At 36.2% G+C, this 72,089-nt stretch overlaps 1 long non-coding RNA gene and 2 other non-coding genes across 3 annotated transcripts; 2 read left to right on the top strand and 1 right to left on the bottom strand.

Annotated features, from left to right (window-relative positions):
• The first annotated feature begins 31,387 nt into the window (after nucleotides 1-31,387).
• LOC121226407 (small nucleolar RNA R71) lies at nucleotides 31,388-31,494 on the top strand. Its single transcript, XR_005924228.1, has one exon. It is a non-coding gene; the product is annotated as a small nucleolar RNA R71 (small nucleolar RNA).
• Nucleotides 31,495-39,155: 7,661 nt separating this feature from the next.
• Nucleotides 39,156-39,262, bottom strand: LOC121226924 (small nucleolar RNA R71). The gene has a single exon (XR_005924619.1). It is a non-coding gene; the product is annotated as a small nucleolar RNA R71 (small nucleolar RNA).
• Nucleotides 39,263-54,163: 14,901 nt separating this feature from the next.
• On the top strand, nucleotides 54,164-55,639 carry LOC107888170 (uncharacterized). Its single transcript, XR_001681305.2, has 2 exons — nucleotides 54,164-54,565; nucleotides 54,686-55,639. It is a non-coding gene; the product is annotated as an uncharacterized lncRNA (long non-coding RNA).
• The last annotated feature ends 16,450 nt before the right edge of the window (nucleotides 55,640-72,089 follow it).

Genomic DNA, 72,089 nt, shown 5'->3' with positions numbered 1-72,089 from the left:
CTAATTTTTAGTGGTATCGGAAATAGAGATCTGAGATCACTAAATTCGACGAGTGAGTTGAAAATTTAATAAGTTAATACCTATGAGTCAAATGTGAATATAAAAATATTTTTGAATTAGTGAATTAGGTGATTTAAAAGAATTAATTAGGTAAATTGGGTCGAGAATGAGGTATCGAGACCTCGATTTCATAAATTGAGCCGTAAATATTTTTAGAAATATTTATGGAGCGTTGGTGAGGTAGTAATAAAATTTAGTCAGAAAATTTTGACGTTTGGGTGGTTAATTAAATAAAAAGGACTAAATTGAAAAAGGTGTAAAAGTTGCTAAAAAGATTAAATAGCTCAATTGTCAAGTGAGGAAGGACCTAAAGTGCAAATAAGCCCAAAGGAGATATTTTGGGCGGCAATAGCTGAGAAAAATCAGGAAATGGGTGAAATAAGGGCAAAATTGGAAAATTGCCAAAACGGGCTAAATAAAAATGAGACTAAATTGGAATATCTAGGATTCTCTTCATTTCTCTTTATATTAATCAGCTGAAAAATAGCCATGGAGGGGGGTTCAAGCTGGTTTTCATACTCTAGCTTCATGTAAGTTTAATTCTTGCTTTCTCCTTGAAATTTTTATGTTTTTGGACCTTTACAATTTGGTCCAACTTACTATTTCATTAGTTTTTGATTCCATGGCTAATTTTTGAAGTTGTTATGGATGAGTGCTGGAAGTATATGATGATTTGGCATGGAATTAGAGCTTTACATTGTTTATATTCTGATTTTATTGAAAGAATTGAATAGAAAGTGAATGTTTGGGACCTAATTGTAAAAAGAGTTTGAAGTTAGAGTTTTATGTGGAAATTTTGAATTTCAATAGTTATGAAATAACTTATAATGTCTAGAAAAAGTATTAATTGATAAAATTATCTTAATTGAGGGGTTAAGTGAGTAAGGACTAAATTGTATGAATTGTGAAATTTGGGGCAAAATGGAAATCAACATTTTGCAATAAAACTGTTTTGGGTAGCAGCAGTAGTTTAACTTTGAAAAATCACCAAAAATTATAAAAATCAAATTAGAGGATGAATAAAATATGAAATGCTTATTGAGTCTAGTTTCTTATAAAAGAAATTATGTAAGCAATGGAATTGTAAATCATGAGATAAAATAACTTTTGTGAGACAAGGTCAGAATGATTTTCGGTTCCCCTATTCTGAATTTGGAAAATCATAAAAAATTGGATAAAAATAATTAAGGGCTTAAATTTATATGTTTATAATCCTGAATGAGTCTATTTTCAAGAGAAACAAACAAGGACATCATTCGAATCCTTTACGAGAAGATAATTAATTTTTAGTGAAGAAGGGTTGGAACTGTCAGACAGCAGAACAGGGGAGACTTCAATGAATAAACTGCATTAATTGGCCCAACCAAAAATTATGAAATTTTTATAGTAAGAAGACATATGAGTCTAGTTTCTGAGAAAATTTATGGATCTTAATTTGGAGTTCTGTAGCTCAAGATAAAAATAATTTAGTGACGATGACACAGATGGACAGCTTGAATATTAACATAAGTAGATAGTGAAAATTATAGATAAACTTACTTACAAGTGTGTTGTTTATACTAAGGATATGGATGGAGAGGAGGAGGAGGAAAATATACATATATATTTGAATGACTTGTGTATAAATTGATCACATGCCCGATTATAATTGATAAATGTTGAATTAGAAATGATATAATGTTTTTTTTTGAATATTTATTATGAAATTATGATTATCATTATAATACAAAAATCGTACTTGTGAGTTTGTATAACTAAATTTTAGTGGCTATTTGTTAATTTTATGAATTTCATGATGTGTTATTTTATATGAATTGATGATAACTTCGTGAATATTGTGTGAACCACACGATCTGACCACACAGCCTGTGACCCCTTGCAGTGTTGAAAAATTTTAAATATTTTCGAAAAATTTTTTGAGTTCTCGGTTAAGTACCGATATCTATATTCTCGACCTCGATGGCTCACATAAGGGACACTATGATTAAATTTGATTGATTTCAGGTATGAATGTTATGTGAAGCGAAATTTTTGTTAAATGATCTGTAAATTTTGGTAATACTCCGAATCCCTATTCTGGCGACGGATACGGGTAAAGGGTGTTACACCGAGCACCTCCACGACCTCCGCCGCGGCCTCTTGTACCCCTTCCACGAGCACCTCTGGTGCTCATTATCATATTACACTTTTATCTGTATCAACAGTTTTGTGCATCAGTTTTATAGTTTCAGTGTTTATTAAAGGATGCTTTATGACAAAAATATTATCGATAATTCAGTGTTTTCTTGTTTTCGCAAATCACAGTTTTACTACAGTCTCAGTTTATCCTAAACAAAGTTTTTCAGTACAGTCTATTGCCTACAATAATCTCAGTATTTCAATTTAAACAAGTAATAGTTTTAGAGAACTTACAGGATCGGCGCTAGAGACTCGGTGTACTACACATTTGGTAAAAATCATTGGTAACAGTTTTTTTCGTAGTTTTAAGTTCTAAAGAAAAAACCCAAATCCACAGCAAAATTTTGTAACCTGGCTCTGATACCACTAAATGTAACACTCCAAACTTGGCCTAGACGTTATGGCCGAATCTACGATGTCACATAGAAGTGAGTTTTGCAAAGCAACATCCTGTTCTAATAAAAAGTTCATACAATATTAAAACCCATGTAGTGATCTTTTAAAAATAATTCCACGTATCATATTTGTTACAAATGTTAAGTATATTGAATTGTTATTAGTTCTTGAAAACATTCTTTCTTGTGGAAGCTAGAAAAACATGTTAGCGTATTCGTGATGTTTTGAAAATATATATCCTTTTGAAAACTCGCGTCTTAAAGCTACCAGACATAATCAAATAATTGAAAATCCCAATATTTAGAAATAAAACTTTAAGAGGCCTTATTACATAACCAAAAACCCAAATTAATTAACTTAAAGGATGAAACCGAGATAGTAATCAAAATTTGTAACATCCCGAAATAGGGCCTAAACGAAACAGTGGTTGCGAAACCACAAATCTGAGGTAGAAAATTTTATTTTATTATTATTTTGAGGTTCATGATATGATTGCATGATTGTGTGAAAATTTCGTGATGAAATTTTATGCATAAAGTGCTTAAGTTGAGATTAGGAACTAAATAGAATAATTTGCAAAACTTGCATTCTAGAAGTTTTTAGTATGAAATTGCTTTGGAATATTAATGAGGGGGTCTTAAATAGCAATTTGACCAATTTCTAAGTCTATGGACAAAAATTGGACATGGATGGAACTTTTGGAAAGTTTAGTAGTAAGGGCATTTTGGTCATTTAGTTATTAAAATGAATTAAAAACAAAATTAAAAGCCAATTTTTGTCCATCTTCTTCATTAGGCCGAAAATTCAAGGGTTCTCCATAGCTAGGGTTTGTTTCAAGCTTTCAAGCTCCGTAGTAAATGATTCCAAGCCCCGTTTTTAATGATATTTACGTTTTTGGAGTCCCGATAACTTGATTAAGCTTATTCTAGCAATAATTCAAGCTAGGGTTCATATTTGGAAAAATACCCATAGGTGAAATTTGTGTATTTTGGTGTTTTATGATAGAATATGAGGTTTTAAATTATGTTAGGCAACTTGCGCTACTCGGTCTTAAGAGAAAACGAGTAAAAGGGCTTAATCGGTAAAAATACCTAATACTCATAAGTACATGTTAGAGTGTGAATTTGATGTTGTCATAGAAGGGAAAAATGATCAGCATGTCATAAAACATAAGAAAATAGGATGAAGTTTAATTTACGAGCCTTGGGGAAAAGTACAAATATGTGAAAGTTTAGGGGCAAAAATGTAATTTTGCCAAAGTTTGGGTCAAGGACTGTTTTAATAAATGTGAGTATTAAATAAGCTAATTTTTTTATTATAGATCAAGAAGAACAAAATTCGGAGTTAGACCGGGGAAAGAAAAAGATAATGGACTAAATCGATATAGTTGATCGTATTTTGTTTCGAGGTAAGTTTGCGGAAAATAAATGCAATATTCTATTATTTTATGTTAATTTGGTTAATTTCCAGCATGTGTATATTTATTTTATGAAATTATTCAAAGAAGACTTAAGCATGAATTGATGGAGAAGAAATATCAGAAAGTCCCGGTTGAACCTTAGGAATGTGTAGGATACAAATGTCATGACATTAGGGTTTAAGGATGCCGTGTAAGACCATGCCAATGCATGGCAATTGGTAAGGTTTCTAAGGCAAGAAAATCATGTAAGACCATGTCAAGATATGGCATTGATAAGTTACTATAAGGCAAAGGTCCCATGTAAGACCATGCCAAGGCATGGCATTGGTGAGTTCATAAGGCAAGGCTACCATGTAAGACCATGTCAAGACATGGCAATGGTAAGTTTCAAAAGGATACCACGTAAGACCATGAAAAGTCATGGCAATGGTAAGGTACCTGTGTATCCTTAGTATTCCAAGTGGTTCAACGGGAAAATTTAAAGAGAATATCAAGGTAAGGTAAGGTAAGACGAGTTATACTAAAAAGGTAAGACAAGTTCATGCTAGAAGAGTAAAGGTAAGTACATAATGTTCATGTATGCTTGATAAGGAAAAAGGTAAGTAAAATGTATTAACAAATTTGATTAAGTAAGTATTTAAGTAAGTGAGTAAGTGAAGAAGTTTTAAATATGTCTATGAAAATTAATGAAGTTGCATTAAGTAGTATCATGCCAAGTAGTAAGATAATTCTTATGAATGTTGTTATTTATTTGCATGCAAACTAACTAAGCTTAATGCTTACCCCCTTTATTTTCCTTCTTTTTATAGTTTTTTCAAGCTAACTCGGAGATCGTAAAGCACGTCGGAGGTCCGGGCACACTATCACGAGGATTATTTTGGTATAGCTAGACGTTTCATTTTGAGTATGGCATGTATAGCATCGTAGCCATTTTGTGTGTATGATCTTATGATATGGCTAATGATTGGTATGTAAATGCTTGATAATGATTAGCTGTTGGAATGGCTAATCAAAGACATGTTTGGTGTTATGTATGCTTAAATGCATGTTATTCCATGGAAATCATGAAAAAGGTGAAATTAGCACAAAACAAAATCAGACACTGGCAGTGACATAAATTTGAAAAATCACTAAAATAGTAGAAATGGAATTAAATGATGAATAAGTTATGAAATCAAATATTATTATGTCTATTTTCAAATGGAAGAAACAAAATAGGTAAATGAGATATATTTTATGAGATATTTAAATTTTTGTGAAACAGGGCCAGAGCGATTTCTGGATCCCTTGTTCTGACTTTGGAAATTCACCAAAAATTGTACAAAGATAATTAAAAGTCATTATTTACATGTACAGATTCCTTATTGAGTCTAGTTTTATGAGAAATAAACTTCATAGTAATTGGAACTCTGTATAGGGATATATTTGATTCATAATACACAGAGGTCAGGGCAGTCAAACCCTGAAACAGGGGAGACTTTAACTAATAAACTGTAACAGTTGGCCTGACCAAAAATTTTAGAAAAAAATTAGTTGATAGATATATGATTCTAGTTTTAGGGAAAATTTATGTAATTGGATTTCGAGTTTCGTAACTTGAGATATGAATTTTTAAGCGATTGTGAGGCAGATTGCCAACTTCTCTGGAAGTTTTAAAAATAAATTGTTTGAGCTGTTTAAGTAATGAATTAAGTTCGTTAACACCTCGTATTAGACTCCAGCGACAACCTCGGGTACGGGGTGTTACATTTTATTGGTATCAGAGCAAAGGTTTAGTCGGTTCTCGGAATATTTAGTATGAGTAAGAGTCTAGCTATACATGCCATACTTCTGTGTTGATAGTGTGACGACTCCTGATGATTTTAAAATGTTTTCTTTTATAGTTATGGATCCCGAACAAGCTAGTGCAGATTATGTACAGAGTAACGTGCCCGCTCCCGCAGAAGGGACGGTGCCACCAAATAGTAGTGAAAGGCCCGTTACAGTTAGTCAAGGAGGAGGGGCTCGAGAAGCCTTCTTCTAAGCTATGAATGAATGGTTTGCCGAGTTCGTTCGAATGAATCCGGCTGTTAGACCTCCACCCCCTCATGATCATCAGACCACCCATGTAGCTCCCCTAGTCACAGGTACGGTTATAAGAGAAAAACCACCAGTTGATAAAATCAGAAAACAAGGAGTCAAAGAGTTTCGAGCTACAAAAGATGATGATGCAGAAAAGGCAGAATTTTGGCTCGAGAATACTATCAGAGTCTTTGATGAGTTATCCTGCACACCTGAGGAATGTAAGAAATGTGTTGTATCACTCCTTAGAGATTCGGCCTACCATTGGTGGAAGACACTTGTATCAGTTGTACCGAAAGAGAGAGTCACTTGGGACTTCTTTCAGGAGGAATTCCGTAAAAAGTACATCAGTCAGAGGTTTGTTGACCAGAAAAGAAAAGAGTTTCTAGAGTTGAAACAGGGAAATATGACAGTGACTGAATATGAGCGTGAGTTTGTTAGACTCAGCAATTATGCTCGAGAGTGTGTGTCTACAGAGGCTATTATGTGCAAAAGATTTGAGGATGGGCTTAATGATGATATCTGATTGTCTATTGGTGTCCTAGAAATAAAAGAGTTTGTTATCCTAGTTGAGAGAGCCTGTAAGGCAGAGGAGCTGTTAAATAGAAAGAGCAAAGTTGAAATTGAGATGCAAGACACGAAGAAAAGACTAATGAGCAAGTCATTTTAGTCTACATCCAAGAGGCCTAGAGAGTTCTCCACTAGATCTAATTTTTCTGCTGGATATTCTAGCCGAAACAGAGGCAGAAGATTTATGAGTCTGAAAGCTCAGACCACTTCGATTGCAAGTGTTGGCAGTGTTCAGCCTGATAGAGCAGAGTGTCCCCGATGTGGTCGACGTCACCCAGGTCAATGTCGAGCAACTGAGACAGGTTGTTTTCGATGTGGTGCACTAGACCATTTTATTTGGGAGTGTCCCGAGATGATTAAAAGGGAAGCAATACCGAATGTAAGATCAGGAAAAGCTCCTGTCAGAGGCAGACCACTGAGAAATCTAGGAGCTGGGGCAAATAATAGAGGTGCATCTAGAGATTTAGCAGTGAGGCCAGATGTTAGAGTACCTGCGAGGACTTATGCTATCCGTGCTCATGAAGAGGCATCCTCCCCCTATGTGATTACGGGTATATTTTCTCTCCATGATACTAGAGTTATTGCTTTGATTGATCTGGGTTCAACCCATTCATATATTTTCATGAAATTGATGTCTAGTATAAGTATGCCTATAGAATCTACAGAATTTGTGATTAAAGTATCGAATCCATTAGGCAAGCATGTATTAGTAGATAAAGTATGTAGAAATTGCCCTTTGATGATTAGAGGCTACTATTTTCCGGCCGATCTCATGCTATTGCCATTTGATGAGTTTGATGTGATTCTTGGTATGGATTGGTTGACTACACATGATGTGATAGTGAATTGTGGAAAGAAATTCATTGAGTTGAAGTGTGAAAATGGTGAAATTCTTTGGGTTAATTCAGAAGAGTTAGATAGTTCATTTCCTATAGTTTCTGTTATGTTTGCTCAGAAATGTTTGAGAAAAGGGTATGAAGCTTATCTTGCTTTTGTGTTGAACACTAAAGATCCAGAATTGAAAATTGAATCAGTGCCTGTGGTATGTGAGTTTCCCGATGTGTTTCCGAAAGAACTACCAGGTTTGCCTCCTGTTAGAGAAGTTGAGTTTGGTATTGAGTTGATTCTAGGTACCACGCCCATTTCTATTGCTCCTTATAGAATAGCTCTGTTGGGATTGAAAGAATTGAAAGCTCAGTTGCAGGAATTAACATATAAAGGCTTTGTCAGACCCAGTAGTTCACCATGGGGTGCACCAGTGCTATTTGTGAAAAAGAAAGACGGATCGATGAGATTGTGCATAGATTATCGGTAACTTAACAAGGTAACAGTAAAGAACAAGTATCCATTTCCTAGAATTGATGATCTGTTTGATCAATTGAAGGGAGCTACTACGTTCTCCAAGATAGATTTGAGATCCGGATACTATCAGTTGCGAGTTAAAGAGTTAGATGTCCTTAAGATTGCTTTCCGGACTAGGTATGGTTATTATGAGTTCCTTGTGATGCCATTTGGTTTGACTAATGCTCCTGCCATTTTCATGGACTTAATGAATCGAATTTTTAGACCGTACTTGGATAAGTTTGTAGTTGTGTTCATTGATGATATCTTGATTTATTCTCATGATGAGACTGAGCATGCAGAGCATTTGAGAACAGTTTTACAGATTCTGAGAGATAATCAGTTGTATGCCAAGTTCAGCAAAAGTGAGTTCTGGTTATGAAAAGTTGGTTTTCTTGGACATATTGTCTCAGGTGAAGGTATTAAGGTTGATCCGAGCAAGATTTCAGCCATTGTTGATTGGAAGTCTCCTAGAAATGTATCAGAAGTTAGAAGTTTTCTTGGTCTTGCTGGATATTATAGACAATTTGTAGAGGGATTTTCCATGATAGCTACCCCACTGACAAGATTGCTATGAAAGGATGTCAAGTTTGAATGGACTGAGAAATGTCAACAGAGTTTTGACAAGTTAAAAGCATTGTTGACTAAAGATCCTATTTTAGTACAACCAGAACCAGGTAAGGAGTTTGTGATTTACAGTGATGCGTCCATGAATGGACTTGGTTGTGTACTTATGCAGGAAGGGAAGGTAATTGCTTATGCCTCTAGACAACTAAAGCCACATGAGAAGAACTATCCGACACATGATTTAGAGCTAGCTGCCATTGTTTTTGCGCTGAAGATTTGGAGACATCATTTGTACGGTGAGACGTGCCACATATTCACTGATCACAAAAGTTTGAAATATTTGATGATTCAAAAAGATTTGAATTTGAGGCAAAGAAGATGGTTAGAGTTGATTAAAGATTATGAGCTAGTGATCGATTATCACCCAGGTAAGGTAAACGTTGTTGCTGATGCTTTGAGTAGGAAATCTTTATTTGCATTAAGAGCTTTGAACACTAGTCTAGCCTTATCAGATGATGGTTTTATCTTAGCTGAGTTGAGAGCTAAACCGATGTTTCTTGAAGAAATTTGTGAAGCTCAGCAAAATGACAGTGAGTTGGTAGCCAAAAGAGATCAGTGTGGGTCGGATATAGAGTCAGATTTTCAGATCAGTTCTGACGGTTGTTTGATGTTCCGAGACAGGGTATGCGTACCGAAGAATGATGAGCTTATTCGAAAGATCTTACAGGAAACACATAGTAGTTCTTTGTCTATTCATCCAGGTAGTAAAAAGATGTATAATGATTTGAAGAAAATGTACTGGTGGGTAGGAATGAAAAGGGACATTTCAGAGTTTGTTTCTTGATGCTTGATCTGTCAACAGGTAAAGGCCGAACATCAGGTACCTTCAGGTTTATTGTAGCCTGTGCTAGTCCCTGAGTGGAAATGGGGTCGAGTTACTATGGATTTTGTGACAGGATTGCCGTTGACACCGAGAAAGAAAGATGCAGTATGGGTTGTGATTGATAAGTTAACGAAGTCGGCTCATTTTATCCCAGTTCGTATGGATTATTCACTTGACAAGTTGGCCGAGTTGTATATTTCAAAAATAGTCAGACTACACGAGGTACCATTATCGATCATTTCAGACAGAGATCTAAGATTTACTTCACGGTTTTGGAAGAAATTACAGGAGGCTTTGGGAACTAAGTTGAGTTTTAGTACAGCTTTCCATCCTCAAACCGACAGTCAGTCAGAGAGAGTTATTCAGGTACTTGAAGATATGCTTAGATGTTGTGTACTGGAATTTCAAGACAGTTGGGAAAAATATTTACCATTAGTAGAGTTTACCTACAATAATAGTTATTAGTCGAGTTTGAAGATGGCACCTTATGAAGCTTTGTATGGATGTAAATGTCGCACACCTTTGTATTGGAAAGAGCTTAAGGAAAATCAGATTTATGGGGTTGATCTAGTTAAGGAAACAAAAGAGAAAGTAAAAATCATCAGAGATTGCTTGAAAGTAGCTTCAGACAGACAAAAGTCGTATGCAGATTTGAAGAGAAAAGAGATTGAGTATCAAGTTGGTGACAAAGTGTTTTCGAAAGTATCCCCGTGGAAGAAAGTTCTCAGATTTGGCAAGAAAGGCAAACTAAGTCCACGTTTTATTGAACCGTTTGAAGTGATTGAGAGAGTCAGACCATTAACATATCAGTTAGCTTTTCCGATTGAGTTAGAGAAGATTCATAATGTATTTCATGTGTCTATGCTACGTCGTTATCGTTCAGATCCATCACATGTGATTTCTCAGAAAGAGGTTGAGATTCAGCCAGACATGACTTACGGTGAAGAACCGGTAAAGATTCTAGCTTGAGAGGTAAAGCAATTAAGGAACAAAAGTATTGCACTTGTGAAAGTACTATGGAATAGACATGGGGTAGACGAGGCTACATGAGAGCCCGAAGAGGCTATGCAAAAACAGTACCCAAATCTCTTCACAGGTAATATTTTCGGGGACGAAAATCCCTAAAGGGGGAGAAATGTAACATCCCGAAATAGGGCCTAAACGGAACAGTGGTTGCGAAACCACAAATTCGAGGTAGAAAATTTTATTTTATTATTATTTTTAGGTTCATGATATGATTGCATGATTGTGTGAAAATTTCTTGATGAAATTCTATGCATAAAGTGCTTAAGTTGAGATTAGGAACTAAATCGAATAATTTGCAAAACTTGCATTCTAGAAGTTTTGAGTATGAAATTGCTTTGGAATATTAATTAGGAGATCTTAAATAGCAATTTGACCAATTTCTAAGTCTATGGACAAAAATTGGACATGGATGGAATTTTTGGAAAGTTTAGTAGTAAGGGCATTTTGGTAATTTAGTTATTAAAATGAATTAAAAACAAAATTAAAAGCCAATTTTTGTCCATCTTCTTCATTAGGTCGAAATTTCAAGGTTATCCATAGCTAGGGTTTGTTTCAAGCTTTCAAGCTCCATAGTAAATGATTCCAAGCCCCGTTTTTAATGATCTTTACGTTTTTGAAGTCCCGATAACTTGATTAAGCTTATTCTAGCAATAATTCAAGCTAGGGTTCATATTTGGAAAATACCCATAGGTGAAATTTGTGTATTTTGGTGTTTTATGATAGAATATGAGGTTTTAAATTATGTTAGACAACTTGTGCTACTCGGTTTTAAGTGAAAACGAGTAAAATGGCTTAATCGGTAAAAATACCTAATAGTCATAAGTACATGTTAGAGTGTGAATTTGATGTTGTCATAGAAGGGGAAAATGATCAACATGTCATAAAACATAAGAAAATAGGATGCATTTTAATTTACGAGCCTTGGGGCAAAAGTGCAAATATGTGAAAGTTTAGGGGCAAAAATGTAATTTTTTCAAAGTTTGGGTCAAGGACTGTTTTAATAAATGTGAGTATTAAATAAGCTAAATTTTTTTATTATAGATCAAGAAGAACAAAATTCGGAGTTAGACCGGGGAAAGAAAAGGATAATGGACTAAATCGATATAGTTGATCGTATTTTGTTTCGAGGTAAGTTTGCGGTAAATAAATGCAATATTCTATTGTTTTATGTTAATTTGGTTAATTTCCAGCATGTGTATATTTATTTTATGAAATTATTCAAAGAAGACTTAAGCATGAATTGACGGAGAAGAAATATCAGAAAGTCCCAGTTGAACCTTAGGAATGTGTAGGATACAAATGTCATGACATTAGGGTTTAAGGATACCGTGTAAGACCATGCCAAGGCATGGCAATTGGTAAGGTTTCTAAGGCAAGAAAATCATGTAAGACCATGTCAAGACATGGCATTGATAAGTTACTAAAAGGCAAAGGTCCCATGTAAGACCATGCCAAGGCATGGCATTGGTGAGTTCATAAGGCAAGGCTACCATGTAAGACCATGTCAAGACATGGCAATGGTAAGTTTCAAAAGGATACCATGTAAGACCATGACAAGTCATGGCAATGGTAAGGTACCTGTGTATCCTTAGTATTCCAAGTGGTTCAACGGGAAAATTTAAAGAGAATATCAAGGTAAGGTAAGGTAAGACGAGTTATACTAAAAAGGTAAGACAAGTTCATGCTAGAAGAGTAAAGGTAAGTACAAAATGTTCATGTATGCTTGATAAGGAAAAAGGTAAGTAAAATGTATTAATAAATTTGATTAAGTAAGTAAGTATTTAAGTAAGTGAGTAAGTGAAGAAGTTTTAAATATGTCTATGACAATTAATGAAGTTGCATTAAGTAGTATCATGCCAAGTAGTAAGATAATTCTTATGAATGTTGTTATTTATTTGCATGCAAACTTACTAAGCTTAATGCTTACCCCCTTTATTTTCCTTCTTTTTATAGTTTTGTCAAGCTAACTCGGAGATCGTAAAGTACATCGGAGGTCCGGGCACACTATCACGAGGAGTATTTTGGTATAGCTAGACGTTTCATTTTGAGTGTGGCATGTATAGCATCATAGCCATTTTGTGTGTATGATCTTATGATATGGCTAATGATTGGTATGTAAATGCTTGATAATGATTAGCTGTTGGAATGGCTAATCAAAGACATGTTCGGTGTTATGTATGCCTAAATGCATGTTATTCCATGGAAATCATGAAAAAGGTGAAATTAGCACAAAACAGAATCAGACAGTGGCAGTGACGTGAATTTGAAAAATCACTAAAAATAGTAGAAATGGAATTAAATGATGAATAAGTTATGAAATAAAATATTATTATGTCTATTTTCAAATGGAAGAAACAAAATAGGTAAATTAGATATATTTTATGAGATATTTAAATATTTGTGAAACAGGGCCAGAGCGATTTCTGGATCCCTTGTTCTGACTTTGAAAATTCACCAAAAATTGTACAAAGATAATTAGAAGTCATTATTTACATGTAAAGATTCCTTATCGAATCTAGTTTTATGAGAAATAAACTTAATAGTAATTGGAACTCTGTATAGGGAGGTCAGAGCAGTCAAACCTTGAAACAGGGGAGACTTTAACTAATAAACTGTACCAGTTGGCTAGAGCAAAAATTTTAGAAAAAAATTAGTTGATAGATATATGAGTCTAGTTTTAGGGAAAATTTACAGAATTGGATTTCGAGTTTTTTAACTTGGGATATGAATTTTTAAGCGATTGTGACGCAGATTGCCAGCTTCTCTGGAAGTTTTAAAAATAAATTGTTTGAGCTATTTAAGTAATGAATTAAGTCCGTTAACACCTCGTGTTCGACTCCAGCGACGGTCTCGGGTACGGGACGTTACAAAATCAATTATGTGGCCCCCATTGAGTCCCTCGCAGCACCGACCCATCTAGGGATTACCTGCACAGGAAAGCAGAGGAGTGAATTTATGAAACTTAGTGTTTAATTCCCTTTTCACTAATCAAACAATCCATAGGCAAAATGGTTTGGGCCTAAGCCTGTTTCAGTAACAGTCCAGTATCAGTGTTGGCCTTAGTCCATTATAGTAACAATAAAAGAATGTAACAAAAATCCTACCCATCCATCCTCTACACTCCACTCCGTCCAGCCCTACACTCCATATGGGGATAAAATCGACCCACCCATCCGTACACTCCAAATATAGCACCGGTTGCAGCACTATTCAGTAATTGCAACAAAGCTGCCAGTAGTTGCAGCAGAGCTACCCATACAGTACACTTCCTCCAATATATATATCAAACCCACCCCCATGCAGCGTGTCATGTCACAATATATACGTGTATGCACAATCCATTTTAAATTTTCCAGGCAAGCTGGCTAACTGCGTCACTTTCACCTTAAAAATCATATCTTGAGTTTCACAACTCGAAAATCAGCTTCATGATTTTTCCCTGAAACTAGACTCATATATGCATCTAAAAATTTTTTTCTAGAATTTTTGGTCAGGCCAATTAGTACAGTTTATTAGTCAAAGTCTCCCATGTTATAGGGATCGACTACACTGAATTTTACGCATTACGACTTGGATATCTCCCTGTACAGGGCTTTAATACTGATGCCGTTTGTTTCTATAGAAACTAGACTCAAATAGGAATCTATAAATATATGGTATGACTTCTAAATGTCTCTGGTTAATTTATAATGAATTTCCAAAGTCAGATCAGGAGATCCAGAAACCGTTCTGACCCTGTCTCACAAAAACTTTAGCATCTCATAATATACTGTTCATATGAACGTTTCGTTACTTTCCTATGAAAATAGATTCATCAAGGTTCGTTTACATAATTTATTCGCTATTTAATTTCATTCCTACTATTTTTAGTGATTTTCCAAATCTACATCACTGCTGCTGTTAGCATCTGCCTTTAAGGTAGACTTTACCTATTTCATAGTTTCCATGATTCAACTAGCCCTTTTAGCATAATTAGCACAAATTATGATAGTGATTAACCATTCCCATGGCCAATCCTTGTTAAGCATATCCATACCAAATGAGTATAACATTATGCTCAAACATATATAAGCCATTTTCGCATGGCTATCCAAAATTATACAAATCCAAAGGGTCCATGACCCACAACAAAAAGGGTAGTCCTATACATGCCATTTCAAAGTTCAACCAAAATTGTACCAAAAGGGGGCTTTGATAGTGTGGGAGACTTCGACTTCCAAAAATCCCGAGTCCGATAGCTGACGAGCCAAAATCTATAAAACAGAGAAACAAAGAAACGGAGTAAGCAATTTATGCTTAGTAAGTTTTGAGCAAGGGATTCCAGCACAACAAAAGTATAGCATTCATGTAGCTAAACAGATAATTTCATATGCACAAATTTTCAATATCATACTTACTTCACATTACCAACCCTTATATTCATACACAAAGATCAACTTAGCCAAAGGCCAGTAGCTCATTTATCAACTGAGCGAATACTTATTTGTAAGGGCTCAACTAATTCAAAGCACATACGAAACATACCTCAATGTTGGGATGTTACAAGCGTATTAACTGAAATTTTTACAGCAAGATTGTTCATTCCCGAATCACGTACCTTCGGAATTTAACCGGATATAGCTACTCGTTCAAATGCCTTCGGGTCATAGCCCGGTTATAGTAACTCGCACAAATGCCTTCGGGACTTAACCCGGATTTAGTAACTCGCACAAATGCCTTCGGGACTTCACCCGGATTTAGTAACTCGCACCAATGCCTTCGGGCTTAGCCCGGAATTAGTATCTCGCACAAATGCCTTCGGATCTTAGTCCGGATATGGTCACTTAGCACAAAGCCTTCGGGACTTAGCCCGGACATCATTCGAATAACCATGCACATTTAACAATAAATCATGACACATTCGTATTTCATTTTCATTAGCAAAACTCAAACACAAGACACTTATCACTCTTGCAATTTCGGCTCAATAGCCACACACAAGGAGCATGATTTGATTTGCTTAAAACATGATATAATCAAATCATAATTTAAGCTCTATTACTCAAGAACTTACCTCGGATGTGGTCGAGCGATTTCGACAGCTATTCGATCACTTTTTCCTTTCCCTTATCCAACTGTGGTCCTCTAAGCTCTTGAGCTAATTCAAACAAATTTAACTCATTAAAGTCTCATTTTGCTAGCTTATGGCCAAATATACACATAACTTATGTACTTATTCATGTGGCCGAACATACATGTCTATGTTGGGGCCGATTGCAACACTTAATACATTCTACAAGTATGGTCACTTGTATTGACTAAACACCATTTTGATTCAAGTTCAAAACTTGGCCCATACACATATATACACTAGTAAAGCATCCTCTCCCTTTCCATCAATTCAACACATGCATTACTCATTAATATACAAAAATTATATTCGGCCTTAGCACACAACTTGCTAGCCGATTCTTCTTCATCTAGCAACTAATGCACATATGTGCTCATTTGTTAGACTCTACTTCATCTAACAACCACCATATTTTCCCTTCTACTTCCTACCATGGCCGAATGCATCACAACACCATACCATTTCAATTTTTGGTCATGGTTAAACAAAGAACTTAATGTCTCACTCAAAAATGCTAAAAAGAAGATTCCAGAATCATCAATCCACCATCACATGCACCATTACAAAGCTTCACTTTTAGCATGCAAATGATATCAACACAAATCCACCTTAGCCGAGTATCATCTCCATGACATAGCAAAGATTTGAACCATGGGCTAATTAGAACTCAAGCTAGCAACTAAAAACATGCATGAATCTCATGGCACAACCTCAAACATACCTTAGCCTAGTTACATGCATGGCCGAACCTCTTCAACATTTCCTCCTTTCTTTCCTTTTGAATTTCGGTCAAAGATGTTCAAGGATGAACACACATTTTTTTTCTTTGTTTTCTTTCTTCCATTCACGGCAAAGGGGGGGGAACACTCACACACATTCCCTTTTTTTTTGTTTTCTTCCTTCCATTTCTTATTAGTTTATTGCCCATGCTTCTTATTTTATTTTTCCATTAACACAACATGTTTCATGACATGTTTTGCCCATGCTTCTTGTTTTATTTTTCCATTAACACAACATGTTTCATGACATGTTTTGCCCATCATCCCTTGTCATGGCCGGCCACTAGTACTTAAATGGGGGGAAATTGACATGCAAGTCCACCCCTTTGATTACATGCACTATTAGGCCACTTGCATTTGCCTAGCACATTTCTAAATTTTCTCACATAAGTCCTATCAACTAAATTCACATGCAATTAACTAAATCGAAGCTTAAAACTTTCACACATTTATATTCACATATTTTAGGCAATAATTATCACATTCAAATAATTTGGTGACTCGGTCTAGCGGTCCCGAGACCGCTTTCCGACTAGGGTCACTTTAGGGCTGTCACAGACCCATTCGACCTTAACAGTCAAATAGTGGAAATGGGCCCAAAGCCCATAATACAGCCCATGTGGGCCCACAAGCTCATGTAGCCCAATTAACCCAAATAATGGCCTTGGCCGTGTAGCTACACAGTCATCCCAATTATCTCCACACAACAGTGTGGTTTACCCGTGCGGAGCCCACGAGCTCGTTGGCCCACACGACCCATATCGGCCCAACGTGGCCCAAAACGACCTATGCCCATGAAATCGTTCGTGGTGGACTCTACAATCACATGCTCGCGCTTATGCGTTTGGATGACCACACAAGCGAGCATACGGCCATGTGGCATCGATGGTACCAGTTTTTCAGCTTTTTCCGTTTCACAATTGAAGTAGTGTGATTACACACCTTAAATGAAAATGCGCGGTTACTCTACAAGCCCAAAGCCCAAAGCCTACATTCAACCAAGATACACCATCAACCAATGATAAATGAAAAACATTCCACTCTTATACTTAACGCTAAAATTCCACTAATACTTGCCTTTGATGAACTACTGAAGATTCCTCCTTAAAACCAATACACAAAGCCGACTACAACCTCCTTTAGAGATTACCCCCATTTTAAAATGATCATATAACTAACATAGTACATGCCCATAAATTGAACTTAGTGTACAATCACTTATCGAAGTGTAAACTAACACAAGAGATTGAGAGCTATTGGTTCGAAATGCCCAAAAGATAGCCACTACAATGAGGCAGAACTAACGCTATCACTTCCCTAACAATCGTCGATAGGAAAGAAAGTGTTAACCAAGAACCATAAATACGGTAGAAGAGAAAAGGGATGAACAAAAACAAAATCCAATAAAACAACACTTACCCCCTAGGTCAACAGAGAAGAGCAAAAGAAAGAATCGGTTCACCAAGGGTCAATGCAGGAGCACTATTCGGCTAGCAAGGATTAGATTGTACTGAAGAGAAGGAGGAAAAAGAAAGAAAATGAATGAACTGGTCACAACAGGTCAAAACCAAATGAGATAGGGAGGTAGGTAGACAATGGATATTTGGCCAAAGAATCTTGATGCTAAAGAGAGAATAGGAACAATGAAAATTGGTGACCAAAATGTTAAGAGAAACAATCCAATGACCAAAAGCGAAACGACCAAAACGGAGAGGTTGAAATTCATTAAAGAGAAAAGAGCTGAAACAACACAATGACCAAGTGCTCAGCTTTTTCCCAAAAGCCAAAAATGCCAAAAGTGAGAGTCCACAATTGGCACACCCACTACTACTCGATTCAAATCCCTACTTTTACTCCAAATATTGCTCATCAAATCACTCAATCCTTATCCCACTCACCCAACTCCTTAGCAACCGAAAATCCCTCCAACCACTCCCTAAAATTCAGCCACAACACCTCTTACTCCTTCAACACTCCAATTTTAATCCCACTATAACACCTTCCCAACATTAGGAGCAAAACAAAGCCAAAATACTCTTTTGTGTTGATAGGTCTCGAACCTCGAACCTCAAACCTCAAGAAACACTCCACACAACACTTACCCCTAGACCAATAGGCTCTTTATGACATGCAACATTCTCATTAATTTCAAAGTCTAGTAGCATGACTCAAGGGTTTATTCAATAAGAAGCCAAAAATTTTGTTCAAGAGTGGGCTTGAACCCATGACTTCCCAAACTCTCCCAGAGCACTAAACCACTAAGGGAAGCATACAACCACATCACCATCATACAAAATAATTTTTAACAGAGTTTTTGGGAGTTTGGGGATTTGGGGCATTACAGAGATGGAGTTGTGAACTAGTGAAGTGTGAGTGGTACTTTAACTACAAGATATCCAAGAGAAATGTATGTAAGCTGAACTCTCATTAGCAAAGTGATAACTACTAGTTATCTGCGAGCAATGCGTGGTCTCTGCTGCTGAATTTTTGATGCGTGCTAACTTAATTTTCTCTATTGTCCTTTTACTTTCTTTTACCCAGTAGTTTTCATAGTGCTCCTTAAGTGTGAGCTAGCTTGTTCCTATTGGTTTGAGGCTTGAGACATTATTTTGCCATTATTATGATCATTGTACAATAACCACCTTTAAGGATAAAAGTGTGTATTTTAGTATGAAAATTTTCCAAAAATGTAATATTCAAGTAAAACTTTTAAATATCAAATAATTAATAGAAATATAACATAAATGGCTAATAAATAATTATCAATGCTTCTTAACTCTCTTGAAATATAAGCTTAAAATCACTTTAACAACTCTTTATGTTAGAGTTATCAACTAGTTGTCCTTGATAAAAAAGAAAACATTTTTACTGAATTCCACATGATAATAGCTACATTAGGGTTGACAAACTATCATATGCTATCACAAGAAAGTTATCTCTTTTAAGAAAATCTCCTTAGTGAAATCCACGTGACAGTACCTACCTTGGGGTCAAAAAATTATCATGTCATCACAAGAGACCATTAATGGAGGCCGTAGGTCTTGTTTAGGGACTTTTTTCCAAGCAATCTTTTAAAGCTTGTAAGGTTTTGATGTCCAATTTAAATCATTAATAATTAAAAATTTCATGACAAGTACATGTTTCATTCTTTTCTTAAACTATGTGGCATGCTTATCATACATGTGCATGAACATAGTCAATTTAAATATCATCATGCTATCACAGAAACGCTTAAAATTATATAAATCTAACCGACCAAATTTTCCATGATTCCATCCTAGAAAAAAAAATTACAATTATTACCTCAAAGCATAATTTGGGTATTCTGAGTAAAAGTCAATTATCCTAGTTTTGGGTTCCCCAAAACCGTATATGACTTGAAAAACACTGAAAGGATCCACTCTTGAATTGCTATTGCCACCATAGACTTCTGTTTCTACCACCATTAATGTTACCATTACCGCAATTTAGCCACTGCTAACCACCATGGGCCACCGCCGACCACCGTCGTTACTATCGCCAGCCATAGCTAGCCACCACTGTTAGAGCACTAGTAGCCATCATTTTCGGACCACCATCGATTGGTCCATCTTTGATCCTTTCCCAATTAGCTGGGTCAACTTTGCTTCATCTCGATCAGTCATGGATGCATATCGATTCTCTAAGATTTGCCAAAAAATCAGGTTACACAAAAATTATGTCTATTTCTGGTCCACATTAATTATTTAAAAAAATAGTACTTGTCACATCCTAAATTTGGTAGATCTGAGAAGAAGGCATATAGATGTGAAGGTTACCTATTTTAGCGCACTACGGTAGTTAGTCCGCCAATTTTCAAGCTTTTGGTGAACTAAAATTGGCATAAAGTATCTACGAAGAAGTCTCATAGGATTTATTCTCGTAATACTCTTTAATTGAAGACAGAGTACGATAAGCGAAAAGTACGCCTCAAAATTTTGGTTGAGCATGGCACGCATACTAAGTATATGTTAAAGCTATAAAGGGCTAAAGTGTCTTTAAGGCCACACCATATACGAGTTATCACTATAGGTATGGTATGCCAAGTGCGCTTAAAAGATGTGCAAGATGGATTCTGTAACGTGATTGGTTGAGAGTCAACTGAATGGATGACTAGTCAAATAACATCAAGATATGATTTTCTTTTATATTTCTCTGATTTTTTTAGGATATTTAAGGGAGAAATTTTGTATGCATTTGAAACTTATCAAGATCTACTATGAGGTATTAAGTATATATATGGTAAGAAGGGAACATTTCGATGGTTTGTCTTCATTCTGCTCTGCACTTTAGTTTTCTTAAGATTAAATATTATCTTCTTCCTTATTAAACTGGAAGCTAAGATTTCTAGGGTCATTGATAGATGTTTCAACCTCCTGGCAAGTTTGGTATCTCTGCATGTTAGGATTTTGAAAGAGTAAAGTTGTTATGAAGCATAAATGGTAAGATATGAATAATAGGCCATACATAGGGGTCGTTTGTAAATGAAATGAAAACAAATTATCTATAAATGGGTTTTTAATGGTGATTTCGTGATAGGTTTTAAATATTTATAATTAATCGTTCTTGAAACTAACTATTATCGCGATGTAGGCAAGTGTACCTATCGAACAGTAGTATAGTTTTAGCAAGACCAGATTGTCGAACCCAAGGGAACTAAAAGTACTAGTAATGACTGTATTTTTATTATCTAGCCTAAGAATAAAGAGGTTTTGGTTTTAACTAACTAATTATCTAAACTAAAAATTCACAGAGAATAGAATTGGGGAATTGCTTTTGGGAAAATCGATTGAATTAAGACAATACCTAAGGAAAAATCCACCTAGACTGTACTTGTTATTCTGGCTTCGAATCGGACGATTTATTCATTTAACTTGTTTCGTAGAGATCCCTAAGTTATATTATTATCCCTATTCATGACTAATAACGTTTAATCCCTAGATTGAATAATTGAGACTTTTCTCTAATTAACACCCTAGGGTTGCATTAACTCGATCTATGGATCCCCTTATTAGGTTTCACCCCAATCCGGTAAAATCTTGTCACCCTAGGCACACAATCAACTCTGTTTAATTATGACAAATGTACTCTTAGACAGGGTCTATTCCTCCTCTGAATAAGAGCTTATCTTGAATCAGTATCCTGGGATATCAAAACAAGAATTAAGAACACACAATTAAGAACAAGTTAAATATTTATCATACAATTTAGAAAATAATAACAAGATTCATCTTAGGTTTCATTCCCCTTAAGTATTTAGGGGATTTAGTTCATAACTAAAAAGGAAAACATCTTAGAAGAATAACGAATACAAAACATAAAGAAAACCCAAAACTCCTGAAGGGAAATTGAGGAGAGATCTTCAGTTTTGATGGTGAATCCGGCTTCTGAGATGGATCAATTAGCTTCCTTGGAGTAATTCCTTACTCCCTATTCTGTGCCCCCCTTTTCTTCCTCCTCTAGGGTGCATTTATAGGCTTTGAAATGCCTAAGAGCCCTCAAAATTAGCGTTTTCTGAATTGGACTCAACTTGGGCTCGGCAGGGACACGCCCGTGTAACACTCCCATGTGCGATTACTTTAGGCCATGCTCGAGCCTACCAAATTGATACGACCGTGTGGTCTGCCCGTGTGAGGAGGTCTAGGCCGTATTAATTTCGTACTTTGCCCCATTTTCTCTGGTTTTGGCTCGTTTCTCATTCCTTTCGCTCTTCTATGCTCTCCTAAGTATAAAACATGAAATTAAAGCATTAGGAGCATCGAATTCACCAATTCTAATAGGAAATCATCCATAAAATGCATTAAACATGGGGTAAAAATATGTATAAATTATGGTTTGTCAAATACCCCCACACTTAAGCATTTGCTTGTCCTCAAGCAAAATTCTCAACTCATAATCAAAATAAATTCTTCTCAACTTATAATTTCTATCGATAATTGTAACAGCCCAAAATTGACCCTAGTCGGGAAGTGGTTTCGGGACCGCTAAACCGAGTCACTGAAATGTTTGAATGTGATAATTATTGTCTAGAATATGTAATTATGAATGTGTGAAAAATTCAAGCTTCGATTTAGTCGATTGCATGTGAATTTAGTCAATAGGACTTATGCGAGAAAATTTTAAAATGTGATAGGTCAATGCGTAAGGACCTATTAGTGCATGTGGAAAAAGGGGAGGACTTGCATGTCAAATTCCCCCCTTTAGTAGTGGTCGGCCATGACAAATAAGATGGACAAGGTGTGATGGGCAAAACATGTCATAGACATGTTTTGTTGGTGCATCATGGGATGAATAACAAAATAAAAAGTTAGTAATAAAGAAATGGAAAAAAAAGAATGATGAAAGGAAAAAAAAAAGGGATCATCATTCATGTTCTTGCTAGCCGAATCTAAAGAAGAAAGAAAAATTGTTCATCTTTTATCATCCTTGGCCGAAAATGCTAAGAAGAAGGGGGAAGGGGAAGTAAAACATTCGGCCACTCCTTCTAGTCTTGAATAAGGTATGTAATGCATGGTAGCTTTTGGAAATTGTTGAATGTATTAAGCTAGTTACTAAGTCCCTTAGTTAGCCCATGTTCAAATCTTGAATCTTGTTGGTAACATGAGCAATCGGTCATCTTAAGTCACTATTAAGGTAAGGAAGTTTGTACTAGCTTTTGAAATTTTAGTTAATATTGAGTGAGTTATCAAGTGATTTTTGTAAACCATGTTGAAATTTCGATTTTGGGGGTAAGTATGGTTTTCGGCTATAAAAGATTAATAAGGGTGATGATTGTGTTTCATGCTAAACATAGATGAAATTGTGTGATTAGATAAATTAAAGGTAATAGTATAGTTGATGAATATATATAGATATACACATTCGGCCATCACTTAGGAGCTTATGTGATGTTGAGTTTAAGCTTTGCATATTCGGCTATATATATATATACATATATATGTAAGCCCATTCGTGATATTACCTTAGGACTATGTATATATAACCGACAAAAAATGGGAAAAACTAGCAAAGGTGAATGCCGAATGAGCTATAGGAGGTGTGGATGACTTTTATGCATGTGGGTGTGTGTGTATGCCATTTAGTTGGTGACATTCGGCATTTCTTAATTAACATTAGAGATGAGTGAATGAAATCGGCATGTGTATTTGTGAAAATGCCGAATGTGAACTTGGATAATATTGAGTAATGTATGTGCTTTAAAATGATGGAATGGAGTGGATGCTTTAAATGTGTTATGAACAATTATAAGTTAAATTAAGGTTTGCTAAATTACCATTGTCATTGCCGAATATACAAACATACATATGCATGTGTAATTGAAGTATGAATGTTTAGCAAGATGGTTAAACTAGTTAATTTATCGATTTAGCTCAAGAAGCTAAAGGTGGAGAGGCAAGCAAGGGCAAAGAAAAGATCATCGAGTAACCGAGTTGGAACCGTCTTACCCAACACAAAGTAAGTCATCAAGCATATATTTTGTATTGATCTAAATAGACATAATGTCTATGTAATCATGATGAATGGAATGATAAATTTATATACATGTATGTATGTGGTGATGAAAGTGTTGAATGAAGAGAAAAGAGGTGAGATGTATTGAGTTGTTGACCTCGGCACTAAGAGTGCAGGTATAAACATTTATGATCATGAGATTGGCGCTAAGTGTGCGGGTTTAAATTGTACAGCACTAAGTGTGCGAGTTTGATTATGTAGCACTAAGTGTGCGAGTTTGATTATGTAGCACTAAGTGTGCGAGTTTGATTATGTAGCACTAAGTGTGCGAGTTTGATTATGTAGCACTAAGTGTGCGAGTTTGATTATATAGCACTAAGTGTGCGAGTTGATTATATAGCACTGAGTGTGCAGACTTAATATATACTTTTGAATCATTATGGACACTAAGTGTGCGACATTATTGAGTCGATCACGGACAGCGGATCGGGTAAGTACCTTGAGTTCATGGCTAATAGGTGCTATGACTATATTTGGAGTTGAGCTTGGTAAGTTTGAACCTATGTGACAAATATACTTGAAGTCACGTACATAAGATTTATCGTGGAATAGGTGAAAGGCCGTTTAGTTGTATGATTGTAACGAAAATAAAATGATGTATGAAAATGCCTCAAATATCCTATTGATGAGTATATGGAATGTGAATGCATGATTTGGTATGAGATTGAACCGATGGGTCTGAGGAACTACGGCATGGTTCGGTATGGATGGAGTAACTAGCCTCGTTCCATTTTGTTTCCTATTGTGATAATGTTATTAATGGATGGTAGTGCATTGCTTATGACTTACTGAGTTATATACTCACTCGGTGTTTCCTTGTCACCTATTTTAGGTTTCTTGGACTCGTCTCTTTTTGCGTGATCGGGCCGTCATTGGAGTCATCACACCGGCTAGCAAGTTTTGGTACTTTCTTCTTAGTCGGCTTAGGAGAACATTTCGGCATGTATAGGCTATTATGTTGTGTTTGAACTTTGGTATGTAAACTTTTAGCCATACGAAAATGGCATAAATGTTCGGTTGGGTTTGGTTTCATAACGTTAGGTCGTAAATCTTGATAATTCGACCTTTTTATGCCATATGTCATGGTTGATTATTTTGGTGTTAAAATTCATGATATGGCAATAGTGTAGTAGGGGGATGTTTGACAATGATTAGCCTTTGGCATGGCTAGTCATGATCATAATTTGTGATATGTATGATGAATTACTAGTTAGATCAAGGAGAAATCACGAAATGGGCATAGTTGCTTTCGTAACAGATGCTGGCAGCAGCAGTGACGTGAGATTGAAAAATCACTAAAAATAGTAGGAGTGGAATTAATTGATGAATAAATTATGTATTCGAAGCTCGATGAGTCTATTTTCAGGGAAAATTTACGGAACTGGATTTCGAGTTTCAAAACTCAAGATATGATTTTTTAAGCGACTAGTACGCAGACTGGCAGCTTGTCTGGGAAATTTATTTTTAAGTGGTTTGAAGTCTGTTAACACCTCGTGTTCGACTCCGGCGACGGCCTCGGGTTCGGGGTGTTACAATAATATCTCAGAATAAATCATAGGTAATCATACATTGAGAATTTAACTAAAAGAAAACATAAAAGTTTCAAACATTCCAAGTTGAGCATTTGCTCCTAAAAACATAGGTGTCTCTCCTTATTTAAGTAATTACCTTTGATTCGGAATATCACAGAGTTTCACATCCTCACTAAAGATTCACTCAAATCACTCGAGGTGTTTTAAGGACAATAAATGAAGCACTCAATAGTCAATAATGAGAAGTCATTACCATAAGCTTGCATGAAAATCAAATCTCCACCACTGATAAATTGAGATGAAACATCAATCAAAAGGTCTTTAGAGGGTTGTAATGAGGCTTGGTTAGGGGGTGTGGCCACAAGCTAAAAGAAAGGGTTAGAATCAAGATTGAATTGAAAAATTTCCTAACTAGAAAAAGAGTTAATCATCACTTGCATACAATAGAACTTCTTAGAATATGGAATTACTAATGTGTATACATAGTTTTTTTTTAAGAACAAGTTAAATAACATAGAATAACTTATTACAAACAAGACATAGCTAAGCAATTTACTCAACTTAAATCTCGACATAAATAGGGATCAAATTAATATAGGGGATTTCAACAATAATGGGTTAAGGGTTAATATTAAGGGTAATACAAGAAATGGCTTGTTAGGCTCAAGGGGGTTTACTAGGGGTTAATCGTGGAGGTAGGATTTTCATGGCATGAGTGGGTTAATCCTAAGTGCCTTAATCATTTCGACATATCAAATCAAATGGTGTGGTCTCGACATGCATAATCAAGCAAGTTCTAGAATAACAGTTCAATACTGACGCACTTAAAGCAATAATAAAAGTGAGCCTGAAAGAATTAATAGATGTTCAAAAGGATCAAAAATCTCACAAAAATTATGGATTTTTGATGTTTAAAACTTGTGAATTCCAACTCAAAGTAATACCTAAACTTTGGGGAAACAACTTAAGATTTTAAATTCTTAAAAATCAACTTATCATACTTGATTCTCTAATGTCTTGAGGTTTAAACAATCAATGCATAAATGCCTATGTTTTAATTTAAGATATATCAACAAAAATCATAAATCAATCAAAATTTATCCTAAATATGGTATAAGAGCTTTTCAAGAGAATGAGGTAGTCATTTAGGGATTTTTCTGATAACGAAATAAATACGCTCCCACACTTAAGATGTACATTGCCCTCAATGTACAAAGATAGATATTAGTGTATAAAAATAAAATAGGGAGAGAAGTGAAACTTCCTGTATGATGAATTCTTCGAACTAGAGTTTTGGAGAGTAATCGGTTCGAGAGTGGAGAAGGATACTCCGGCGGTCGTAGAGGTTCTTTAGTCCATAAGTCCTGTGCCAAAAAAATATTATATCTAGTGGTAGCTATGGTTGTGGTCGATTAGGACATGGCAGTCGTGAAGAACCTTTCCCGGTGGAGTTGTTAGTTCCTATGCGATGATGAGCTTAAGAGCTTTATATAACTTTGTTAAAGTCAGGAACTTTTTAGGGGATATTAGGAAGAATAATTACTCATAAAGAAATAACTGAAATTGATAATTAAAAATAAAATTCTAAAATCTAATAATAAAAATAAAAAGTAGTTTTAATAAAAATTAAAAACATAAAATAATAAATAAATATTTTCAAACATCTTCATCGTTGGATGGTTCGCGAGGTGGGTCTGGCGATGAGATGTGGAGGTGCTGACAAATCTGTTGTAGAGTAGCGTCAATGTTGTCAAATCGTTGAAAACACTGATGCTCGAATCGAGTGAGGCGCTCAGAGATGTTAGCATATGAAGCCGCCGCATGAACTGGATAAGAGGGTGGTGGTGGCTGAATCGGTGGGTCCTCGTGCTGTGGAGGGACATCATCAGGAATGTCCTCGTGGGCCTCCTCCTCGGTAGATTGGGCGAGACGATATTGGGGAGGTTAGGTTCCTCGGCACTTCTCGATCATCCTCATGCTAAGCATGCTCGGGATGCCTTGTGGAGACAGCTGGCCAATGAGGGTAAGGGATAATTCTTTGACCGTAGTGCTGAGGAGCCCGAAGTGTCGAGCCAACCGAGTAACATAGGGGCCAATGGAGATGACCCCCTTCAAATGCCGCTCCGTCTGGTGTTGAATCACGAGGGCAATGAAATAGGCAAGGTCAATGACGTGTCTGGGCGACATACATCGTAAGAAGTAGGCATCGTGAGTGTTGACGACGCCAGTGCTCTCTCGCCTCCCTGTAATTGTGTGAGCCAAAATAGCGTGTAGGTACCTCAGGGATGGTGGGAGAACTGATACCTTGGAGCGGCTAGGATTGTAGGAGGCTGGGCCAAAGTGTGCCAGCACTTCGAGGGAGAGAAATGTATGTGGCGAGTGAGATCATGTAGTTTATTATCCTTCTTGATATCCTCCGTATATAAGCCCAATGCAGCACCGAACTCTGGGACGCTTAGTTGGCAGACTAACCTGCCTAGGCAAAACTAGACCGTACTGGGATCATCGTAATTTGTCATTACAGTCTGAAGATGGAATGTTGAGATAGTTCCATTGTGAGCTCAAGGTATGTTGGTTCGATGATCCCAAAGAACAGCTCCCAAGGGTCGGTGGTTAGGAGGGCCCGAATCGAATCAGCTAACTGAACTTGTTCTACAACAGCCTAGTCGATGTAGCGGCCCGCAATTAAAGGTCAGGCCTGAAGTTTTTGGAAAAGCTCTTCTTAGGGCCTTTGGGGGAACTGCAGGAGAGGGTGACGAATTTTCGTGGTTGGACCCGCGAAAGATGATGCTCCCTTCCTCTTCTTCGAAGTAGGTACGGCGGTTTTCTTTCCTCGTGAAGACGACATGGTACCTGCTATCAAAAACCATTAATTCATTTTGAGGAATGATCAAAGTAAAATGAAGATAATTTGTAAATAACAATCATAATTTTAGCAACTACTAAGACCGACAAGTTATATGGCATAAAAAATGGCAACGAATTTCATGGAATGCAATATGTGCAACGGATGAAAAATGTTAACACTAAAGGTATGAGTATATATATTGGTCTAATCATGAATATTTACTTCTAACTAATCAAATAAAGTAGAGAAATCATATAATGAGTAAGAATTTTAACATGAGAAAGATAATAACTATTCTAGATATAACATTTGTATGATAAAAATAAGAAAGGAACATGAAAAATTTCATATTATTATGATAAATAGCCCTAGAAATTAGTAAGAATAAACGAGAAAAGAGTGAACAAACACTAGAAAGAGGATAATGGGCGTAAAAAATAGAGTTGGAGGCAGCGCATGGGCGTGGCAAGGAGGCCGTGTGGAATTGCAGTGGCTAGGGTTAGGGTTTTTGAGTGGGGAAGAAAATGACTAGTGCAGGGTATTTATAGATTTTTGGGCACACGGCCAGGTAACACTCCCGTGTTCCCCAATTTCAGCCCGTTTGATTCACGAATTTTGAATTTGGACGCGTCTGACATTTAGTACATGCCCGTGTGCCTTGGGCGTGTAGGTATACACAGCCGTGCCGCATGGTCTTGTCTGATGTTGTTCGCTTCTCCCACGCCCGTGTCAATCTAACAGGTTCAAACACGAGTGTTAGACACGGGCGTGTCGCACGCCCATGCTGTTTTAACAGGTTCACCCATGGTTCTTCCACACAGGCGTGTCTTACCACCATGTTGTTTTGGCAGGTTCGACCACGGCCATGTCGCACGATCGTGGCATTTTATCGTAGCTCGTGTTTGGGAAAAATTGTTGTCCTATTTTCACACGGCTTTAAGCACGCCCGTGCTCTTGGCCGTGTCCCTGTGGAAAACCTGTATTCAAGCGCTCCGTTAGTAAGTTAGATGTTGAAGACTAAATGTTAAAAAAGTTAATACAGTTTGTGCTCGGGTTGCCTCCCGAGAAGCGCTTATTTATAGTTTGAGCTCGACTTACCTCTCTGTTGAATGATCATGATGGTTTGAGGAGTTTATACTCTTCATTCCTGCTATTAATCTCATCAAAATAAGGTTTTAAATGGGTGTTGTTTACCGTAAAAGTGTCGAACCTGGGATGACTCACCTCGACCATACCGAATGGAAAAATGCTGAGTACCGTAAGAGGGATTTCTTCATTCAATGTGGTAGCGACAATATGGGGATCTGTGGCATCTAATAAGACTCTATCTCCAACCTTAAGTTGATTTGGAAAGGGATTGAGCTTGTTCTGTCGTAGATTCGATTTTTCAGGTATTCTCGATTTATGCGTCCGCCATTCATCTAGCTCCTCGATTTGTAGCTTTCGATCTTCATGAATCGGTCCTCTACTATTGCTTCAGAATGACTCATGTGCTTCCTTCAGACTCATTTCCTACAAAGTAGGTTGCACCATATTGTTAGTTTTAGTAGAATGGTTTAGACGATCACCTTCCATTGTGTTGCCAGAATTATGAGCTTGAAGGGTGATTGTTTCGTGTCCCACACGGAGTGTGAGTTCACCTATGCCAACATCAATAATTGTTTTAGCAGTTGCTAAAAAGGGCCTTCCTAGAATTAAAGGAGTGTTGCTATCCTCCTCTATGTCTAGAACAATGAAGTCAACGGGAAATATAAATTTATCGATTTTAAATATCACATCTTCAATAATACCCCTAGGAAATATTATATTTTTATCTGCTAATTGAATGCTCATCCTAGTCTGTTTGGGTTTCCCGAGACCTAATTGTTTTAAAATTTTGTAAGGCGTGACGTTAATACTAGCCCCCAAATCAGCTAATGCATTATTAACATCTAAACTACCAATTAAGTAAGGAATTGTAAAACTCCCTGGATCTTTAAGTTTGTTGGGTAGTTTATTTTGGAGAATAGCTAAGCAAACTGCGTTTAGCTTCACATGCGATGCCTCGTCCATCTTCCGCTTATTTGCTAAAAGCTCCTTTAAAAATTTCATTGTGTTTGGCATTTGTGATAGAGCTTCAATAAACGGTAAGTTAATATGTAATTTTTTTAAGAGTTGCAAAGAATTTACCAAATTGTTCATCTAAGCAGTCTTTCCTTGTCGCGTTGGGGTATGGCACACAAGGTTTATATTCGACATTCATCATTTTGTTTTTATTGTGATCTACCTCACCTTGACCTTTGCTTACCATAGTTTCTTGCCTCGGTTCTGGCTTAGGCTCAACAAATCCTTCTTCATCTTGAATATTAATCGTGTTGAGCTGTTCTCTTGGGTTAGGTTTAGTATTACTTGGCAAGCTCCCTTATGGTCGTTCGGAGATTAGTTTGGGAAGCTGGCCTATCCGAGTTTCGAGCCCTTGGATCGACATTTGTTGATTTTTAAGTGTTGTCTCATTGTTCTGGAAATGAGTTTCTGACACCGAGATAAACTTTGAGAGTATCTCTTCAAGGTTTGGCTTCTTTTCTTGTTGGTAGGGTGGTTGTTGGTAGCCTGAAGGTGGTTGTGGTCTTTGATTTCCTTGACTGCCCCACGAGAAATTGGGGTGGTTCCTCCAACCTGCATTGTAAGTGTTACTATATGGATTGTTTTGAGGTCGAGAATTATTACCCATGTAATTCAATTGCTTATTATCAATGTTGTCGCCATAAGGTCGGTATTCCAAATGGCTTGTTCCACCTCCACTTGCTTTGCACTGCATTACTGGGTGAACTTGTGAAGAACTAAGAAAACCATCAATTTTCTTATTCAAGAGTTCTACCTGATTAGAGAGCATGGTGACCGAATTGACATTATAAACACCGGTTATTTTTGTTGGCTTTATCCTCATGACTTGCCACTGATAGTTATTCAATGACATCTCCTCTATAAAATCATTAACATCTTCAGGTGTTTTATTATTGATGGTTCCGCTAGCAGTTGCGTCAACCATTTACCGAGTCGAAGGATTTAGGCCATTATGGAATGTTTGAACCTGAAGCCAAAGCGATAACCCATGGTGAGGGCACCTTTTCTAAAGGTCCTTGTATCTCTCCCATGCATCATAGAGTGTTTTTAAATCCATCTGCATAAAAGAAGAGATATCTTTACGTAATTTAGCCGTTTTAGCTGACGAAAAATATTTTAGTAAAAATTTTTCGGTCATTTGTTCCCAAGTAGTAATTGACCCTCGTGGTAACGAGTTCAACCACTGTTTAGCTTTGTTCCTCAATGAGAAAGGGAATAACTGAAGACAAATGGCATCATCAGAAACGCCATTAATTTTAAATGTATCGCATAGTTCCAAAAAGTTTGCTAAGTGAGCGTTGGGATCTTCATCCTGCAAACCATCAAACTGAACAAATTGCTATATCATTTGAGTAGTGTTAGGTTTTAGTTCAAAAGTATTTACAGCTACAACAGGTCTAACTATGCTCGATTCAGTTCCTGTTAAAGAAGGTTTAGCATAATCATTCATAGTGCATGGAGCAGGATATTGATTAACCGCAATTGCAAGAGGTAGCTGATTGTCTTGGTTTTCAGCTATCTCTTCGATTGGGAGTTGAGTATTGTCTTCTTGTTCATTCTCTGTGTATCTTAGGCTTTGCCTTATTTCTCTTTGGTTTCTGCGAATTGCGCGATCGATTTCTTCGTAAAAAAGTAGTGGTCCTGTCGGGTTTCTTCTAGTCATAAACTATAAAAACCTGTTAGAAGAAAGAAAAAAATTAGTAAATTAGAATAAAATTAAAAATAAATTAGATTGCAAGAAAAATAAATGGCTAAAGTAATAAAAATTGAGTGTTCCTAATATTTTAGATCCCTGGCAACGGCGCCAAAAACTTGATCGCATGATTTCGTGACAGGTTTTAAATATTTATAATTAATCGTTCTTGAAACAAACTATTATCGCGATGTAGGCAAGTGTACCTATCGAACAGTAGTATAGTTTTAGCAAGACCAGATTGTCGAACCCAAGGGAACTAAAAGTACTAGTAATGACTGTCTTTTTATTATCTAGCCTAGGAATAAAGAGGTTTTTGTTTTAACTAACTAATTATTTATACTAAGAATTCACAGAGAATGGAATTGGGGAATTGCTTTTGGGAAAATCGATTGAATTAAGACAATACCTAAGGAAAAATCCACCTAGACTATACTTGTTATTCTGGCTCCGAATCAGACGATTTATTCATTTAACTTGTTCCGTAGAGATCCCTAATTTATGTTATTATCCCTATTCAAGACTAATAACGTCTAGTCCATAGATTGAATAATTAAGACTTTTCTCTAATTAACACCCTAGGGTTGCATTAACTCAATCTATGGATCCCCTTATTAGGTTTCACCCTAATCCGGCAAAATCTTGTCACCCTATGTCTAGGCGCACAATCAATTCTGCTTAATTATGACAAATGTACTCTTAGACAGGGTCTATTCCTTCTCTGAATAAGAGCTTATCTTGAATCAGTATCCTGGGATATCAAAACAAGAATTAAGAACACACAATTAAGAATAAGTTAAATATTTATCATACAATTCAGAAAATAATAACAAGATTTGTCTTAGGTTTCATTCCCCTTAGGTATTTAGGGAATTTAGTTCATAACTAAAAAGAAAAACATCTCAGAAGAATAACGAATACAAAATATAAAGAAAACCCAAAACTCCTGAAGGGAAATTGAGGAGAGATCTTCAGCCTTGATGGTGAATTCAGCTTCTGAGATGGATCAATCGGCTTCTTTGGAGTAATTCCTTACTCCCTATTCTGTGCCCCCCTTTTCTTCCTCCTCTAGGGTGTATTTATAGGCTTGGGAATGCCTAAGAGCCCTCAAAATTAGCCTTTTCCGAATTGGACTCAACTTGGGCTCGACAGGGACACGCCCGTGTACGATTACTTCAAGCCGTGCTTGAGCCTGCCAAATTGACACGATCGTGTGGTTTGCTCGTGTGAGGAGGTCCAGGCCGTGTTGATTTCGTACTTTGGCCCATTTTCTCCGATTTTAGCCCGTTTCTCGTTCCTTTCGCTCTCCTATGCTCTCCTAATTATAAAACATGAAATTAATGCATTAGGAGCATCGGATTCACCAACTCTAATAGGAAATCATCCATAAAATGCGTTAAACATGGGGTAAAAATATGTATAAATTACAGTTTATCAAATGCTATATTCTTTTAAGCGGTTGTTCCAGTTGGTTCATGAGGGAGGATCGGGTTTGGAATTCTGAGCTACAGAAGGTGAGTTTCAGGTGAGTCTTTATCTTGACTCATGAGTAGTATATTATAATGGAAAGCCATATGTAGATGTTGCCATGGAAAATTGGTGAAAGTATGTATGTGTGAAGCATCATAAAAAGATTTGCTTATTTATAAATGATTTATATGAGTTGTTGCATGAATAAGATGAGTTTTAATATGTAAGCATTTAAAAGAGGTATGGATGAGGATAAATTAGTCAAGTGAGTGAATGAATTTGAGCAAGTTTAATTGATGTTAAGTGAGTAAATCATTGAATTGTGATGCCTCTGGTAAGGCAGGTACATTGCTAATCTGACAGGCAAATCATATTGATGACAAATATACTCATGGTGTAGCCTTCGATGAAATGTAAATCGGACTGGCAGATCATGACATGAGGTTGTGTAGTCCATGTGGATGGGACCCATGAAATAGTATGACAATGAAAATATTCATGGTGTTGCATTCAGTGAGATGAAAATTTGACTGGCAGATCATGACATGAAGATATGTATAAGACCATGAAGGAGAAAACCATGGCACCTTTTGAGAAAGTTCGTCGAGACAGTAAACACGTAATACTTTGTGATACCTGTGTGGCGTATTCTGTATTACCTTTATGGTGAATCATGTAACGTCTATGTGGTGTATTCGATGATGCCTGTGTTGTAGAATCTGGTTAATTGCCATTGTGGCAAGATTTGGGTAAGTTCTGTGATTTCTTTGTTAACTAACTCTATGATAAATATTTGATAAGTATGAAGATAAATTGGTTTGGTTAGTCTTGTGATGAAATTGAATGAGCTTTAAGGGGAGTTTCATGAAAAAGAGTATGCATATGTATTTCTAAAGAGGAAATCTGCCATAGTAGTTTGTCAGTACAGGAAATTGGCATATTTTTAATTATGAAAAGTTTAATTGTTCATTGGATCTAAGTTTGTCTATGCGATTTAAGGAAGTAATATGAGTTATCTGGTAATCGCTAAATCTGAATGATTTTTGAGTATTGTACAAGCCATTTGGAATCTAAGCCGCCTGTTAAGATCAGTGTTCTCGTGTTATGTAACTTAGTCATCTATAATTCTTATAGATGATCTAGAATGTTTCATTATCAATATAAGTTATAATATTAGGTTGGTTCAAGATATATCTAATCGGTAATCTAGCAGCTACCGGAATCAGTATGAGAATCTACCAAAGTTAAGATCAATATGAAGTTCAACTTAAGAGATGTGTTGGTTTTACTATCTGCCAAGAGCAGTATTTGTGAGTACCCATCTTGGGGGAAAAATTATTATATGTTTATTTGAAGGAGAATTTGTCGAAGGTACTCTGTATGGATATTCTTCTGAGAAGAATAGTTGTTTTTCTGGATGGGAAATAAAATCTAATTGACTAATAAGCTTTGGAATCAGCCAAAGAGTGAAGGGTGAGTAGATACATTAAATATGGATGTTGGTGTATATGCACACATCTAGCATTAGGAAAGTATTTGCCAAAGATAGAGACGAATTCCAAAATCTTCATGATAAGGCGTTCACCTAGAAAGGCTTCGAGGTAATTTGGGTTAAAACTCACTAAGTTGCGTGAACTTACAAGTGTTTGTTCATGTTTCAGGTTCTACTGTAACAATGAGTACACCAGGAAGGAACAAGCCAAGAATTTGCTAGGGTAGCAGCAAGTTGGGATATTATGCATACATAGGACATCTTAGGAGTGTGGCGTATAGTACATTGCACCATAAGAGTCTGTTTTTAATAAAATTTTATATTGTAGCATTGTAAACTATTTAATACTGGAACGTAATTATTTAATATCCTCTTTTATATTAAAGAACAGTTCAAAAGAAATAATAAATGCATTTAAATATAGTCACAATAGTAGTTTAAATTTTTATTAAGTGTTTATGTTGTAACATCCGATATCCGGATCCGGTAATTCGAGTTGGGTAGAGGGTTTTAGAGAACTTACATGAGGATGATAGTCCATGATCTAATTACATATCCTAAAAAATATTAAAAATATAAATACAACCACTTTAATTTCTAGAAATTGCAATTTTGGCAAAAAAAATTATCATATAAATTATAAAATAATAAAATACAATCATTCACATACAAAACCCAAAACATGCTAATAATTATAAGAATGTAACATCATATAAAAAATTAACCAAACATGAAGAAGAGAGAAAATTCAAAATCAGTTTATACCAAAAACGCAAAACAACCTAGCTTTGATAACGATTGTTCGAAAATCTAGTTTAAAAATGGTTTCTTGTCACAGTAGAAAATTAAGATTTTTAAAACTAAGCCAGTTTTTCGTATTTATAACAATAAAATTTTCTCAAAAAGTACATGTGCCTTGAGTAAGACAAATCCTAGACGTTCTTGACTTTCAACTGAATGACTTTCTCCAATATTCTCGTACCAATAATCGCTTTGAGTGTGGGCTCGAACAACCATAAATCAAACATAGAACCAGAAACAATTTCAAAGTAATTCTCTTTCAATAGAAACTGATAGAGTTTTATTCCTAGAAAATAGAATTTATACTTAGAAAATAAGTTTCTCTCTATTTTCGAACAGAATAACAATATCTCAAAGTTGTGTTTTTTTAGCCTACAAATGCCATCTATTAATAAGGAGAGATAGGAAAACGAGGAGAGGGGACCAGCAGACCCTAGTGTCTCATAATTATTCTATTGATGTGTAAGTGTACATAATTGTTGGCAAGTAATAGAGTAATGAGTAAGAGTTATTGTCCACATAGACTATTTATGCAAATCAAGTATTGCACAATTAATACTTAGCAAATTGGTTGGTGATAAAATAAATTAAAATGTGGTGGATTTCTAATTATACTAATACGAACCTAAGTATTCTTAAAATTAAAATAAACAAAGAAAGAATAAGTATGCAAGCTTTTAAGAGTTAATCACAATAGCATGCATGTGTTAGAATAATTCTTAGCATGCATGTGTTAGAATAATTTTTTCTTCTTAGCTTAGAATTATTTAAATAATGTTAAAGGATATTATGGAGATTCCGTGGCATATTGATAATTTACTAAGCTTGATTTTATGAGTGCTCAGCTTCTCTCAAAGACCTAAGCTTAATCTTTTGGTCTCTTTGCATACTTCTATGTCAAGTCCGACTTCAAGATTACCTTTCCAGGCATCGTCTACTAAATCACACTTATTAAATTATTAAATTTTCTAGCATATGTCTATGTTCAATCAACTTAGTGTTTTAATAAGCAAAAATCAGTAGATAACAATAATATTTCTATACTGAAACAGTTAAATCACATTAATCCTAGGGTTATGCAACGTAATAAAGTTCTTTCGATATTATTACTAATTTGACATAATTTAATCATAAAAAGATCAGACATGCACCATTCATATATTGTGTCAATTAATTACAATTTGGTTCTGATTTAATAATTAATTCAATTGCATCCCTAAATTATAATGCACTAATAACATGATCATGGTTTTATCTGAATGAATAAATAGATCAAATGTGATAAACCGTAATTTATACATATTTGTATCCCATGCTTAGCCCATTTATGAATGGTTTCTCCTTAGATTTGGTGAATTCGATGCTCCTAATCCTTTAATTTCATGTTTTATACTTAGGAGAACATGGGAGAGTAAAAAGAGTGAGAAACGGGCCGAAAATAGAGAAAATGGACCCACGTGGGAAATCAACATGGCCTGGACTTCCTCACACGGGCGTGTCACACGGCCGTGTCCATTTGGCAGGATTGAAGCACGACTTACATGGGCGTGTCCCTACCGAGCCCAAGTATAGTCCTATTCAGAAACGGCCAATTTTTAGGGATCTTAGGCATCCAAAAGCCTATTTAAACACCTAAGAAGGCACTTAGAAGGGGGACGCAGAGTAGGAAGCAAGGAATTACTCATGGAAAGTCGATTGATCCATCTCAGAAGTCGGATTCATCATCAAGATTGAAGATTTCCCTTCAAGTTCCTTCAAGAATTTTGAGTTTTCTTATGTTTTGTTATCTCTATGCTTTTGAGATGTTTTCTTTCATAAGTATGAACTAAACCCCCTAAATACCTAAGGGGAATGAAACCTAAGATGGATCCTGTTATTATTATCTGAATTGTATGATAAATATTTGACTTGTTCTTAATTATGTGTTCTTAATTCTTGTTTTGACATTCCAGGATATTGATTCAAGTCAAGCTCTTATCCAGAGGAGGAATAGACCCTGTCTAAGAGTAAATTTGTCATAATTAAACGGAGCTAATTGCACGCCTAGAGATAGGGTGATGAGATTTTGCTGGATTAGGGTGAAACCTAATAAGGGAATCCATAGATTGAGTTAATGCAATTCTAGGGTGTTAATTAGAAAGAGATTTCAATTACTCAACCTAGGGTTATACGTTATTAGTCTCAAGAGAGATAATAATATAAATTAAGGATTTCTACAGATCAAGTCAAATGAATAAATCGTTTGATTCAGAGTCAAATAACAAGTGAAGTCTAGGTGGATTTTTCCTTAGGTATTGTCTTAATCAATCGAATTTTCCCAAAAGTATTTTCCCAAATTTTCTTTCTGTGCATTCTTAGTTAGTAATTAGTTTAGATAACCAAACCTCCTAATTTTTTAGGCTAGATAATAAAAAGGAAGTAAATACTAGTACTCGTAGCTCCTTTGGGTTCGACAATCTGGTCTTGCTGAACTATACTACTGTTCGATAGGTACATTTGCCTTAATCGTGATAATAAGTTAGTCTCAAGAACGATTCATTTATAAATTTTTAAAACCTATTACGAATATCACACATCAAGTTTTTGGCTCCATTGCCGGGGAACTAGGATATTAGGAACACTTGATTTTTATTACTTTAGCCATTTTATTTTTATTGCAACTTAAATTTTTATTTTATTTTCTAATTCTTCATTTATTTTCTTCTGATAGGTTTTTCTAGTTTATGACCAGAAAAAATTCGTCAGGACCATTAGTGTTTGATAGTGAGATCAATCGCACAGTTTGAGAAACCAAAGAGAAATAAGCCGAAGCTTACGATACACAGAGGAAGAGCAAGAGGACCATACTTCAACCACAATCGAGTAGATGACTGAAAACCAAGAAAATCCGCTACCTCCTGTTATTGCTGTTAATCAGAATCCTGCTCTGCACACTATGTATGATTATGCTAAACCTTCTTTAACAGGAACTGAATCGAGCATAGTTAGACCTGCTGTAGCTGCAAATACTTTTGAACTGAAACCTAACACAATTCAAATGATACAACAATTTGTTCAATTTGATGGTTTGTAGGACGAGGATCCCAACGGTCACTTGCAAAATTTCTTAGAATTTTGCGACAGTTTTAAAATCAATGGCATTTCTGATAACGCCATTCACCTTCGTTTGTTTCCCTTTTCATTGAGGAATAAGGCTAAATAGTGGTTGAACTCGTTGCCACGAGGAACAATCACTACTTGGGAACAAATGACTGAAAAGTTTTTATTAAAATATTTTTTGTCGGCTAAAACAACCAAATTACGTAATGATATCTCTTCTTTTGTATAGATAGATTCAGAAACACTCTACGATGTATGGGAGAGATGCAAGGACCTCTTGAGAAGATGCCCTCACCATGGGTTACCACTCTGGTTACAGGTTCAAACCTTTCATAATGGCCTGAATCCTTCGACTTGACAAATGGTTGATGCAGTTGCTGGCGGAACCATCAATAATAAAACATCTGAAGATGCCTATGAATTTATAGAGGAGATGTCACTGAATAACTATCAGTGGCAAGTCATGAGGACAAAGCCAACGAAAACAACCGGCGTTTATAACGTCGATTCGGTCACCATGCTCTCTAATCAGGTAGAACTCTTGAATAAGAAAGTTGATGGTTTTCTTAGTTCTTCACAGGTTCACCTAGTAATGCAGTACGAAGCAAGTGGAGGTGGATCAAGCAATTCAGAATACTCACCCTTTGGCCACAACATGGAGAACGAGGAGTTAAATTACATGGGTAATAATCCTCAATCTCAAAATAATCCTTATAGTAATACTTACAATGCAGGTTGGAGGAACCACCCAAATTTCTCATGGGAGGCCAAGGGAATCAGAGACCACCACCTCTAGGCTTCTAACAACCACCCTACCAACAAGAGAAAAAGTCGAACCATGAGGAGATGCTCACAAAATTCATCTCAGTGTAAGAAACTCGTTTTCAGAATGCTGAGATAGCACTTAAAAATCAACAAGCGTCGATCTAAGGGCTCGAAACTCAGATAGGTCAGCTCGCTAAATTGATATCTGAAAGACCACCAAGAAGTTCACCTAGTAACACTGAACCCAACCCAAAAGAGCACGGGAAAGCAGTTACACTAAGGAGTGGGAAAGTGTTAGCTGAATCTGAAAAGAAGCCACCATAAGAAGCTGACAGAAAGGAGGTCGAACCTAAAAACAATGACAACTTAATGCCAAAAGAATATAAACCACCAATCCCATACCCAGCAAAGTTGAAGAAAGGCCGCATAGATGCACAATTCGGTAAATTTCTTAAACTTTTTAAACAACTGCATATTAACTTACCTTTTGTTGAAGCTATATTGTAGATGCCTACATATGAAAAATTCTTAAAGGAGCTTCTAACAAACAAAAGGAAGTTTGAAGAATTATCTACAATGGAGCTTAATGAAGAGTGCTTGGCCATACTCCAAAACAAACTACCAACCAAACTGAAAGACCTAGGAAGTTTTACTATTCCCTGTTTAATTGGTAGTTTGAATGTTGATAAAGCACTAGCTGATTTAGGCGCCAGCATTAATTTGATGCCATATAAAATGTTTAAACAACTTGGTCTTGGGGAACCTAAACCCACTAGGATGAGTATTCAATTAGCTAATAGATATGTTAAATATCCTAGGGGAATTATAAAAGACGTACTTATAAAAGTAGATAAATTTATATTCCCTATTGATTTCGTTGTGCTTGACATGGATGAAGATGTTGAAGTGCCTTTAATTTTAGGTCGGCCATTTTTAGCCACTGTTAGAGCTGTAATTGATGTGGGTGATGGTAAATTGGTACTTAGAGTAAGTGACGAAGAGATTATTTTTAAAATTTATGATGTCATGAGATTTTCTAGTGAATAGGATGACTCATGTTATTTTATCGACTCTATTGATCATGCTACTCAAGATTCATTTCAGGAAATCGCACACAATGACACGATGGAACTGTGTCTTACCCAAGGAGAGGGGATGGATGATGATTCTGAAATAGGAACAGAACTAAACTCCAATAAAACCTCCCCAAAACTAGCAGATTATGAGGGAATTAAGGTAAAAGATGAACTTAAGCAAAACCCTCTATTGACTAACCTCCCAAACTGGAACTTAAACAATTGCCGAATCACTTGGAATATGCATTCCTTGGAAATAATTCCACATTACTGGTAATTATTATATCCAACTTGCAACCCAAGGAGAAAGAAGAATTACTCCAAGTTTTAAGAGAGAATAAAAGGGTCATACCTTGGAAAATTTCTGACATTAAAGGGATCAAACCTTCTTTTTGTACCCACAAAATTTTAATGGAAGATGAATATAAACCATGCGTGCAAGCCCAAAGATGACTGAATGCCAACATGAAGGAAGTTGTTAAAGCTGAGGTAATTAAACTCCTAGATGCTTGAATTATTTATCTTATTTCTGACGATTCTTGGGTGAGTCCAATGCAGGTTGTTCCTAAGAAAGGAGGCATGACTATTGTAGCCAATGAGAAGAATGAATTAATCCCAACAAGGACAGTCATAGGTTGGAGAGTGTGCATTGATTATAGGAAGCTAAATGATGCCATGAGAAAAGACCACTTTCCCCTTCTATTCATTGACCAAATGTTGGAAAGATTGTCAGGACACATGTACTACTACTTTTTAGATGGACTCTCTGGCTATTTTCAAATCCCAATAGCTCCTGAAGATCAAGAAAAGACGACATTTACATGTCCATATGGTACGTTTGCTTATCGTAGAATGCCTTTTGGATTATGTAATGCTCTTGCTACTTTTCAGCGTTGCATGATGGCCATTTTTGACGAACTCATAGAAGACGTCATGGAGGTATTTATGGATGATTTTTCAGTTTTTGGTAACTCTTTCCATGTTTGCTTAAAAAATTTAAAACGAGTGTTAATAAGATGTGAGGAAACAAACCTTGTGCTTAATTGGGAAAAATGTCACTTTATGGTTCAAGAAGGTATTGTGTTAGGAAATAAAATTTCTAGTAGAGGGACTGAGGTTGATAAATCTAAAATTGAAACCATTGAAAAACTACCCCCAATTCGGTTAAGGCTATTAGAAGCTTCTTAGGACATGTTGGGTTTTATAAAAGATTTATTAAAGACTTTTCTAAAATAGCTAAGCCTTTGACTAAATTACTAGAAAAGGGTGCCTTTTTATTTCAATCAAGAGTGTTTAGAAGCATTTAATACTTTAAAGGATAAACTGGCTAAACATCCAATTATAATTGCACCTGATTGCAATTCACCTTTTGAACTAATGTGCAATGCGAGTGACTTTGCAGTAGGTGCAGTTTTGGGACAACAAAGAGATAAACATTTTCAACCTATCTATTATGCTAGCAGGACTTTGACAACCGCACAAGAAAACTACAGCACCATAGAGAAAGAGCTGCTAGCTGTGGTTTTTGCATTTGATAAATTTAGGCCATATTTAATATTGTCTAAAGTTTTCGTTTATACTGACCATTCTGCTCTTTGCCACCTTTTGACTAAAACTGATGCAAAACCTTGACTCATTCGATGGATCTTATTATTGAAGGAATTTGACTTGGAGATTAAGGATAAGAAAGGAGCTGAAAATCTTGTGGCTGACCATCTCTCCAGGCTTGAAAACTCAAGTACCAAAGAACCAGATGACATTGAAATAAATGATACATTCCCTGAAGAACAATTTTTTACTATATCTAATTCTGAGATACCTTGGTTTGCAGATATTGCAAATTTTTTAGCCTCTAACATTATCCCAAAAGGGTTGACACATTAGCAAAAGAAGCGATTCTTCACTGATGTGAAAAACTACTTCTGGGAAGACCCTTTTCCTTTCTGTAAATGTGCAGATCAAATCATTAGGAGATGCATTTTATAGGACAGAAGCATTGAAAATCTCGAAACATTGCCACTCAGGACCAATACGGTGGAAATAAGACGGCACATAAAGTCCTCGAATCAGGTTTTTATTGTCCCACTCTATTCAAAGACGCCAACAGGTATGTTACTTCTTACGACAAATGTCAAAGGACAGGTAATATATCCAAACGTGATGAAATGCCTTAGACATATATGCTCTCATGTGAAATATTTGACGTTTGGGGTATCGACTTCATGGGTCCATTCCCTAGTCATTTGGGAACAAATACATCTTAGTAGCTGTTGTTTATATGTCCAAATGGGTAGAAGCCCAAGCTTTACCTACTAATGATGCTAGAGTAGTAGTACGATTCCTTAAGAAACTTTTCTCTTGATTTGGTACACCTAAAGCAATTATCAGTGATAGGGGTACCCATTTTTATAACGCCCAATTTGACAAGACCCTCAAGAAATACGAAGTTCATTACAGAACAGCTACCCCTTATCACCCTCAAACTAGTGGCCAAGTCAAAGTAGCGAACCGAGAGCTTAAACGTATCCTAGAAAAGATAGTAGAATTAAACAAGAAGGATTGGGTGATGAAAGTAGATGATGCTTTACGGGCTTATAGAACTGCTTTTAAGACTCCCATAGGAACATCACCTTACAAACTTGTTTATGGGAAAAGTTGTCACCTACCATTTGATTTGGAACACAAGGCATTCTGGGCTATAAATTTTCTAAATCTTGACCCTAAACTTGCAGGTGAAAACAGGTTGATGCAGTTGAATGAGTTAGATGAGTGGCGAGCCAATGCATATGAAAATTCGCGTCTATATAAGGAAGCGACGAAGCTCTGCCACGATGCCCGTTTGAAGCAACGAAGACAATTTGAAGTTGGAGATCTTGTCCTGTTATATAACTCGAGGCTCACAATGTTTTTTGGAAAGCTTAAATCACGATGGTCAGGACCTTTCGTAGTTCAAACTGTATTTTCATATGGTACAATAAAGGTAAGTCATCCATCACAAGGCACTTTTAAGGTAAATGGACATCGTCTCAAGATGTATAACAGTGAGAATTTCAAAGACGATAAAGAGGAGCTACGGTTCCATAAAGTTACCTGAATACACCCACAATGTAGAGTCGAGCTTACACTACAAACAAGTGCTCTTGGGAGGCACCCCGAGCACTAACGGTGCTAACTTCTTTAAAATTTAGTCTTTAACATTAAATTCACTAACTGACTCACTGAACACAGGATTTTCAAAACCACACGGCTAGGTAAACGGGCGTGCCATAGGCCGTGCATATACCACGGGATGAAACACGGCCGTGCGCTACGGCCATGTGAAAACAGGGCAAAATTTTTTTCCCCAGCACGGGATACGATAAGTTGCCACGGCCGTTCGACATGGCCATGGGTGAAACTTCCAAAATAACAAGGGCATGTGACACGCCTGTGTTTTGAAACCGTGGGCAAAGCTGTCAATTAAGCACAGGCGTTCGACACACCCGTGCCCAACCCCCGTGGTTGACAATGTCACAATAACACAGGCAAGTGCCTACATACACAGGCATGGGAGAAGGGATCGAAGATTGACACAGCCATGCAACATGGCCGTGTACACCAATGCACCCAATTTCGAAAACCACGAGACGCACGGGCTGAAACGAAGGCACACGGGCGTGCCCCATGGCCTTGTGCCCCAATTTCTCTATAAACACCTATTATCTATTTTTGCTCTATCTTTTTATTTTGAAATTACTTTTTATTTCCTGTTAATACTATTTTATCTTGAGTTTTTACAATTTTTATTTTCGGCTATTTCATTATGAGTAAATATGCTTCATTATATTTTCTAAAGAGTTCCTGATTTTGTCACAGCCATAAAAAGCTCCAAAGCTCATCATCAAATAGGAATTAAAAAACCCCAATGGCGCAGGACTTATGGACTAATGACCCTCTACCACCACCAGAGTATCCTCCTCCACTCTCATCATTGCCTTGGCAGATTATTCTCCATAAATCTAATTCAAGGAGTCCATTCATCTTTTAGGAAGTTTCACTTCTCTCCCTATCTTATGATTATATATCTATCTTTTTCAATATATCTATCTTTGTGCATTGTGGGCAATGTACATATTAAGTGTAGGGGGTCTTTTATATCATCATTAGAAATCCCTGAATTTTGTCACATTCTCACGTGAATCACTCATATCACTATTAGAATGAATTTTAATTAATTTATGATTTTTATTGATATGTCGTGAATTAAAATATAGCCATTTATGCATTGATTGTTTAAACTTTAATATATTAAGGAATCAAGTATGATAAGTTGATTTTTGAAGAATTAAAAACTTTTAGGTTGTTTCCCTAAGTTTAGGTATTATCTTGAGTTGAAATTCACAAGTTTGAACACCAAAAAGCCATAATTTTTGTGAGATCTTGAGCCTTTAGAGCATATTTTATTCCTTTCATGCTCACTTTCATTATGAGTGCGTCAGTTTTGAGTTGTTATTCTAGAACTTACTTGATTGTGCATGTCAAGACCACACCATTTGATTTGATATGTCAAGATGATAAAGGCACTTAGGTTTAACCCACTCACTTCACAAATGCTTACCTCCATAATTAACCCTTAGTGAACTCCTTTTGAGCCTAACAAGCCATTAATTGATTTACCCTTAATATTAACCCATAACCCATTATTGTTGAAATTCCCTAATTTGATCCCTATTTTTGTCGAGATTTGATTTGAACACATTTCTTAGTTATGTTTTGTGCTTCTAAATATTTGACAAAATAAAAAAAAAATACTTACATACATATTAGTAGTAATTCGTCATTTTTGAGCTTGAGTGTTAATTTCATATTCTAAGATGAAGCTCACTTGTATTCAACTGATGACTAGTTATTTTTCTAACTAGGTAATTTTTCAATTCAATCTCGATTCTAACATCTTCTTTCAGCTTGTGACCACACCCCCTAACCAAAGCCATGTTACAACCCTCTAAAAAGACCTTTTTGATTGATGTATCAACTCAATATATAGTGGTGGAGATTTGATTTTCAAGCAAGCCTATGGTAATAACTTTTCGTATTGACTGATGATAGCTTTTATTGATGTCCTTAAACACCTTAAGTGATTTGAGTGAATCTTTAGTGAGGATGTTAAAATCTATGATAGTTTGATCAAAGGTAATCACTTAGATGAGGGGAGACACCTATGTTTTCGTGATAAAATGCTCAACTTGGAATGTCTGAAACTTTGATGTGCTTCCAGTTGAATTTTCAATGTATGAGTACTTATGGATTATTTTGAGATATTATTGATAGGGATTAGAAATTAAGAAGAATTTATTTTGATTATGAGTTGAGGATTTTTGCTTGAGGACAAACAAACACTTAAGTGTGGGGGTATTTGATAAACCGTAATTTATACATATTTTTATCCATGCTTAGCCCATTTATGAATGGTTTCTCCTTAGATTTGGTGATTTCGATGCTCCTAATCCTTTAATTTCATGTTTTATACTTAGGAGAGCATAGGAGAGTAAAAAGAGTGAGAAACGGGCCAAAAACGGAGAAAATGGACCCACGTGGGAAATCAACATGGCTTGGACTTCCTCACAGGGGCGTGTCACACGACCGTGTCCATTTGGCAGGATTGAAGCACGACTTACATGGGTGTGTCACACAGGCGTGTCCATGCCGAGCCCAAGTATAGTCCTATTTGGAAAAGGCCAATTTTTAGGGCTCTTAGGCATCCAAAAGCCTATTTAAACACCTGAGGAGGCACTTAGAAGGGGGACGCAAAGTAGAAAGCAAGGAATTACTCAAGGAAAGTTGGTTGATCCATATCAGAAGCTAGATTCATCATCAAGACTGAAGATCTACCTTCAAGTTCCTTCAGGAGTTTTGGGTTTTCTTATGTTTTATTATCTTTATGCTTTTGAGATGTTTTCTTTCATAAGTATGAACTAAACCCCCTAAATACCTAAGGGGAATGAAACCAAAGATGGATCTTGTTATTATTATTTGAATTGTATGATAAATATTTGACTTGTTCTTAATTATGTTTTCTTAATCCTTGTCTTGATATTCCAGAATATTGATTCAAGTCAAGCTCTTATTCACAGGAGGAATAGACCCTGTCTAAAAGTAAATTTGTCATAATTAAGCGGAGTTGATTGCACGTCTAGAGATAGGGTGATAAGATTTTGCCAGATTAGGGTGAAACCTAATAAGGGAATCCATAGATCAAGTTAATGCAATTCTAGGGTGTTAATTAGAAAGAGATTTCAATTATTCAACTAAGGTTAGACGTTATTAGTCTCGAGAGAGATAATAATATAACTTAGGGATTTCTACGGTTCAAGTCAAATGAATAAATCATCTGATTCAGAGTCAAATAACAAGTGAAGTCTAGGTGGATTTTTTCTTAGGTATTGTCGTAATCAATCGAATTTTCCCAAAAGTATTTTCCCAAATTTTCTTTCTGTGCATTCTTAGTTGGTAATTAGTTTAGATAACCAAACCTCCTAATTTTTACGCTAGATAATAAAAAGGAAGTAAATACTAGTACTCATAGTTCCTTTGGGTTCGACAATCCGGTCTTGCTGAACTATACTACTGTTCGATAGGTACACCTGCCTTAATCGTGATAATAATTAGTCTTAAGAATGATTCATTTATAAATTTTTAAAACCTGTTACAAATATCACGCATCAAAATGCACAAAGCATCTTTAAAAAATTAAATAATCTAATATACAAAATTCAAATAATTCTTGAACCAAAAAAATTAAGCAATCATGATTACATTAAAAGCAGAAAACTTAGTCGCAATCATGTTTCTAGAATTGAAAAAAAAATATTGAAGGGAAAAGAAATGCTAAGTTGTTTCCAGCAGTTCTTTGAGGCACAACTCAGTTTGCTCCTCCTTTGTTATTTGCTTCTTCTCGTGGCAACCAAGCTCAAAAACTCTTAATATGGCTGAATGGGGCTACTCTCAAAGCCTTACAAACACTCTTTGAAGAATAGAAAATAGGAAGTGAAAAAAGAGAGAAAAGAGATGGTGAGTGAGGGATGAATGAATGAATGAAATAGAGAGTAAATGCCTCTTTATTTATACTAGTGAGGAGCCTCTTAAGTTTTTTGTTTTTAGCATGATAATCCCCTTTTTTCTCTCATGCATGGATGGCCCCTTGTGTTAAATTTAGCTAACTCATACTTGATTCATGGAAAAGAGTTTAACGATCACATAGAAAAATTGATGTGGCTTATTTATGACATTTTACCAAGTCTTGGGTGCCTAAATTAGTTATTTTTATGGACGGTTGGACTTCCCATAGTCGAATTGGGTTTTTTCCTCCCTTAGTGGATGATTTGGGCTTAAAATTTGAATGCAGACTTGTCCACTTCAATGATCCAATTGTGAGTTGGGTCAAAATTAATTTGAGAATCCAAGATATGAATTTAGGATGCCACATGCTGGTTAGCCATCAACCGACATCTGCATGGCCTCTGTTGCAGGAAAGCTAGGGTATCGAGCATCTAATAGGTGAGCTTCAAGACTAACTTTTCTCCTATTGCACCAAATTGCGTCAAATCAGAAAAAATATGTCAAATTAACATGTAAATAAGTAAGATTACAAATTTATCTTTAATTTTGTCCTACTTTACAAATTTGTAATAAAACTACAAAATTTGCTATTAAAACACTCAGAATTTGCATGAATTATTAGTCAGAAGATGTTCTAAATGTCTATATAATTTTGAGTTATCATCTAGTAAATATACTAGGGTTGTTGCCCCTCATATGTATTATGAGAGATTTTTGGGCTTCTTCTATATTGGGTCCAATTATATATGATTCCTGGACTTTTAACCCAACACTTTATAATTTAATCCAAACCAATATATGTTTTTCTAGTTCCAAAAAAATATTATTTATTAAATTAATTTAATTAGATTTATTAATTTTATAATTAAATAATTTTCTCAACCCAAATTTAATTCCATTAAAGTCATAGCAAATTTACTGTAAGAGAATCTATGAGAAAATATATTTAATTTTCATATTCAACATATTCACAATGACCAATTAATTTAATTTCATTTTCGAACTTCAATTATTTGATTAAACAATAACTCAAAAATCTAAAATTAATTCTCAAGTCATTTCTAAATGTGACTCATTTCTTTAACTTTATCATTTCTTTCTATTTATGTTTATTTGATTCTATAAGCAATTCATTTTTTGTTTCAATGAGCTAGCGGAGGGAACGATTGGAAATATGTCATTAGGACTCAAATGATTTATAATTAAGTTTTAGCCTTTCACCTATTAATCATAAACTCATTTAGTCATGAAGTCATTCCATTATAGTATCGTGACTGAGCTCTCCCTAATTACATATCATTACGAGAGCTACTCAATCAATGCTCGTTCAATGACCTTGTCAGAAGTGTGCATAAGATATCCTTAATCTCTTTAGGATAAATTAATTCTCCCAATATAATCCTATTTTAGCTCATAGTAGCAATTACATCTTTCTTCATGAAAAGTCAATTATTATTAAATAGTAATCAAGTCCTTTATCACAAAGACAAATCACCCGTGGTCACGTTTACTTTTCATATATCATGTAATACCAATGAGAGGATAGCATTTATTCATTTATTGGGCTATTAGTTCCACTATTATGAATGATGCTACATACTGCAGAAGTCATATGCCCAACGTAGTAGTTTTCAATTCCTTATCTGTTTGAACTCAGCTTTTACTTACATCAAAATATACGAGTCACACACACATAGCACATCATCCATTCAGGATTAATGCATGCCAAACTATGAATGTCACAAGTGAATAAATACAAAAACAAATTAAGGATCTATTTTACTTGGATCATGTTTGATGTACTTTCATTCAATCAGTCACATTTATGCTTCTACCTTCTAAGAATCATCCACTCCGATGCTCAAGACAAAGCATCTCTCCAATTGGACTTGATAGATGACATATTACTCTTTCAATTGGTTTTTTCATTTTCGATTAGACTAAGGACATGTTTAGATTCATCTATTAATACAAGTTGTCTTTTCATATTACGATCCAACCACGTAATGCCACTTAGTATTAGTTAAACTTTAAATAACTAATGAACCAATATTGACTTCCATTTTGCTTTGTGTGCACCATTGAGGATAATATAGAAAAGATATTAATGTAATTAATTAATATTTTTTTAACCAATTTGTTTGAAAAATACAAGTGTATATAAACGAAAACACTACGGACACCGGATCCAACATCCCACCTGTAACACCCTAAACCCGGCCTAGACGTCCATACCAAGTCTAGAGAGTTACATCAACGATATTAAAACATCACATTTATAGCATAGTTAGAATAAACCATTTAACACATAATAACCAACACAACAACCAACTAAGTATATAATCTCCCAAAACATCATAATATCTTAGAATATGTGATTTCCTAATAGTAGTATTTAGAATAAAGATAAGAGCTTGACCGAGCTCTTACGGCGCTAACCCATTCAAGTCTGAGAACCACCTGAAATCCATTTAATAACAAAATGAGTTGTGAATTCAGTGCATAAAAGAAGTTTATTCAATTAAAACATATTTATCAAATAGTTTCCAGATTCAAAGATTTTATTTGGTAACAGAAGCATTTCTAGTTCATATTCGAGACAGATTAATTACAGATGCATTTAGTTCCATATATAGAACAAATCAGATTTAGATGCAAATATCCCTAAACCCCATCCGCTACACACCATCTTCGGCCATCCCAACACACCATTAAGGGCATTCATCGCCCAGCCAACCCTACACACCATAGAGTGTCTGTCTGACAAGTTTACAAAAACGCAGCTTAGCTGCTAGATCATAATGCGACACAGCTTCAGAATCAAAATTATACACATGGTGGCTTAGCCACTAGTTTAGAGTAGATTACTTCTTTCTTCACAATATCCCAACCCATGCAGGTGCAGAATGCAGATATCCATAATCTGTATTCATTTATTCTTAATTGTTTTACAAGTAGATAACACAGATCAATATCAGATTAAGTATCACTGTACACATAAAGTTATGGTATTCATACGTCTGTCACAGAGTATCAGAGAATTCTCATTCAGTCAAATTCAGATCATTCATACAGTGGGCAAATCAATATCAGTCTTAAACAACATTTACGACCTCAAAAACGGGTTTCAGGCCCTTTTCATATGCCATACGGCCTGAACACATGCCCATGTCCTTACCTGTGTGGCTCACACGGCCTAGGCATACGCCCATGTCCTCTACCTATATGGTTCTAAAATGTAAATAGAGAGTTACACGCATATGACTCACACGGCCTGGGCACACACCCGTGTGCTTGCCCGTGTTGTCCTAGGAAACAAACAGTGAGTTACACGGGCTAGATACATGCCCGGGTCCTTTGTCCGTGTGAACTTTGCACTAATGTAGCCACACACTGCCTAAGCACACGCTCATGTGCCTTGCCTGTGTGGCTTCAAACCAATGAACAGTGAGTTACACAGCCTGGACACACGCCTGTGTGTCTGGCCATGTGGCATCGACAGCCACATTTTTCAGCGACTGAAACTCTCGAAATTTAAGGTTTTTGGCATGTATCTGAAGTTGTTTTGACGCCCCAAAGGTGTAAGAGTATCCCTGAACCTAATATGACCATCCAAGAATCAATTTCACTATCATTCTTGATTCAGCGCTAAAATCGACATAACATCAAAGGTCATGTTAAAGGTTTCGACAAAAATCCCAACTCAATTTCGTACACCTACCTTGCACACAACAGTGGAAATCGAACTAACGCGATAAACAAGTGTCTCTCGTAAGATCCTCGTGTAAAAAGTAACCAATCAAGAGTTTAAACATCCCATTCAAGTAAAATGAGTTACAACCCTAATTCAATAGAAATATTGATAACAAGATGAACTCACAATAACAGAAAGAAATAATGACTAAATTTACACAACACTCGTACAATCGACTTGACAAGCAATGAAAAAGTTCCCAAGTAGTGCAAAATCAAGTATCAAAGCAAACAAAAAGGTAAAAATATAAAAAGAAAAACAAAGGAAATAAAGAACAAGGAAAGAACAAAAAGAAAAGAAAAGAGACAATAGAATTAGTCAGAAGGATTTAAATTAACCACCAACCAACCTTTCGACGTTTAACAAAAATATTTCTCTATCGCATATAATGGTTTCAAACTTGGAACCAGACAGAATACAGATAGATGCTTAACCAGTGAACCAACATGTTCATTATTGACATAAATTTACACAGAATTGAACTTAACTATATAACACATTTAAAAAAAAATAAAACTTTTAACAATGCGACTCAAACTCCGAATCTTTAACATAATAGCATAACACAGAATCATAGATACAAAAATTTAATTACTGCAGATTCTCACAATTAAATTCTCAAAATTTTGGGGAGGGTTACATCACCACCCTAAGCTCTCAACGATCGACCTGTTCAATCTCATCCATCACTCAACTATATAGTTATACAATCACAAAGTAATATTTATAAACCAAGAAAAAATAGTTATTATACTACTACTCTTTCCCAATTATTTTAAGGCACAATGTGTGTTTTTCCGTAATAAAACACATTTCCATAGAAAATAATGTCTCTTTATTTTGATCCTTTTCCATAAAATTTATTATTTATATTTTGTATATTATGTATCTCTTTGTAATGTGAGAACACTAACATTGGAAACTATTAATAGATTTTATTAACAAATTCTAAGCACCAACTGAAATTGTAAATGATTGATCCAATCATTAGGTCAATAGAAAGGAAATGGTAATGATTAAAATAAAACAAAAGAGTTTATATATCATTAAAATATTTAAAGTTACCATTATAAATATTTATATATGTGGAGTGTTTCTCGTATTTTATTTTTCAAATTGGAGTCAAAGTAGAGGCGATGTTGCAATGAGGAATCACACGATGTCGCAACAACTCGACGGCATTTGAAACAGAGGCAATGTCACGATGATATGACGAGTTCCAAACTTAAAAGTAGTTATGTATTAAACTGTCAATAAGGTTACTTTTTCCAATTAAACTCTGATTACGTTAGAGATATTATAGTCATATTAGAACTCTAATATTAGCCTATTTAAAGGGCAACAATCCTAAAATTGGAAGAACATAACATAGCATTAGAGAGAAAATCAAAAGAGAGTTTTAGAGAGCTTTAAGGGAATTCTGTGCTTTTAGCCAGAGAGAGCTTTGTATTCTAGGTTTAGGTTTGTTTTGAATTTCTCCATCTTGTACTCTTTGTTTGTTTGCTCGTTAATGAAGTCTCATTTGCCTATGATTTTTTATTCTCTTGATTGGAGGCGTTTTTCCACGTAAATTTGTATGTCTAGTTTTCTCTATTCCTTCTTTCTCGTTGTTTATACGGGTTGATCCCCAACAATATTTATTATTTTATTATTTTATGTATTTATATAATTTTCATTGAAAAAAATATAAATGTTTTAATATTTTTTTTCAATTTTTGAAGTTTTTAGAATTAAGATTAAATTGATAGAATATGTAAATATTAATACCTAAACTTGTTAAGTTTTTAGAATTAGGATCAAATTGATAGAACATGTAAACATTGGAGAGATAAATTCATTATTATGCCAATAAAAAAATTCACATCAAACTTCCCTTAACTATTTAAGGACAGAGTGGCAAAAAAATCAAATTTAAAAAATGTTAGTGACTAAATTAAAAAATTTTATAGTTGACATTTTCTTTATTGCTATTCATATTCATTTTACGATGCATATAGGATTGTGGATATCTCCCAACAATGTTGTTTTCAATGTTTAAACTTGTGTTCTTCTCTTCTGAATACAATATGTCATACCATTCCACCAAAAACATGTATATAATAGTAATAAACTACTTTTTTCTCTCCATGCGATGCACAAGTTGCTTGTGTGTATTAATTAAAATATATTATATTAAATTTTAAAATTTATACATAACATATTATAAATATTATTATTAAAAAAAGTAAAAAAGTATAAATATTTAATTTTATAATGATGATAATTTAAATTATAATCAATATAATTAAAACAATAAATTTAACAAAATAAAATATTTAATATTACTCTCGATTATGATTTCTGCTTTACTTAAAAAAATGCACAACTAATGGAAATATTTGAGTACAAAAATCTGAATACTAGGATAATGAAATTGTTTAGCCAAATTCGACAATTATTAAGCATTGACACCCATAAACTTCAATCATAATGAATGGGAGTGTTTAAATTGAATTTTTTTTTGCTTCGAAAATAGGTATTCATTAATAAAGGGACTGGCTCAAAAAATATCTAACAAAACAAACACCACAAAGAAAAATGAAAAGACAACAAAAGCAAATATTGCCAAAACAAAACAAGAAAATGAAAGCACACAAAAAACCAAAGCCATAAACGAAAAAATCACAAACAATCCCCAAAAGAACACCCAACAAAGAATACCGGCCAAAACCTTTCCGTTTAACGTCAGAAAACCATCGCAGCCAAAACGAGAAAGGGAAACAACTTTGAAAAACCAACATTGGAGATTCAAAGAACCTTCTCCAAACTTCAAAGCCCAATGAAAAACTCATCATCGCTGACGAAGCCAATTAGACCAGTCCTCTGGCACCAATTTTTCGACAGAATCTGGTGCCTCTTCAACCCAAAAATATGGTGAGTCACCTACGCCCCTCCGTAACTAGAGTATGAGCTACCCTATTAACATCTCTTGGGACAAAATGGTAAGCCACTTCTGTTTGAACCATAACATAAGTTTTTTTGATAATTGTTAAGGAATCCCCTTCCAAAATGACCACCCTGAAACCCATATCAATCGCAAAGAGGAGTGCTCGTTTACAAGCCTTAGCTTCTGCAACAAAATCATCTGCAACGCCTACATAAGGGTAAGTACATGCACCCATTATTTGACCCACATCATTACGGGCTATAATTGCCACAATAGAGGTATTAGATTCACCCTTAAAAAAGGCATCAAAATTTAATTTAATAAACCCAAGGTTAGGGGGTCGCCACAACTCAGTCACTTTAGATTTAAGAGGAAAAACAGTAGATTTACTCAAACTCAATTCTTGTACATAACACTAGACAAAACCCAAAAGATCCTGCATAGAGAATTTAAGATCTTCATGAATCGTCTTATTTTGTTTAAACCAAAAAGCCCAAAAAGAAATGAGTAACATTTTTTTGGTACCCTCTTAAGCTGCAATAAAAATGCTTACTAACTGAATTTTATAATCCGAGGTATTCCTATTGAGATCAATCGAGAGATTCAAGGACTGCCAGAGTTGCCGTAAGACACCACAATACCACAATAAGTGGTCAAAATCCTCCGGAGCCTCCTTGCACTGAGGCCAAACATTGTCAACTCTTAGTCTTCGTTTGATTAAAGTTATTAAAGTGAGGTACATAATCTTTGAGTAACCGCCACATGTGTATTTTAATTTTAGAAGGAAGTTGTATATCTCAAATCAACTTGTAAAATTTCTTCTAATTGTCTGTAGTATTCGAGTTGTATTCAGAATGCTAAATTTTTCCTGTAACTAAAGCTTGATACCCACTCTTCACTAAGTATTCCCCAGTGGCATCATGATGCCAAACCAGCATATCCTGTGCTCTGAAAATTACAAGGGGAATATTGAAAATGGGACTAGCTTGTTCATGGTCAACAATCCTATAGATCACTTCCTAGTTCCAGGTATCCGAATTTACATAAATTAAATGGTTCAATATAGTCCAATGGTTACTAATATTCTGAATTAATACCCTACTATTACCAGGACCAGGCAGCCAAGGATCATTCCAAATATTCACAGCCTCACCACAACCAATTCGCCAAAGTAAACCATTCGCAATTAGCTCCCTAGCACTGCATATGCTTCTCCAAGTAAAAGAGGAGTAAGAACTAACTCTAGCTGACATAATACCTGTAAAAGGATAATAACGAGCTTTAAAGACTTTCGCTAAAAGAAAATCAGGCTGGGATAGAAGTCGCCAAACTTGCTTAGCTAAGAAAGCTTTATTAAACAAAAAGGGGTCCCGAAATCCTAGCCAACCATCAGCTTTGGGAATACATAGCTCACTCCATCCAATGAATACCTTTAGCAGTTTGACTATTAGACCACCAAAATTTGTTCAAAATACCTTCTAGCATTTGACATAAGGTTTTTGGTAAAGCAAAGCATTGCATAACGTATACAGGAATTGCTTGTAACACCACATTGATGAACACTTCCTTATCCCAATCGAAAGATACCGGAGACTCCAGCTCTCAATCCTCCGTCTGAATCTGTCCACAAAATTTGCAAAAGCCCATCTCTTTTTTTCCCAACCATCATTGGGAAGCCCAAATATTTCTCCGGATTTGTAGCCATCCAAACTCCCAGAATGTTGGTGACCGAAACCTTCTCATGTCGGCCCACACTTGCTCCAAAATAAATATGCGATTTATCAAAATTTACTTATTGCCCCGAAACCAGTTCATATTCCATAATTATATTATGAACTATATGAGCCCCATCCTTCAAAGCATCACCGAAAAGAATGCAATCGTCTACAAATAGCAAATGATTAATTGGAAATCTTTCCCTTCCAATCGGAGCTCCCATCATCAGATTTTTATGTTTTGCCTCATTTAGCAATATAGAAAGACCTTCAGTGCAGATTAAGAAAAGTTAAGTGCTGAGTGGGACACCTTGCCTCAACCCCCGTGACAGAGAAAAACAGTCACTAATACCCTCATTAATGCTCATCGTATAAGTAGCTGAACAAACACACCGTATGATGAGAACGACCCAATCTATATGGAAACCTAACCTAGACATCATACCGCAAAAAATCCCATTCAACTCAATCATACACTTTGCTTATATAAAGTTTAAGCGTAAAATTCCCTCGTTTACTCCTCTTCTTTATTTTAAGGGAGTGTAAGACCTCATAAGCGATTAAAACATTATCCGAGATCTGTCTCCCTGATATAAAAGCCCCTTGAGTTTTATCAATACAGTATCCCAGCGCTATACTCATTCGATCCACCAAAACATTCGCAATAATCTTATAAATCACATTACATAAGCTTATAGGTCGAAATTGAGAGAGGTTTTTTGGTTTTTCGACTTTTGGAATTAACACTAAATGGGTTTAATTAATCTCACCATATCAATCTCCCCTTTTAAAATAGACAAACAATAGCTAGTGATTTCAGCCCCAACAAGATGCCAATACCTTTGATAGAACATTGCTGGAAAACCGTCAATTCTTGAGGCCTTAAGGGGTGCCATCGTATTCACCACGTGCCAAATTTCATCCTCAGTAAAAGGTTTAAACAACTCATCATTCATGCTCTTTGTGACCCTTTGATCTACTAGGCCAAGCAGCCGATCAAGTAACACCCCTAACCCGTAACCTTTGCCAAAATAGGTTAAGAGGCATTACCGAACTTGTAACTCAATTTAGAATAATCATTTATCAAATGTCATCTTATTTCAGTAAATATCAGTTATTCTCATTCAATATGTACTTAAATCGAGCATACAAAATTTAAATCACGCATTCGAGACTAAATAGGTAACATATGAAAAATTTAGAAACTTAGAAAAATTTCAACATTTCAAGTATCACACGCCCGTATGAACAGGACATGTACCTCACATTGCTAATAGACACGCCCATGTCTTAGACCGTGTGGAAACAGGGCATACATACTGGCTTATGTCACACAGTTGAGGACATGTCCGTATGCCAGGCTGTGTGAAAACTGGAGAGGATACTGACTTGGGTCTCACGACCAACCACACGCCCGTGTGTCTAGCTAATGTGCCCTTAGAAATGGCCACACAGGCCGGTGTATCAGGCCGTACCAAAACTATAGGGTATATTGACTTATACCACATGGCTAGTCACACGCCCGTGTGAGACCGTGTGGAGCATACAGACTTTCATATCATTTCAACACTAGGGGACACACGGCCGTGCAACATGACAGTGTGTCACACACGGGTGAGACACACGCCCGTGTCCCTGCCCGTGTGGACAAAAGTAGGCTATTTGCAAAGCCATATTTACCACCCTATAGACACAAGTATTCACAAGCATAAATGACCACATTTCATAACTCAATTGGCAATTATAATAACCATTTCAATGCACATTATTTTCCATATCAAACCTAACATTTACATACCCAATTACCTAATCAACATCATGCATAATCCATTCATATACCAAATACATATCAAGATATCATTTGCATATTTTCATTCCATCTATTCTTTGCCAAAACATCCTCGAGCTAATTAGACGGCACTATAAGAAAATGGAAATGAGAGGAAGTAAGCATAAAGCTTCGTAAGCTGCATGCAAATAAATATAACAACAACTTTACCATTCATCATCATGCTCATAATAAAAAAGTAGGCATAAGCACAACTTACTCATCACTATCTAATACAATTCACATAGCATATATTGAGCTCACATCTCTTACATTTCAAATAGGTACCTGTACCACTCACAACATGGTTATACTTTTCTCGTTTAACTTAAATTGTAACTCTCACTGTTGAACAATTTAGAATGCTATCGGATATTCACTAAGGCTCAAACATAGGGTATAATGCTGAAGCCATGTCCCAGACATGGTCTTACACTGGCTCATCCATCAAGCCAATGCCATGTCCCAGACATGGTCTTACACTGACTATCAAAATTGAGGCCGATGCCATGTGCCAAACATGGTCTTACACTACCTCTCACATATCCGTGCCAATGCCATGTCCCAGACATGGTCTTACACTGACACATCTCGTAGCCGATGCATGTTCCAGACATGTCTTACACTGGCTTACATCTCGAGGCCGATTCATGTCCTAGACATGTCTTACACTAGCTCTCTTCTCAATGCCAATGCCATGTCCCAAACATGGTCTTACACTGGCTCTCATAATGTTGCCGATGCATGTCCCAAACATGTCTTACACTGACACACAAATAACCCGAATGTCATGGCATGAATATCCGATTTATTTCCTAAGGTTCAAACGGGGGTTCTACTATCTCAATATTCATCATACATAATCATGTCCACAAACAAGCAATTTATACTATATCAATTCAAACACATATAATAACAATGTAGTTCTATTATTTACATACAACATACCTCAAATTACAAAATGTAGACGACTAGTTCTGCTTAGTCCACTTGTTTTGCTTTTTCCCGGTCTAGGCCCGAATTTTTTAATTCTTGATCTATAATGATAAAAATTCACAATTTAATCATTTTATTAATCTAGGTACTCAAAAATTCATAATTGGGCAAAATGACCATTTTGCCCTTAGACCTGAAAATCAATTTTTATCACATTTTCTCATTAATAAAGCCTAGCCGAATACTTTTTATACTAAGAGGAACCCACAATTCTCATTATTTCACACATTTATCAACTATTTTACAACTTATGCAAAATGGTCTTTAGTTAGGGTTTCCATGAAAACTACTTCACAAAAGTTGTTTATTTCACAACCATGATTCATTTTCTTCCATAAAATTTTAGAAAACAACATGAACACTCTAATGGTAAAACCCTAGACTTTCAACCATTTTGCAAAATAGTCCCCTTATTTAAAAGCTCATGCTACAAGGGTTCTAAAAGTACAAAAATCATCAAGAAAAACCATCAAGATCAGTTACTTGTAGAGAGACTAAGTGGATGAAATTTCAAGCTTCAAAAACCCCTCTAATGGCTATTATTTCGGTGGAAAATGGAGAAGAAAGATGACCCCTTTGAATTTATTTTAATATTCAATTTGCTAATCTCATCAATTACCAACCCTAGTAATCTTTTGACTTTTTGACTCCTTATGTCTCTATGGCCAACTAGCTTGTCTTTTAAGGGTCTAATTGCCCTTTAAAGACCCCCAATTTATGTTCTCTAGCTATTTGAAACCCTTAGCTATATCAAAAGAGGACTTTTGCACTTTATGCGATTTAGTCCTTTTTCACAATTAAGCATGAAATTGCTAAAATTAATGCACCAAAATGTTCATACTCTCATATAATCATGCCACAACACATAAAATAATATTAAAAAAATAATTTCTCTGCCCTCAGATTAGTGGTCCCGAAACCACTGTTTCGACTGGGACCAAAATCGGCCTGTTACAATTCTCCCTCTTAGGGCTTTTCATCCCTGAAAATCTTACCGATGAATAGATTCAGGTATCAGTCTCTCATGGTCTCCTCGAGCTCCCATGTGGCTTCTTTGACTCCATGTCTATGCCATAATACTTTAACAAGTGCAATACTCTTATTCATTAATTGTTTTACTTTCCGAGCCAAAATCTTAACCGGCTCTTCGCCATAAGTCATGTCTGAGCTAATCTCAACCTCTATCGGCGAGATCACATACGAGGGGTCCAAATGGTAGCGACATAACATAGACACATGGAATACATTTGTGTATCTTTTCTAAATCTGATGGCAATGCTAATCAGTATGCTACTGGTCCAATTCTCCTAGTCACCTCATAAAGTCCAACAAACCGTGGACTTAAGTTGCCTTTCCTTCCGAATTGGAGAACCCTCTTCTACGGGGATACTTTTAAAAACACTTTATCCCCGACTTTAAACTTGATCTCTTTCTGTTTCAAATCCGCGTAGGATTTCTATCTATCCGAAGCGGCCTTCAAACAATCGTGAATCACCTTAACTTTCTCTTCGGTCTCTTTAACTAAGTCAACCCCGTGTATTTGACTCTCTCTCAGCTCGGTCCAATACAAGGGTGTTCAACACTTACGCCCATACTAAGCCTTATAAGGCGCCATTTTCAGACTTGACTGATAACTGTTGTTGTAGGTGAATTCGACCAGCAGTAAATACCTTTCCCAACTGCCTTGAAACTCGAGAACACAACACCGTAAGATGTCTTCTAGGATCTGAATCACCCTTTCTGACTGACCATCAGTTTGGGGTGAAAAGTCGTGCTAAAATTCAATTTCGCCCCCATTGCCTTTTGCAACTTCCTCCAAAATCGTGAGGTAAACCTCGGATCTCTATCCAAAATAATCGACAAAGGTACTCCATGAATTCTCACGATCTCGAAAACATACAATTCAACCAATTTCTCAAGGGAATAATCGATACGCACCTGTACAAAATGTGTCATTTTTGTAAGCCCATCAACAACAACCCTAATGAAATCCTTTTTCCTTGGCATCAATGGTAACCCTGATACAAAATCCATGGTTACTTACTTGGTGTTCGGCTTTTTCTTGTTAACAAATTAAACACTTAGAAATGAACTCTGAAATGTCTCCTTTCATTCCCGACCACCAATACATTTTCTTCAAGTCATTGTACATTTTCACACTACCCGAGTGGATAGACAAACAACCACTATGTGCTTTTCGTAAATCTTCTGAATGAGCTTATTATCTTGGGTACACAAATTCTATCTCGGTATATTATACAACCATCGGTACCAATACTAAACTCTGATTCGTTTCCCGTCTCACACTGAGCCATTTTAGCTTGTAAGTCTCTATCACCTTTTTGAGCCTCACAAATCACTTAAAGAAATGTAGGTCTAGCTCTTATCTCGGCTAGAATCGAGCCATCATCAATCATGGTTAATTGAGTATTCATAGCCCTCAAGGCGAACAATGATTTCCTATTCAATGCATCGGCTACTACATTAGCCTTTCTAGGGTGGTAGTCAATCACCAACTCATAATCTTTTATCAACTCTAGCCATATTCGTCGTCGTAGATTTGACTCTTTCTGATTCGTCAAATACTTGAGGCTTTTATGGTCGAAGAACACTCGGCATCTCTCACCATACAAATGGTGTCTTGAAATTTTTAATGTGAACACGATGGCTGCTAGCTCCAAATCATGGGTCGGATAATTCTTCTTGTATCGCTTTATCTATCTCAAGGCATAGGCTATTACCTTGCCTTCTTGCATAAGCACACACCCTAACCCATTCAAGGATGTACCACTATACACCACAAACTCTTTTCTCGGTTCCGGTTGCACTAAAACTAGGGCTTTGGTCAACAAAACCTTTAGTTTCTCGAAACTCTGTTGGCACTTCTCTGTATATTCAAACTTGGCATCCTTCTGTAACAACCTTGTCATCGAAGTAGCTATTATCAAGAATCTTTTAACAAATCGTCTGTAGTACCTAGCTAAGCCCAGAAAGCTTCGAACCTCTGTCACATTCCTCAGTGATTTCCACTCAACAATAGCCGAGATCTTACTCGAGTCAACTCTGATCCCGTCACCCGACACAATGTGTCCCAAGAATTCGACCTCTCGCAGCCAAAATTTGCTCTTAGTGAACTTGGCGTATAACTGCTTATCTCTCAAGGTTTGTAGAACCGTTCTCAAATGCTCCACGTGCTCACTCTCATCACGCAAATAAATCAATATGTCACCGATAAAACTGAGGACGAACTTATCCAAATAGGGTTAAAAAATGCGGTTCATTAATCCATAAATACCACATGGGCATTCGTTAAATGAAAGGGTATGACGAGGAACTCATAATGGCCGTACCTCATCCAAAAAGTAGTTTTCGGTACGTCTTGCTCCTTAACCCTTAACTGGTAGTACCTTGACCTTAAATCTATCTTAGAAAACATAGTGGCTCCCTTCAACTGATCGAACAGATCATCGATTCTTGGCAAGGGATACTTGTTCTTCACGGTCACCTTATTGAGCTGTCGGTAGTCTATGCACAATCTTATCGACCCATTTTTCTTTTTCACAAAAAAATACTGGAGCACCCCACGGTGAATAGCTCGGTCTTGCAAAGCCTTTATCCGTTAACTCTTGTAATTGAGTCTTCAACTCCTTTAACTCCATTGGAGCCATTCTATACGGAGTAATCGAGATAGGTGCCGTACCAGGGGCTAACTCGATACCAAACTCAACTTCTCTGGTTGGAGGCTATCCAGGTAATTCCTCCTAAAACACGTCCGTAAACTCACATACCACCGGTACGATTCAATCTTCGACTCAGACATTTGGGTATTCAACACAAAAGTGAGGTAAGCCTCATATCCTTTTCTCAAGTTTCTCACTACCAACATGGATGATATCACCACAGGCAAGTTATCCGTTCTACCCGATTCAACCCGAAGAACATCCCCACTTTCACACTTCAACTCAATAACTTTTCTCCCACAGTCCACTACAACACTATGAGAAGTCAACCAATCCATCCCAAAGATTACATCAAATTCATTAAATGGCAATAACATCAAATTAGCCGAAAAAAATGACCTCTAATTGTCAAAGGGTAATTTCTACGCACTTGGTCAACTAACACATGTCTACCTAAAAGGTTGGACACCTTTACCACAAATTTAGCGGACTGTATTAGCATGTTCATATGAGGTATCAATTCCATACAAATATAAGAGTAGGTAGACCCTGGGTCAATTAAAGCAACAATAGATATATTATGGATAGAAAAGGTACCCGTGATTACATCGGGAGACTCTGCCTTTTCACAGGCACGTATAGCATAAGTCCTTGCAGGCGCTCTACCTTTGGACCTCACTGTAGCATCTCTTGGCACACCTCTACTACTAGCCCCACTTCCAAGGCTCTTATGTGGTCTACCCTTTGAAAGAGCACTACTCGCCCTCACGTCTTGGCTTTTCTCTTTCTCATTCAACTCGGGACAGTTACGAATAAAATGGTCCAACGACCCCCATGTAAAATAGCCTCTTTCATTTCCTCAGCATTCACCGAAATGACGTCTGCCACACTGTAAACATTCTGGTCTATTCAGGCAAGCACTACCAACACTCGTAACAGAAGTAGTTTTAGCTTTTGACGTCATTTGTTGCTTGTTCTTCTTTCTACTCGAAAACTCTACTGAAGCATTCGATTGGGTAGTGAACTCTCTCGATCTTTTTAGATGAGGACTGATGTAATTTCCACCATCTATCTTTTCCTTGAGTCTCGGGACTCGATGTCAGCTTTTCTCTTCTCTTTGGCCAATTCCTCGGCCTTACATGCTCTCTCCATGAGCATTACAAATACCTTCAATTCTAAGATGCCAACTAATAATCAGATATATTCGTTCAATCCGTCCTCAAATTTCTTGCACATGATGGCTTCGGTAGTTACACACTCCCTAATGTATTTGCTGAGCCTCATGAACTCACGTTCATACTCTGTTACAGTCATACGGCCTTGCTTTAGTTCTAGAAATTCTTTCCTCCTTTGGTCAATGAACCTATGACTAATGTACTTCTTTTGGAATTCTTCCTGAAAGAATCCCCAAGTTACTCACTCTCTCGGTACGATTGACACGAGAGTGTTCCACCATTGATAAGCTGAATCTCGCAGGAGTGACACTACGTTTGCATGATAGCTCATCAAATACCCCAATGGTATTTTCTAACCAAAATTTTTCTCTCTCTAGGTCATCATCAATATTCGCCCAGAATTCCTCGGCCCCTTGTTTACGGATTCTGTCTATAACATCTTGATTTTGGGGCTAGTCAGAATAGTGGTCTCGGGACCAAAAATTCAAATTTGGAGTAATTATTTTATTATTATTTTAGAGTCATAGCACATTTATAATAGTACATGAAAAATTTGGTGAGTTAATTTTGACGTTTGTGAGCCCAATTGCAAAAAAGGACTAAACCACATAAAGTGCAAAAGTCCTAAATTGATAGCTAAAGGTGTCAAATAGTTAGAAAACCAAAATTGAGGGTATTTAAAGGGAAATTAGACCCTATTGAGATTGGTCTCCCAGCCATAGGAGACAAAGGTAGTCAAATTGTCAAATTTTGGTGGGTTAGGTGACTTTTTTTACTAAAAATAGAAATAAATTAAAGAAGGATGATATCATCCCTTTCTCATCTCTTTTCTCCACCAAAAATGGGCCATTAAAGGGGGGTTTGAGAGCTTAAAATTTTTAGCAACTTGAAGCAGTCACAAGTGATTTCCATGTCCTTTGTTGATGATTTTTGTATTTTTGAGACCCTTGAAGCATGAGCTTTCAAATGAGGGGTATATCTTACAATATGGTTGAAAGTCTAGGGTTTTTCCATGAGAGAATTTAGGGTGTTTTCTAAATTCTATGGAAGAATATGAGTCTTAGTTGTGTAATAGACAACTTTTGGGAAAGGTGTTACCATGAAAACACCTAAAGGAACCATTTTGCACAAGTTGTAAAATGAATTATAAATGTGTGAAATAAAGAGAATTTGGGATTGTTATAAGAGTAAAAAGAGTTCAACTAGGCTTAAGATGTGAAAAAATTTGATAAAAATCAATTTTCAGGCATAGGGGTAAAATGGTCATTTTGCCAAAGTCTAGTGGTAAAATGGTCATTTTACTGAAGCTGTGAATTTTTAATTGCTTAATTTTATTTAGTGATTAAATGAGTGTATTTTTCTATTTTAGATCAAGAATTACCAAATCCAAACCTAGACCGAGGAAAAAACTAAGCAAATTGACTAAACCAACTAGTCGCCACATTTTGTAATCCGAGGTAAGTTGTATGTAAATAATACAACTACTTTACTAATGTATGTGTTGAATTGTTATTTAATTAATATAGCATGATTTTCTTGATTGTGGAATTGAGATGGTGTGATGATAATAGAGATAGCAGAGTTCCTATTTGAACCTAGAAAATAAATCGGATATTCATGCCGTGACATATGGGTTGTTGTTGGCTAGCGTAAGACATGTCTGGGACATGCATTGGCCATATTATGAGAGCCAGTGTAAGATCATATCTAGGACATGGCATTGGCATTGAGATGAGAGCTAGTGTAAGACATGTCTGGGACATGCATTGGCCTTGAAACATAAGCCAGTGTAAGACATGTCTGGGACATGCATCGGCTACGAGATGATAGTCAGTGTTAGACCATGTCTGGAACATGGCATCAAATTGAGATGTGAGCTAGTGTAAGACCATGTCTAGGACATGACATCGGTGCCTTACCCATGTTTGAGGCTTAATGAATATCCGCTAGTGTTCCAAATGGTTCAACGGTGAATGTTTTGTTCTTAAACTAATAAGGAAAGTATAACCGTGTTATGAATGGTACAGGTACCTAATTGGTATGTATGAGATATGAGCTTAGTATATATATAATAGGTGACTTGTATGGATGGTAATGAGTAAGTTACACTTATGCCTACTTTGGTGTTATGAGCATGTTGATTATGGATAAATTGTTGTTGTATACTTATTTATATGCAACTTACTAAGCTTTATGCTTACTCCCTTTCCTTTCCATTTCCTTTCAGTGCTGCCTAACTAGTTTAAGGATCACCAGAAGTCAAAGATATCGATCACACTATCGACCAAAGCTTTCAGTATAGTTGGATTTATATTTTTGAATATTACATGTATAGGAGTTAGATTTTATTCTTTTGTGTCTTTGAGAATTGGCCAAATGTGTTGGCTTGGGGTTGGAAACCCTTCAATTTGTAGTAAGCTTTGAATGATGGCTAACATTCATTTTCATTTTATAAAATATGCATTATCATGGTTGAATGAATGTCTAATGTGGTTGATTGGCTTATAAAAATTGTGCTCATTTTGGTATTGGTTGGCATTTGTATGAAAATAGGTAGGTAAAGGTGGCAATGAGGCTTGGTAAATAGCCTTATATTGTCCACAGGGGTAGGCACACGGGCACGGCCTGCCCCATGGGCGTGTAGTCTAGCCGTGTGTCCCCTGCACGTAAAAATTTTAAGTCAGTATGCATGGTAATAAACACACGGGCAAAGACACGACCATGTGTCTTAGATGTGTGGAGGGCACGGCCTAGCACACGGGTGTGTGCTTTGGCCGTGTGACATCATTAGCATACTGAAGTCAGAAACAGAATGTCCATGTTTTTACACACGGGTTAGGACACGAGCATGTCGTGGCCATGTGAGGGACACGAGCCAATGACACGGGCGTGTGTATGGCTGTGTGAAAACTTCTGTAGGTGTGAATTAGAAATTAATTCTACACGGGTGTGGAACACAAGTGTATCCCAGGGTGCTTAGGTCGTGTGAGCCACACGGGCCATCAGCACAATCATGTCGAAATGGTCACAAGGGTGTGTTACTCTTCCACACAAGCGTGTGCCCTATTTTAAAGGCAAATTTCTTAAGGTTGGTTTAAGGACCCGAAATGGTTCCGAATAGTTTTCAATGATTTATTTAGGACTAATAGGCCCATAATAAGAAATCTAAAGTAGATATTGAAAAAGTTTTAAGTCTGGTTTGAGTTTCGTTGACTTGAGATTGGTTGCATGCATGAGATAAAGTTAGGTGATGCCTTGTACTCCTCCCCGACATGGGTTACAGGTATAGGGTGTTACATTGTCCATTAAGGTTTCTCTCTCCTAGCCATCTTTGCTCCTTGAGGAGCTATATGAACGGGTTGAGGAATTGGGGGAGGTAAGGGAGGTAGAGTATTCAAATTCGCACGAATGAACTTCGAATACCACACATCCATCATGTGGAGGTAAGCGTCTCTAACTCCTCTGCCCTGACTCATTGTCACGGGCCTACAATCTACTAGCACGGTCCCTTGAGCAGGAGTCGCGCATTACTCTCCACATGATCTTCCATAGCTACGTCAAGATCCATTTACTATATAAATAAAAACACAATTTATCTCGTCAGGAGTTGTCACACTATCAATATACAATTATGGCATGTATAGCTAAACTCGTACTCACGCTAGGTTAGTCCTAGAATTGACAAAACCATAGCTCTGATACCACTAAATGTAACACCCCACACCTGAGCCCTACGTCGAGACAGGATACGAGGCGTTACCACACTTAATCACATGCTTATAATCATTTCGATGTCATTAAGACTTGGTCAAATTAAAAAAAATTTCGAACTTTGCCTGAACTCCTTAATATGGACCTACGAGGCCCCAAACATCCATTAGAAACCATTTAGGACCAACCCAGGTCCTTTAATTAACTTTAGAAAAATAACTCTTGAAACAGGGCACACGCCCGTGTGGAAGGGAAACATGCCTGTATGGTCATTATAACATGGCCGTGCTAATGGCCTGTGTGACACACACGACTTAAGCATCTAGGGACACACCCGTGTCCAATGCTCGTATGAATTAAATTCTAAATTCGAACCTACAGGGGTTTTTACATGGCCTGACACACGCCCATGCCTATTGCCCATGCCTATTGCTCGTCTCCGTCAAACGACCATTATATGCCCGTGTCCTATCCTGTGTCTAAAAGCCTTAACATTCTGTTTCTGACATCAACACCAATAAGGGGTACACGGCCAAGGCACACACTCGTCGCTAGAGGCCATGTCCTCCACACGACTGAGACACATGGTCGTGCCCCTGCCCATGTGTTTACTACCATGCATACTTACTTGCAAATTTTACGTGCAGGGAACACACGACCGGATAACACGCCAATGGGGTTGACCGTGTGTCACACACGGCCTAGACACACGCCCGTGTGCCTACCCGTGTGGACAATATAAGGCTATCTACCAAGCTTTTGCCACCCTGTAACATAATCTAACACCAACCAAGATATCAAAGTCTAACTTAATATGATTTCTCAACCAAACAACCATAGCTAAGGCCTACATACACTTCATAAATTCAACCATGCCAACAATTTCACATTCATGAAAGACTAGCTTGAATTCATATAATAACTTTCAATATTAGCCATTTTCTATGGCCTTATACAAAATAAATTAAATATTAGATTGGGCCAACACATTTGGCCAAATTAACAGTGACACAAAACTCAAAAGTCAGGGTCCTATACATGCCATAATAAAAAAAAGATCTAACTATACCAAGTGCTTCAGACGATAGTGTGATCGATGCCCCCGATGTCTGATGATCCTCGAGCTAATTAGGTGACACTATAAGAAAATGAAAATGAGAGGAAGTAAGCAAAAAGCTTAGTAAGTTGCATGCAAATAAATATAACAATAACTTTACCATTCATCATCATGCTCATAATACAAAAGTAGGCATAAACACAACTTACTCATCACTGTCCAATACAATTCACATGGCATATATTGAGCTCACATCTCTTACATTTCAAATAGGTACCTGTACCACTCACAACATGGTTATACTTTTCTCGTTTAACTTAAATTGTAACTCTCACTGTTGAACCATTTAGAATGCTATCGGATATTCACTAAGCCTCAAACATAGGGTATAATGCTGATGCCATGTCCCAGACATGGTCTTACACTGACTATCGAAATCGAGGTCGATGCCATGTTTCAAACATGGTCTTACGCTAGCTCTTACATATCCATGCCGATACCATGTCCCAGATATGGTCTTACACTGACACCACTATACGTACCGATGCCATGTCCTAGACATGGTCTTATATTGACACATCTCGTAGCCGATGCATGTCCCAGACATGTCTTACACTGGATTACATCTCGAGGCCGATGCATGTCCCAAACATGTCTTACACTAGCTTTCATCTCAATGCTGATGCCATGTCCCAGACATGGTCTTACACTGGCTCTCGCAATGTGGCCGATGCATGTCCCAGACTTGTCTTTCACTGGCACACAAATAACCTGAATGTCATTGCATGAATACCCGATTTATTTCCTAAGGTTTAAACGGAAGTTCTACTATCTCAATATTCATCATACATAATCATTTCCACAAACAAACAATTTATGCTATATCAATTCAAACACATATAATAACAATGTAGTTCTATTATTTACATACAACTTACCTTGGATTACAAAATGTAGACGACTAGTTCTACTTAGTCCACTTGTTTTGCTTTTTCCCGGTCTAGGCCCGAATTTTGTAATTCTTGATCTATAATAATAAAAATTCATAATTTAATCATTTTATTGATCTAGGTACTCAAAAATTCATAATTGGGCAAAATAACCATTTTTCCCTTAAACTTTCACAAAATGACCATTTTACCCCTATACCCGAAAATTAATTTTTATCACATTTTCTCATTAATAAAGCCTAGCCGAATACTTTTTATACTAAGAGGAACCCACAATTCTCATTATTTCACACATTTATCAACTATTTTACAACTTATGCAAAATGGTCTTTAGTTAGGGTTTCCATGAAAACTACTTCACAAAAGTTGTTTATTTCACAACCATGATTCATTTTCTTCCATAAAATTTCAGAAAACAACATGAACATTCTCATGTTAAAACCCTAGACTTTCAACCATTTTGCAAAATTGTCCCATTATTTGAAAGCTCATGCTACAAGGGTTCTAAAAGTACAAAAATCATCAAGAAAAACCATCAAGATCACTTACTTGTAGAGAGACTAAGTGGCTAAAATTTCAAGCTTCAAAAACTCGTCTAATGGCTACTATTTTTGGTGGAATATGGAGAAGAAAGATGAACCCTTTGATTTTATTTTAATATTCAATTTGCTAGTGTCATCAATTACCAACCCTAGTCATCTTTTGACTTTTTGACTCCTCATGTCTATATGGCCAGCTAGCTTGTCTTTTAAGGGTCTAATTTCCCTTTAAAGACCCCCAATTTATGTTCTCTAGCTATTTGACACCCTTAGCTATCAAAATAGGACTTTTACACTTTATGCGATTTAGTCATTTTTCACAGTTAAACATGAAATTGCTAAAATTAATTCACCAAAATTTTTATACTCTCATATAATATGCCACAACACATAAAATAATATTAAAAAATAATTTCTTCGCTATCGGATTAGTGGTCCCGAAACTACTATTCTGATTGGGCCCAAAATCGGGCTGTTACACAAACATTCATTCAAGTTAGTCATATAATACATGAAATCCCCCATCATCATAGTTCAATACTCTATAATATAGCATTCAACATTTCATTCTAAATCTTATAACAAATAATCCTTTCAATAATAATACTTATCCGTATAAATAGAATTTATGCCCGTTGAACCTATTAGAACTTCAAAGGATACTCGGGTGATAAACATCAGTAATCCATCAATTCATTATCATTTATGCTCTTTCGAGCCATGATCAGTAAGCTCCTCTTGAGCTGATGAACAGTAAGCTCTATTGAGCTAAGATGGTAAGCTATATCGAGCTAAACAGTACGCTCATACGAGCTGAAATGATAAGCTCCAATGAGTTGAAAATAGTAAACTTTTACGAGCTAAAATATTAGTAAGCTCAAACGAGCTGTGGTGAGTCCATAACAAATGCAGGAGCTCGACCAAAATGGTAACCCTAGTGACATGTCACTAGTTTACTATGAATTCATACAGTTCAAACGGGGCTAGTTAACCAATAGACTATATTGATAAAGCATTCATATCTCAAGTATATCAATTATACACATTCATTTCAGTTATTACAAGTATATAAAAGTTCGATTCTAATTATACGAACTTACCTCGTATCCTCAGATAAAACTATCAATTATTCGTCTACTTTCTGTTTTCCCCGATCTAATCCCGGTATTCGCTTATCTTGATCTCTATAATATCAAATTAGCTTATTCAAACTTTCATTCAATTCAATTTAGCCTAAAACATTCATTTTGGCTAAATTACAACTTTACCCCTAGACTTTTTACTATTTTGCAATTTAGTCCTTAACACATAAAAATGAAAAATTACACAATTAGGCCATAACCCATAGTAGCCGAATTTACTATATACTACTAGCGGCCCATATTTTTACTTTATTCACACTTTTAACCACAATGTTTTACAATTTCACAATTTAATCCCTATTTGACATTTTTGTCAAAAATCACTTTACAAAACTAGTTTAACTATTATCAAGCTTCATAATCTATCAAGAAACTTTAAAATACTCAAGCATTCAACAATGGTATTGTAACACCCCTTACCCAAGTCTGAGGCTGGGACTGGGCAGAAGGCATTACCTGAGTTAACTGCATGCATACATTCATTTCCGAGTTATGAAAACTAGGTCAAACTTAAAACTTTTCTCTTTTAATCTAAAAGTTCTTAATATGGGCTAATGAGGACCAAATCACGTTTTGGAAATAACCCGAGATTGATCCCAACATCTTTGAAAACTTTGAAAAATGCCACTTGAAGCAGGGCACACACCCGTGTGGTCATTATGACATGGCCGTGCTAAAGGCCCGTGTGGTTCACACGGCCTAAGCACAAGGGGACACG

This window comes from Gossypium hirsutum, chromosome A03 (assembly GCF_007990345.1).
Source record: "Gossypium hirsutum isolate 1008001.06 chromosome A03, Gossypium_hirsutum_v2.1, whole genome shotgun sequence".
Taxonomy (NCBI): domain Eukaryota; kingdom Viridiplantae; phylum Streptophyta; class Magnoliopsida; order Malvales; family Malvaceae; genus Gossypium; species Gossypium hirsutum.
Note: the sequence above shows the minus strand (reverse complement) of the source record. Positions and strands in the feature narration are given on the sequence as shown.